Source organism: Notolepis coatsorum (genome assembly GCF_963971535.1).
Source record: "Notolepis coatsorum genome assembly, chromosome: 10".
Taxonomy (NCBI): Eukaryota; Metazoa; Chordata; class Actinopteri; order Aulopiformes; family Paralepididae; genus Notolepis; species Notolepis coatsorum.
Genome location: NC_140174.1, coordinates 58,762,314 through 58,823,261, shown reverse-complemented (window position 1 = coordinate 58,823,261; position 60,948 = coordinate 58,762,314). Strand labels below are relative to the sequence as shown.

At 44.6% G+C, this 60,948-nt stretch overlaps 1 pseudogene across 1 annotated transcript; it reads right to left on the bottom strand.

The window, feature by feature from the left end:
- Nucleotides 1-3,701: 3,701 nt before the first annotated feature.
- LOC311235583 (peroxiredoxin-like 2A) lies at nucleotides 3,702-36,353 on the bottom strand (annotated as a pseudogene). The gene is made up of 8 exons: nucleotides 36,200-36,353; nucleotides 35,948-36,033; nucleotides 34,591-34,731; nucleotides 31,948-32,112; nucleotides 26,882-26,992; nucleotides 4,452-4,571; nucleotides 3,930-4,097; nucleotides 3,702-3,797 (listed from the first exon to the last, which is right to left on the bottom strand). The product of its transcript is annotated as a peroxiredoxin-like 2A (transcript).
- Between the last annotated feature and the right edge of the window lie 24,595 nt (nucleotides 36,354-60,948).

Below are 60,948 nucleotides of genomic sequence, written 5' to 3'. Positions count from 1 at the left end.
ACATTGTAACGTTATATAATGCGACGTTATATAATGTTATTTCGCGTTTTTATTCATAACGTTATTTCGCGTGACAACACAGCACAGCTGTCAGAAACTGCACATTGAGGGGGTTTGAATCACTGTACATCAGTGGAGGCTGCTGACCAAATCTTTTGGTGAAGCACAAATTATTATATTATATATTAAATTATATTTTTTAAACATCCCCAACGCTGCAACACCCACATTCCTCCCAGGTGTCAAGGCCTCTACATGCTACAGCAACTTCAAAGCAACTTCAACACAACATCAGCGCGATTTCAGCCTGTGTTGCGAGGATGCTGCGTACATGTCTCCAAAATCTAACCTAAACAACCGTTGCGTTGATATTGCGTAGCAGTGATTGGTTGGTTAGCGAATGGGGGCGGGGCTGTCATAGAATAATATTGGTCTCGCAGAGAATACCATCCGCCATTGTTGTAGCCAGCCAGCGTTGATGCTAAATAATTAGCGTCACATAGCTGGCCTTTTTCTGAAAACCCAAGCACATATTGTTCCATAGCATACGCCTTCAGTTGATCATGACAAATCCTCTCTTACCTTGACGATTAAAAAGCCTCCATAATTTAGTAAATAAAGCTGTAGCCAGCCAGCTAGCATTGGTGCTATACAAAATGCTATCCACATGAGCTACATAGCTAACCAACTAAATACAATGGTATCCTGAGGTAACTTTAACGTTAAATACAACGTTTGCTAGTCGAAATGACTGGACACACACAGGGACAAGTTAAACATCAATCAATTAATTTATTCCAATAGGTAGTTTGAGCTACATGTGAGCCGAGGTCCTCTCCATTGGAAACTAATGACGTTACGGTAACGTTAGCTCGAAAAGCACAGAAAGTTAAGCTGCTAGCAACAGACACTATAACACTTCCGGTCGGGGGATTTCAAAATAAAAGAGCGACGTCTAAAATCACCGGAAATACGTTTATTTTGTACATTATCTAACGTTAACACGAACCTAAACTAACTTTAGTTAAACTAACTTTGCGCGTCGATGTTGCAGAAGCATAAAGGCAGAGTGTCTAAAACACTGTTGCTTTGTCGATGTTGTGTTGCAGTTGCTTTGAAGTTTCTGTAGCATGCAGAGGCCTTCAGGCTCATCATTCGCTTCCATTCATTTTGGGGACCATGTTTAAATATCATACTTCTGAAGTATAAACAAACTATACTGCTGTGACGATTTCAATTAAACAGACGAGCGTATGCGCCTCTGCCGCTCTGCCGCTCTGCCGCACGCTGCGGTAGGGCGCGGATAAGGGGGCGTGCTAGAGCGGTCACGTGGGCGTCGTGGCCAATCAGAGAAACGCTGAATGCAAGTTAGTTACCTTAAGTGTTCACGCGACCAGGATACACACCCCGCCGGCTTCCCACCCGCTAACACTGCCAATTGGTTAGTATGGATGACCGACCAAGCCGGAGGTACCACTAGGCGTGTTCGAGATGGGATAGGCGGACGCAGATCTGCGCAGGTTTTACTACGGCCTCGCCAAGCGCGTTGCATGACGGTTAGAATGTTGTACGACTTGCTCTGAAAATCTGACGAGACGAGGCGCGGAACTCTCGCGGGAGAGAGCCACGCACAGCCTTCAGAGCGAGGCGCCACAGTACCTCTCACCCGGCTGCTCCCGGCTGGGAAGCGACTTGCTACGGTCGCGCAAAGCGCCTATTGGCTCAGAAAAGTTGTCAGTCACCAGCCACGTGACAGCCAGGGAGTTATGAGACGTTTGATTGATTGATTGATTGATTGAAAACTTTATTATGTTATGCGTTATCATCATGATAAACTTCAAGCTGTCAGACACACACACTGTACATATAATTCTGTTTCGCCTCAATATACACAGTATACATATATATATTGATGCAAAACAGAATTATTCAGCAGTGTGTTGTGTGTGCGTGCGGCCAGGAGCGCGCAACAAGATGGTATACATTATGGTATATGAATAGTATATTCCACTATAGCAGTATATGGTGTGCTGTACATTTGAATCTGATCTAATTTTGCACACGGCCATCGCATTATAATGAGCTGGACAGGTGTGTAATGTGTGTGTGGTGACGTGAAAGCGTATCTGCCATGCGTAGGGTGACCAGATGCAAAAAGTCCAAAAGTGGGACAACAGTAAGATTTTGGTGGGACAAAGTGGGACAACAGTACGATTTTGGTGGGACAAAGTGGGACAGATAGATAATGTAAAAATTTGTATTAGAATAACTGCCATGGTCTTCACTGAATAGATTTAAATCAAAGGTTAAAGGTTAAATCAAAATAAATACAAATTAAATACCACCTAACATCTGTTTTAAATATTCAAACGTCATCACTTGACAGGAATGTCTTGTGTTTGATATTCCCTGTTAACACAGAACTAGGGAAAACAGTGTAGTATAATACAAAAATAATAATACAAATAAATTGTGTTTCTATATTAGAATAACTGCCATGGTCTTCACCGAATAGATTTAAATCAAAGGTTAAAGGTTACCACAGTCGGCTGACCTGTATGAATGGGTGAGTGTTGTACTGTGTGATAGACACTTGTTATCTCAGCTGCAGTGACCTTGTCCGTCTGGCTATCATTGTTTGGTTTAAAAAGAAACGTATCCATAGATCTGGATGTTTCTTTTTGGTGAGCCACTTTCAAGTGAGACCCACGTCCACTTCAAGTTGTATTCTCCTCCATGCACAATTGAAAACGAACTATGACACAAAACACAGAAAGCCTGCTGCGGATTGCCTGCCATCTGCCTCACCCAGTCATGTGTCGTTTGCCAGTCTTGGTTGTAACTGCAGGTCTGTTTCTTTTTACTGCTTTCCATCTTGAACTAGTTCGCTTGTAATGTTGTTGTGTTTTTTTTGACCAATCAGATTTGCGATATGAGGTAGCGTCACGACTCAGTCATGTCACAAGCAGGCAAGCAGCACGCTAAAGTACTATAACCAATCAGAGCAATGTGTGTGGACAAGAGGCAGGTTGCTACGTTTACTGTCTGTAGGGAGGGGCTTTTAGACGCATGTTTATTTTGGCTTCGAAAAGAGGGACATCCTCTCAATATGAGGGACGTGGGACATTTGGTCAAATGGTGGGACAGTACAACCAAAAGGGGGACACCTGGTCACCCTAGCCATGCGAGACTAGGCGAGAGGCTCTCGTGAAATCGGAAGTGTCCGCCTTTTTAACTCCTCCCCCGGCTTCACTCGGCTACTCTCGTCTACTTTCGAGGCGAACCGAAATCCATCTCGAACACGCCTACTGACAGCTGGATTCGATACCAGTGTCTCTGCGGTGGTAGGCAGGCGCTTAGTCCACTGCGCTACCCAGCCGCCCTGTTACAAGAGCTTTTAATGGCACATACACTATCAGGACATGGCTTAGGAAAAAGTGTTACATATACGTCATCTGATCACTGACACAGCTGAAATATGAATAGACATTTTTATTCACTTCTATCGTCAAAGGGAGTCCCTTATTTCAAACATGACATTTATAGCCATTTATTTCGCTGTACAAAATCTATTTGTAGAAAATAAAAAAAATTAAATATATATATCAACATCACAGCTACAGTGATGAAAAGGCTTGTTTTCCAGTATTAGTCTTAGTATTAGGCCTCGACTTCTCTCCCTCTAACACACTGTATCTAATCTATCTGCTTTTCTGGATTCTTTTCACCACTTCCAGGATGGAAGAAAGGTGAGCTTTGTTTCCAAACTCCTTCTCCCTGTGCTCCAGTAGAATACACTGAGATAGAAAAAACATCATTATGAACACGGTAATTAAAATCACATGATAAATAAAATCATGTAACGACAGAAATTGTAAATCATGAGTGTGCAATAAAGAGCCAGTAATACGTTGAAGAGGACATGTCACCTGTTCCCCTGCTCCAATCACATACAAGCCACCGAGAACGAAGCCCTCCCCCTTCTTGTTACCGTGGAAACCCTTCTTTTGAGCACTGACCAAGTTTTGCAGCACCCCGAGTCGAGCAAGTCCAAGACCCAGACCCATTATCCGCTGCTTGGGACCATAGAAACATTGCTGTAAAAAAGGAACAAGATAAGGTTCCTTTTTTTTATTACAAATTGGAAAGAGAGAGAGATCATTGGAATCCATTGACATTTTTAGAATAATAAAATTGAATTTATATTCTCCTTTGTTTCATTACGACTTACTCAAGCATAGTAACAGACACAATATTTCTGACACTGGGAATACATTCCCTGGGGTCCATATATGTTCATACTGTAGATACCAAGAACATGCAAATTGACCTTGTAGTGGAGCAATCTTCCATTTACTTGGGCATGTACTTTTAGGCGGATTTTCTTAAATCAACATGACAATCAGTGAGTTATGGCCCAATAGAGGTGTAGAAAAAATAAAAACCTGTACCTTTTGATCCACAAAGATCTCTCCAGAGAAGTAGGGTCTGAAGTTCTGGATCTCTGTGCCCACGTTCTCCTTCACTACAGCGAAGAGAGGGACCCCCAGCTCCCCCAGCTGCGTGTATCGCTTCCGCAATGGAATTCGGTTTCCGGGTTCGCCTGATTGGCCGCAACGGCCATGTGACACGCGTGGCCCGCCCCCGCATCCAACGCTCTGCCGCTGCCGCTACGCGCTGCTGTGTTGACGCTCGCCTGTGTGTTGACGCACGCCAGTAAGAAGCATTTGCACTGCAACTCGTACACCTTACTGTAAATTGTACCTCATCCCATTTCTGCTTTGCACTATAACTACACACCCTCAAGACCCCTACGCTCTGCATCTTCTGGCCGCCTCAGACCTACTCCTATCCAAGCTCCGGGAGGGTCATCAAAGAGAAGTCGCCTATTCTCAGTCCTTGCCCCACAATGGTGGAATGAACTACCCACCCCAGTTAGGACAGCCGAATCACGTCCAATCTTTCGCCGTCGACTAAAGACGCACTTCTTCAACCATTATCTGAATTAAAAAAAAAAAAAAAAAAAAAAAATCTAACCCTAACTAACCGTACTGTCATGCACTTGTCCTAATAAACTAACCTACACTGTAGCACTCAACACTTTGATGAACATTGTTGCTCAGCTGATAGAGTTGTGCCCTTCCTGATGGCTTGTCGTACAGAACTTGTAAGTCGCTTTGGATAAAAGCGTCAGCTAAATGACTAAATGTAAATGTAAATGTATTGTATATTAGTACATTGCATAGTATATTGTATATTGTATGGTAACAGTCTATGGAGCGCGCCAGTAAGAAGCATTTGCACTGCAACTCGTACACCTTACTGTAAATTGTACCTCATCCCATTTCTGCTTTGCACTATAGCGTATTGTATATTAGTACATTGCATAGTATATTGTATATTGTATGGTAACAGTCTCTGGAGCGCAACAGTAAGAAGCATTTGCACTGCAACTCGTACACCTTACTGTAAATTGTACCTCATCCCATTTCTGCTTTGCACTATAGCGTATTGTATATTAGTACATTGCATAGTATATTGTATATTGTATGGTAACTCAGTTACTTCTATTCTGCATCGAACATTGTACATATGTCTATACTGAACACTGTGACCTCTATTTTTACTTCTATTTTACATGCTATACTATTTTATTTCATACTTATCTTGTCTAGCACAGTCTCTAACAGTAACAGTAAGAAGCATTTTGGATAAAAGTATTCTGTACTTCTGTATGACAACAATGTATGCCTTCCAAATGTTAAATGATAAATGATACACACTGAAATCTACGCTCTCTCATCCTGCTTTCCACAACGCGACAATATTATTAAACAAGAGAGCTGCGTCATTGAAGTGGGAAAGGTGATTCTTGACTCAAGATGACTATGTGAAAAGCAACAATAGCATTAAACAGCAGCTCTGTCATTGAAGTGGGAAAAGTGAGCATTAAACAGCAGCTCTGTCATTGAAGTGGGAAAAGTGATTCTTGACTCAAGATGACTATGTGAAAAGCGACAATAGCATTAAACAGCAGCTCTGTCATTGAAGTGGGAAAAGTGATTCTTGACTCAAGATGACTATGTGAAAAGCGACAGCAGCATTAAACAGCAGCGTTTCTGCACTCAGAAGATGACGCAACAATATTATTAAACAAGAGCGCTCTGGCGTTGAAGTGGGAAAGCGGCAGTGAAGTCCATGCCGCACGCGCGCGTCAACACACAGGCAGCGGCAGAGGCAGAGAGGCGGATAGCGGCGTGGGTCACGTGGCCGTCGCGGCCAATCAGGGGAACCCGGAAACCGAATTCCGTTGCGGAAGCGATACACGCCCCCCAGCTGGGGCATCAGAGAGGACAGCTCAGCCGCCTCCTGGACCAAGAGGGGTTCATATATGGTTCAAATGTAGGCCTACATATACAGTCATTCTAGTCACATACTGTATAGCTTTCCATTTATCCACAGCTCCTTACATAAACACATAATTAAGCATGGGTGGCCCCAGTGGGAATCAAACCCCTAACCTGATATTCTCTCTCACTCACACACACACACACACGCACGCACGCACGCACGCACGCACGCACGCACGCACACACACACACACACACACACACACACACACACACACACACACACACACACACACACACACACACACACACACACACACACACACACACACACACACACACACACACACACACACACACACACACACACACACACACACACACACACACACACACACACACACACACACACACACACACACACACACACACACACACACACACACACACACACAGTACTACTGTACCTGTCTGCACAAGGAGCATCCGGGGTGTCTCACAACCATAACCACTGCTCCATTGTCCTCCCACAGGGTCCCAGCTTTAAGGCTCTTCTCATCTGTAATGCCACACACGACACGTCATTAACCCCGTCAGGTGTAACGACACATCATTAACCCTGTCAGGTGTAACGACACATCATTAACCCCATCAGGTGTAACATCACATCATTAACCCCATCAGGTATAACGTCACATCATTAACCCTGTCAGGTGTAACGTCACATCATTAACCCTGTCAGGTGTAACGACACATTATTAACCCTGTCAGGTGTAACGACACATCATTAACCCTGTCAGGTGTAACGACACATCATTAACCCTGTCAGGTGTAACGACACATCATTAACCCTGTCAGGTGTAACGACACATCATTAACCCTGTCAGGTGTAACGACACATCATTAACCCTGTCAGGTGTAACGTCACATCATTAACCCTGTCAGGTGTAACGACACATCATTAACCCTGTCAGGTGTAACGACACATCATTAACCCTGTCAGGTGTAACGTCACATCATTAACCCTGTCAGGTGTAACGTCACACACGACACATCATTAACCCTGTCAGGTGTAACGCCACACACGACACATCATTAACCCTGTCAGGTGTAACGTCACATCATTAACCCTGTCAGGTGTAACGTCACACACGACACATCATTAACCCTGTCAGGTGTAACGACACATCATTAACCCTGTCAGGTGTAACGACACATCATTAACCCTGTCAGGTGTAATGACACACACGACACATCATTAACCCTGTCAGGTGTAATGACACACACGACACATCATTAACCCTGTCAGGTGTAACGCCACACACGACACATCATTAACCCTGTCAGGTGTAACGTCACATCATTAACCCTGTCAGGTGTAACGTCACACACAACACATCATTAACCCGGTCAGGTGTAACGTCACATCATTAACCCTGTCAGGTGTAACGTCACATCATTAACCCTGTCAGGTGTAACATCACACACGACACATCATTAACCCTGTCAGGTGTAACGCCACACACGACACATCATTAACCCTGTCAGGTGTAACGTCACATCATTAACCCTGTCAGGTGTAACGTCACATCATTAACCCTGTCAGGTGTAACGTCACACACACGACACATCATTAACCCTGTCAGGTGTAACGTCACACATGACACATCATTAACCCTGTCAGGTGTAACGCCACACACGACACATCATTAACCCTGTCAGGTACAATGTCTCGCACGACATATCATTAACCCTGTCAGGTGTAATGACACATTATTAACCCTGTCAGGTGTAACGCCTCACACGACACATCATTAACCCTGTCAGGTGTAATGACTAGGGCTGTCAGTTTATCGCGTTCATTATATTAATTAATTACACAGCAAATGATCGCGTTATGAAAATTAACTCAATTTTTTTTTTACATTTTCTTTTCTTTTTTATCTCATTCATTCCATAAGAATGTAGAATAAACATTTACAGAATTTTCTTTTAAATGGCCCATTTGCATGTTCTTGGTATCTGATTCTAGGGACATCTATGAATGTATTCCCAGTGTCAGAAATACTGTAGTTACTAGGCTTGAGTAAATTGTAATGAACCAAATGAGAATATCAATTACATTTAATTTTTTGTATCTTTGACTGTGAATAACACCATGCAAAAATTTACCAGACCTGAAAGATCTAAGCAAATGAATAAATGGAAGATGATTAAACAGAAGGTTTTGTAGATACAGTACTGAATTCTGCCATCCTGCGGATGAAAATTAGCATCCTTGCTAAATCCGGTGTATTTACACTGCATTTATTTGTAGTGTCCAGTAATAAGCTCTGTCCCGTCTAAATAGACAAATAAATCCGGACACATGCAATTTGAAATATGATTATAGAATATCAGGTCTAAAATGGTTATGCGATTAAAATGCGATTAATTAGATTAATTAATTACAAATCGTGTAATTCATTAGATTAATTTTTTTTATCGCCTGACAGCACTAGTAATGACACATTATTAACCCTGTCAGGTGTAACGTCACATCATTAACCCTGTCAGGTGTAACGTCACACACAACACATCATTAACCCTGTCCGGTGTAATGATGACTAGTGCTGTCAGGCGATTAAGAAAATGTATCTAATTAATTACAGGATTTGTAATTAATTAATCTAATTAATCACATTTTAATCGCATAACCATTTTAGGCCTGATATTCTATATTCTAGAATCATATTTCAAATGGCATGTGTCCGGATGGCAGAATTCAGTATTGTACAAAACCTTCCGTTTAATCATCTTCCATTTATTCATTTGCTTAGATTTTTCAGGTCTGGTCAATTTTAGCATGGTGTTATTCACAGTCAAAGATAAAAAAAAATGTATTGATATTCTCATTTGGTTCATTACAATTTACTCAAGCCTATTAACAGACACAGTTTTTTTTATCCTCTTTTTCTCCGCCTGATTTTTCTATGCTTTTCTCCCCATCCCAATTTTTTGTCGTTATGCCAATTCCCCCCCTCCCCTACCTGGTTGTTGTGCGCATGTTCCCCCTACTGGTCGGTACAAGGGAACCCTGAAGTCTACCACATGCTTCCTCCGACACATGTGGAGACAGCCAGCGGCTCTCTTTTCACCTGGCAGCGAGGACTCTCATTGGTGAAGTGTAACGCGTGGGAGGTCACGCTGCCTTCACCACTTCCTGCCTTTCGCTGAGCAGGTGCCCAGACCTGACCTGCTGTCCACAACGCCAGATTCCCACCCACGACTTCCCTCCCGCTAACTCAGCCAAACGAGTTAGTATGACGATCGGCCCAAGCCGCAGGCAATGCTGACTCCGGGAGTCGAGACCGCAGCCTCTTGACGAGCGCAATCTCCGCTACGCCACCCGACCGCCCACAGACACAGTATTTTTGACACTGGGAATACATTCCCTGAGATCCATAGATGTCCCTAGAATCAGATACCAAGAACATGCAAATGGACCATATTAAAAAAAAGTCTGTAAATGTGTATTCTACGTTCTTATGGAATGAATGAGATTAAAACATTTTAAAATTTAAATTTAAATTAAAAAAAAATTATAATTTTTTGTTCATTTCCCAGGCCAGGGACAATCAATCAAATCGACTGGCTCTAACTAAATGTGTACTTTGCAAGTCCTCTCCACCTCTGCCACCACATTGAGCCCTAAACAGTGTAAACATTGTTTAGTTCCATCACCTCCAGTGGTCGTGTTGAGGTCAGCGCTCTCCAGCTGTTGAGGAGAGCATGGCACGGGCTTGGTCAGTAATAGGTCAGTGTTGGCCAGGAGGACCAGAGCAGACACCGCTGCAGCCACCACCCCGAGACCCAGAGACCAAACACTGAGGAGCTCCCCCTCCAGGAGAAAGCATTTATTGCTTTATTCTGATAGGCCCGCCAGAGAGGAAGGATGGGAGAAGACGTGGGGGAAGACATGCGGCAAAGGTTTCCGGGTCCGGGAGTCGAACCCCGGACGTCCGCGTTGCACTGCAGCACAGCTACATGGCAGTTCAATTCTGTATACTTGGCAGATCAACTGCATTCATAGTATTCCATCGCAGACATCTTGGGCAGCAAACAGTTGCATGCCTCATTAACCAAGGTGGTTATCATTAGATGTCAACCGTTGGCAATGAGCTGCGATGTAGCACATTGGTTGGCAAGACATGCCATGAGATTATTATGAGAACCCGGTTATTCAGTAAAAACGGTTGTATCAATACAAAAGCGTCAATGGGTTTGCATTTTTATGGCTTAAAGGGGAAAAAAACAATGCTGATTTATTTTGCACATAATCTCACATGCATCTAAAGACTCATTAATTTTGTTTCACAGTTATTGAGAGTAAATGCGTTTGAATATGGCCACCAGTGATGTCATTGGGGACATTGAATCCGTGTGTTAATTACAGCTCAATGAAATGATGAGGTAGCATAAGACAAGGTATTGTAATTTATTCATCTACTATACATCAATTAGTGGTGCTGTAATTAACACAAGGATTCAATGTCCAATATGATCACTGGTGGCCATATTCAAACTAATTTACTCTCAATATAACTGTCAAACTAAATTAATGTGTGCAAAACGGTTTAGAGTTTTTGGATGTGCGAGATTACGTGCAAAATGAATCAGCACTGTTTGGTGAAGTGGCCCTTTAGAGTAAAACACATGTTCAAACTAAATGATTAATGGTAACCTCATAGAGCCACACAGGTTCCTACTGGTCTAGGTTTTAATCCAGGGCCTTAGCCACAACATCCTGGGTTAAAATTCAGCCTTTGTTGCATGATGTCATCCCCCTACTTTCTACCCCTATATTTCTTTTCAGACTCTCCAATAAAGCAGAAAAATATAATAATAATAATAATAATAATAATAATAATAATAATAATAATAATAATAATAATAATAATAATAATAATAATAATAATAATAATAATAATAATATTAATAATAATAATAATAATAATAACTTCGTTTTATATAGCGCCTTTCATAAGACCCAAGGTCGCTTTACATAGGGGGGGGGGGGGGTGACAAATTAACAAACATAGTGGACAGACACAACATATACATATACATATACATATACATATACATATACATATACATATAGAGTGAGAAATTAGGGGTTAAAGCCAAATGCCAAGTTGAAAAGGTGGGTTTTGAGCAGTTTTTTAAATGAGTCCAGAGTTGGGGCGGTGCAGAGTTCTGCGGGGAGGGAGTTCCAGAGGGTGGGAGCTGCCACACTGAAAGATATAAAGATAAATATATAGATCTTAAAAAAGTATCTACACTCCTTGTATATCTCTCATATAAAACACTTACTGGTGCAGTGCTGACTTGGGCATTGATTTCCTGTTTTAGAAATATTTTCTTCAGAAGTGTTTTAGTCTGGCTTTATGCTGTGAATCCTGCAAGACTCTGTGGGCCATGTTGCTTTCCTACCAGTGACTCAGCTCCCCTGATAAACACGTCTCCCAGCTGGTTCTCTCTCAGCAGCGATCACTTGTCTATGTCAAGGACAATATGAGTTGCTTGATAAGCCAGCACCCCACCTAGACCCTGCTATAAACCACTATAGTTTTACGGAAAACCTTCCAAATTATTAAATGTTTTATTTATACTAATAAAACACACACTTTAGGAGTTTAGTAAATGTTGCAAAAGTTGTCCTCATCTGATTAACAATAGGCAACATTGTATCTGCTCTTGGGGCAGTTCAGATAACATGTGTTGAGGACTACATCCTTTGTGTATATTAACTGTTGCCCTTCCCTTCCACAAACCTCACACCTATTCCCCAATGAGTTGACTCACTCCAGAGCAGTAAACTAGAATACATTATACCAGAGCACTAGTGGTTACAGAGACCTAAATAAACAGCTTTCTTCCCCCAAAAGATCTGTCCCAGATTTCTTACATTAAGGCAACATTACACTAGACAATATTTGATTTTCTGTTCCAACCTTTCCTCAGAAATGAGTAAAGGGGCAGTTTCTTTGGGCTCCTTCCGACAGCAAGAATTTACCAGATAATTTACTATCTTTAACCTAATTTGGTATATTCAAAACAACTTTGTTTCCCCCTACTTAAAACTAGCTGCTTATGCTTAGAATAATTGTTATATATCGTATTTTCTTTCGCGTCCCGCTCTGAGCCTTATGAGATACCCCTTATCTCCTATGATACCTATTGTATCCAACGAAACAACTACATGCACCCCACCTGTATGGGGCCCCGCCCCTATAGTGTAGGGTAGTGATGGCCCTATGAAACCAATGCTCCGATACAAGCGTCAAACTCGAAACTACATTTCCCCCAAACCCTGCTTCAAAGCCTGCTTTGCTACGGCAAAAGTCACGTGACCTATGACGTCCGAACCAGTAAGTGTATCGTTCGCTCAGTGAATCATGTGACTGGTTTCGACACAGCGAGAATGTTTCGTAACGCGAGACTTTGTTTGCGCGGCATTCTACTCTACATAAACGCCCCAAGCAGTTCTGTGGCTCTGTCAGCCCAAATAAAGTGATTATTATTATCGCGGGCAGCCCGGCAGGTGTGTCTGATTGGCTGCACTGAAACAGTGTGTGTCAGTGGGGCTTGATTACTCCAGCTGCGAAAAACAATAATCACCGGTGGTTATCGAAAAATAATTCACCGCTGCCGGGGGCTATTGACCAATCACAAGCAAGCATTTTGGCGAATGTGAAAACGCCATGTAATAATCCTTAATAATGTGTAATTCTGAGAGTGTACAAATAAGAGTAGCATTCGATTTCTATATGATTAGATATGTGTTGTGTAGCCTATTTATTATGCTTTGTAGAGACCATCAAATAATTAGTTTGGATGCAATTTGATTTGTCTACAGGTCAAGTGCTTGCTGTGTCAACACGAATTGGCCTATAATAACAATACGTCCTCAATGTTGAGGCACTTCAGAGCCAAGCATGAGAAGGAGAACCAGCAGGACTCAGATCAAGGTAGGTTTTATTGACTGTACATACAAACATTACACACATTAACTCATTATCATTCATTAAACACACTATACAAATGCAATATGATATAATAGTATCGTTCATCATGCCTTGCCTTATTTAAAAAATTCTCTCATTCGTTTGTCTGTCTTAGTGGACCGGAAGCAAGAGCTGGATGAGGCCCTTGTCAACATGGTGGTGAAAGACTCCCAGCCTTTTTCCATCGTGGATGATAAGGGCTTCAAAGAGTTTGTGGGAAAGCTTGATCCCACATACATTCTGCCTTCTAGACAGGTAGCTTACACTGTATTGCACTATCGCAGGACCTTAGATTTAGTAAACTTTATGTACATTATACCTGTTATGTCTTATTCTTATTACTTGTATTATTGCACAATTGCTGCGGGCATGACCACCCGCATTTCACTGTATGATTGTATCCTGTGACAAATAAAACTCTTGACTTCACAGGTTCTGAAGAAAATGGTAGTTGATAAGTATGAGGAGGATAAAACCAAGGCCAAGGCTCAACTGCAGGATATAGAGGGTGCGAGCCTGACTGCAGATATGTGGACCTCCATTAATATGGATGCTTATCTCGCAGTAACATGCCATTATGTCCACGAAGGTGACGCTGCAAAGATGGCCACTGTACTTTTGGGAGTGCTGCCATTCCCTCAAGTGCATACAGCTGAAAACCTTGCAGCTACTCTGAGGTCTCTCATGTCATGCAGGAGTGGGGCACACACTTGAGACCTCAAAAAGTTTGACCCTGGCAACACTGCTTGACCCAAGGTTCAAAACCATCGGCTTCCACAGCAGAACCCAAGCGAATGTAGCAGTAACAAGACTGACAGGTGAATGTGCAGCACTGATGAAGCACACAGACACATCAGCTCAACCACAACACACTGCACCAAATGTAGAAAATCCACCCTCCACAGGTAATATTATAACTAGATTATTATTGATGTACAGGACTAAATAAGTAAAAAATATGATACAAATTGAAACCTTTAAGTACTAAATAAATACTGTTGTGTTTCTCTTTCAGCCTTTAACCTGTGGAAAACTATGGACCAAGATGCTGCGACTGCGAGAAGGTCACGAAATGCCACAGCAGATGCCACTGTAGAGGTCCAGAGATACAACACTGATCCTCCCCTGGAAAGATCTGAAGATCCACTTTTGTACTGGCGCAACCACAAGCATGTGTACTCTCATTTGTTCAGACTGGCAAAACGCTATCTTTGTATTCCAGCCTCATCTGTTCCATGTGAACGGGTTTTCTCAAAAGCTGGAGAAGTGGTCAGCAAGAAAAGAAACCGTCTCAGTCCAAAAACTGTTGAAAAAATTCTATTCCTCAATAAAAATCTTTGAATAACAAGTTTATTAACAGAAGTTTATTAACAGATTGCAGAATGGGTACAGTACAGCTCAATACATACAATTGTTAAGGGGATGCAGACCAGAGAAAGACTTTCGTCTTGTTTACATCAGGGTCCCCCAGAGTCCCATAATCACACCCTGCCCTAGTTACACAAGCACAGCCATCATCATTATCCTGCACATCCCGTTTTCCAAGCACACCCTCTCTGTCCCAACTACATATATTTACACTATCAATCATACAATTAATCTCCATCCCCAGAAGGAAATAATTCAAAGTAAAAACCTGTGTGTGAACCTGTGTAGGGAAGAGAAAGGTGTGTTGCATGCCAGCCTCTTTATACTCTGTTCCATTGGGAACACCTGTTATTGTTATGATCAGATCAATTAAGTGTGAGTGCGTAACAATATATATATTACAAAACAATCAATTCTAAACATTGCTTTTTTCAGTGCCATCTGCTGGCGAAATAGGAGACTGCAAAGCAAACCTGTTTTGCAGTCTCCTAACCTGTTTTGCAGTCTCCTATTTCGCCAGGCGATGGCACTGAAACGAACATTTGAATGAATGAACCCATGTTCAATACATTTGGTGAAGTGGTTCAATACTGGTTCAGTGCTTCATTTGGCCATCACTAGTAGGGTGACCAGATGCAAAAAGTCCAAAAGCAGGACAACAGTAAGATTTTGGTGTGACAAAGTGGGACAAATAGATAATGTAATTTTTTTTATTAGAATAAGTCGTCTTCACCGAATAGATAAAGGTTAAATCAAAATAAATACAAATTAAATACAGAATTATATCTCTCCACATTCATCTTGGCACTGGCAGCCGGCTTGTTACCACCTAACATCTGTTTTAAATATTCAAACTTTATCACTTGACAGGAATGTCTTGTGTTCGATATTTTCTTTTTGCTTCGAAAAGAGGGACATCCTCTCAATATGTGGGACGCAGTCTCAAATGGTGGGACAGTACAACCAAAAGGGGGACACCTGGTCACCCTACTATAGTGGCATAGCCCATATAACCGTGACTCTGGTCACCAAACACCCTTCCTCTATTTTCGTCCCAGCGTACTGGCTGCGTGCACCATACGTAACTAGCAGGATGAAAAAGATCAGAGTCATAATGTTGAAAGCTTACCGGAGGTTGCTGGCCCCTGGCATCTTCGACGCATGTTTTCGGCGACACGACGGGCCTATGTTGATGTTCCTCGTTTGATGACAGCACATCGAGGTTCAGCTGTACAAGATTGGCTGTCGGGCCAGCTTGTACTCAGGTAGGCCCTGTGTCTTCAGGCATGGGTATTAGTGTTAGTAATGCTGGTTTGTTTTGTTACACAACCATGTTGTGTGTTGGCGCCGGGGGCAGGATGGTTTGGTGAACGTTCACTGCAGGGAACGGTTTCCAAGCTGTCTTGGGCATGCTACTAAACATCTAATGCTATGCTACATGCTATCGCTAATGCCACATGCTATTACTACTGCTAACTGCTACGCTGTTCTAATGTCTCCGCCGTGAGATGTTGTCACTTCTCCCTCCTCTTGCCCGGTTCATCAATGAAGGTCAGTCGGTAGCTGTTGTGTTTTTTTTTGCTGAGTCCTATTTACCTTTTTTCGGGTAAATGGGTTGACAACAGGGTAGGCCGTGGCTAGGTTTCCTAGCCAGGTATGTTACCTTGTGTTCCGGCGGGGTCTGTTGAACGGTGTCCCCATCTGGGGCGATGCGTGAGCTCGGCGGTGTAGCAGTAGAGCTATATTACTGCAGGATGGGACTTGACGGCGGGTTATGGCTCAGCTGGCTAGTTCCTATCCATATTGGCGTCGGGTAGTGGGGCTATGGGTCCAGCCGACATGGTAAACATGTTGCGTGTCTGTGCGCAGGCGTTTGTTGATCTGGGTCCCACATCGCCTCACGCTAGGCTGTAGTAGTATAAGGGCAGGGCCGCCTGGGAGAAATGTGAGGCCCTGTGCGAATTTAGACGCGAGGCCCCCCACCCCCTGAGGCGGCCCTGTGTAGTGGGCTATTGTTTCGTTATGTCATTCTGCTATGAGAAGGTCTGTCTTGCTACAGTTTTCTCTCCTCTCATTGATTGAATTGAATTGATTGAAAACTTTATTAACAGATTGCAGAAGGTTGGGTAGGAGTGGGGGGGGGGGGTTGGGTAGGAGGGGTGGGTGGGCGACACTGTACAACTGTACAAACAAAACTGTACATTGGATTATTGACAAGACCATACTTGGTAATTTACTGTACATTGGAGGGGGTTGTGTTCGGACATTTACAGGGGCCAGTTTCGAGTTGCAGTCTCCCTTAGGTGTTTTTTGAGAGTGTTTTTGAAAGTGGGTAGTGATTCACATTCCTTTACAGCTTTGGGTAGGGCGTTCCACATTGATGTTGTTTGAGCCGAATCTGGGTTTAACATGATTTGTGGAGCTCCCTCTGGTGTTGTGATCGTGGTATTCACTGACCTTTGGGAAGTATTTTGACATGTACATGGGTACCTTGGTCGTGTAGTGTATCTTGTAGACCAGGCCCATTACAAGTTGCTGTACTCTGTCGTCTACTCTAAGCCATCCTAGGTTGTCAAAGTGGGCAGGGGTGAGGTGGGTTCTAGGAGTAAGGTCAAGCAGTAGTCTGACCAGTTTGTTTTGAGATGTTTGTAATTTTGTTTTTAGCGCCTTTGAGGTGCTTTGGTACCATGAGGTGCAAGCATAGTCGTAGTACCCTTGAATGAGTGCTCCTGCTAGAGTCTTCAGGGTATTCTTGTTTACCAGTGAGGAGATCCGGTACAAGAATCGAGTTTGTTGGTTGACTTTTTTTATTACATTGGATGCCATTTTGTCACAGGAAAGATTTGCCTCTAGGATGGAACCCAGGTAGGTAATATCTTCTTTCCTTGTGACAATATTGTCACCCACTGTAACTGAGAAGCCGTCGGTCTTGCTGAGTTTGTTATTTGAACCGAAGAGAATGGACTCTGTTTTGCCCATGTGTAATGATAGTTTGTTATCAGCGAGCCATATGCATATTTTGCCTAGTTCTGAGCTGAGGGTTTTTTCAACCTGTAACTTGTTCTTGTCAGAGACCAGCAGGGCTGAGTCGTCCGCAAACAGGAACAAGTTGCAGTCACAAGCTGACGACATGTCATTTGCATAAATTAGGAACAGTAGCGGACCTAGTATGCTTCCTTGTGGAACACCACAGCTTACTGTGAGGGGGGGGGATAGGGTACCGTTTACCTCCACCATCTGCTCTCTCCCCTCCAGGTATTCATTCATACTGACGGTCAATCGGTATACTGGGGGAGTAGTGCGGGGGGGGGCTTTGTTTACCTTTTTTGGCAAATGGGCTAAACTAGGGCTGGTGTGCTGTTGTGAATATTTTTAATGAAGGCGGGACTACTTCGCTCTGGTCCGCCTCCCCTTAACTTGTGTGTATGGGTTTGCTCATTCTACAGTATTTTGTGGTTTAGTTCTTTTATTCATTTAACCCTTTCATGGTGCACACCACAGTGGAGGTTGCTGTTTGCAATCACCACTGGTGCTCCGTGTTAACATCAGTCCTTTGTTTTTGACATATTGAAACAGTGCCCCGCCCGGCCGACGCCATGGGTGGGTCGGCCTGGCGAGTGGCTGGTGGGCTGTTAAGGCTTGTACCGCCACGGTATGGAATTGGAAACGATTAGAACTGTATTCGAATTGCTGTTTTTTTCTATTAAAAAAATTGTGTCTGGTGGAGGGGCCTTGAGGGCCAGCCGACGTCGACACATCGTGCGAGGTTGTTGACGTTATTAGCTTTGACCCAGCCGCAAGCTATTACCGCTCAGGGTTCCCCTCTCCGCAGGGGATTTTGGTCTTCTGCTGGAGCGTGGGCGGTATTGTCCTAGGCCCTACACCGCCTCACACCGCGCAGCCAGAAGAAGAGAGAGCACGGCCTCGTCAGCGGCGATGACGAGGCCCTCGACAGGCGGCCATGTTTTCCCCCGCCGGAGGTATCCTGGGCGTTGATTCGACAGGTGTCCACAAGGCCGACAGCCTTGGCGGCCGAGGGATCGGCCATGTAGGATGGGTTCGGCTTGAACAAACAAGCCGTCACCGTCCTGCCGTGAGCAGCCCGCTCTCCGATCACTCCCTTCCCCAACACCAGCGGAAGAAGTGGGCTCTGATTGTTTCCTTTGGCTGCGGGCCGCGTGCCTTCGTTGATGCGCGGGCGGCCCCCCTTTCGCTTCTCATGGGGACAGGGGCTGACACCCAGTTGATGGCTGAGCCTGGGTCTGTCCGTGAGAATGTTGTGCTGTCAAGCGGCTCCCACACCTTGAACTGTGTTGGTTGAGCCTGGTGTTACGTCTGTCAACTTAAGTGTTGTCAGCAGGGGGGCTCGAAACCTTTTGAGGCACACAGTGCGGGCTTCCCCGGCCTCGCCTTCGCCAGGCCAGGTATCATGTTGGTGCCTCCCACTCCTGAAATATTGGCAAGTGGTCGCAGCTCACATGATTTGGGGTGGTAGTAATATCACTGCAGGGCTACAGTGTGTAGGAACCCATGGGGGCCTTACACCTTGCATGTCCGGCTGCAGAACAACTCCTCAGCATGTTCTGGAGGGGTGTTCAGTGGGGGGGCTTTTTTCATCGGAAGCCCCCCGTATCAGACCGGCCCTTTCTGTCGGGGTTCCCCCTTGGGTGCGATTGCCTCGTGGGTGGTGTCAGGGTCAGATGTTCCGACACGGAACGCGCTGCTCGCACGGTTCCAGGGTTGGCTACGCACAGCGGGGGGACCGGGCCAACTATCTACAGTTCCTGGCGGACCTGCGCCACGTGATGGGAGTGTCGTCACATATGACTACGGCAGTACCATATGTCGAGGTGGATGGAGAGAACGCTGAGGCGGGGACTTGTGTTTACACAACCTCACCCGTTTTCAGGTTTGGTACAGACCCCATTGTCAGGGTCTCCAGCAGTGACAGCTCTGGTCAACGAGATCCAATCTCTGTGGACGAAGCAAGCCATCGTCGTGGCGTTCTCCTCCCGGTGTTCTCTGCCTGAGAAGTCGGGAGGGAGGGGTGTAAGACCCAGGATGGACCTGTCCCATGGGAAGGTTCAGCATTTTTTGGATTGTCTCCTACCTGTTGAACACTGTCAGGTGGGGGTCTGGTTCTCCTCCATAGACCTGTAGGATGCGTATGCGCATCTCCGATCTTCCATCCTAGGGCTTACCTACGCTTCCTTTGCAGGGTTAGCGTATGAGTACCAGAGGCTGCCGTTCGGTTTTCTCTGGCTCCCTGCATCTTCACCAAGTGCGTGGAGACAGCACTGGGGCCTCTGCGTCGTCAGGGGTTACGGAGTGTTCTGCCCTGATGACGTTCTGGTCCTTCGCGGTCAAGGTGGATCGTCAGGTCTCGTACCAGGCAGGTCTCTACCAGCCTGGGGTTGCTGTAGACTGGATGTAGAGTACTCCTCTTCCCAGTCAACGGTTGGAGGGCTATGGGCATCCATCTCAGAGCGTGTTGTCAACAGGTGTTGGGAGGTTCCGTCCTAGGACGGTTATGGCGCTGTCTCACGTCGCGTTTTCACCGACGCCTCCCTCGCTGGTGACGCGTCGGGCCAACGCAGTAGGGGGCAGCTGGCAAACCATGCTGCCCGGTCTGCGCTACGTTCAATGTGTTGGTTTTGAAAGCGGTCCTTCTGGTCCACAAATGGTGTTGATCAGGACGGACGATACGACGTCAGTGTCGTGTATCGACAGACAGGGAGGAGTACGCTCCCCCTGTCTGCACCAGGCGGCGGGCGGCTGGCTATGGGCGTCCTCCATCTGCGCGGCCTGAGGGCTCCCCACATCCCCGGCAGGGAGAATGTGGGTGCAGGTGTACTGTCGCGGGGCGGTCCTCATCCTGACGGGTGAGGATTACGTCTGGACATGGCCAGGCAGGTCTGGGACCGATGCCGTGCCGCCAGGGATTCTTCCCCATACATCTGTTAGGTCAGTTGTTGGGACGGGTACGTTGAGGGGCGCAGGTTCTTGATCCTGATGGTGTTACCATCCGGAATGCGCATGCTCCCTCCACTGTCACGCTTACGCGGGCAGATGACGTATGTTCCAAGTGTGGTGTAAGGCGGGGGGCCGGGACTCAGTCTCCTGCCCCCTGGATGCTGTCCTTAGTTACCTCCTCTCTCTTAGTCTCTCCTTGATAGACTGTCGGCTTCGACGGTGAGGGTATATGCAGCAGCTATGTCCTCCTATCATGAGGGGTTTGAGGGGATGTCTTGTTCAGCCACCCTCTTGTGAAGCGTTTCCTGCTTGGCGCTCGACGCGTTAAGCCGGTGCAACGCTCCTTGGCTCCGACTTGGGATCTTCAATTGGTCCTCGCTCGGTTGTCCTTGGCCCCGTTTGAGCCGCTCGAGCAGGCGCCGTTGGGACAGCTGTCCTTCAAGACCGCGTTCCTACTGGCTGTCACTTCCGCTAAACGCGTAGGTGAGCTCTGTGCTCTCTCGGTACGTCCAGAGTGCCTGTCTTTTCGGACCGATTGCGGTGCCACTCTGCGACCTAATCCTGCTTTCGTGCCTAAGAATATCCGGAGTTCCTTCCGCTCCCGGGATATTGTGGTTCAGGCGTTTCGTCCTCCTCCTCACACTAGTGAGTTAGATGCGGGCCTTCACCTGTCATGTCCAGTCCGTGCTTTGGGGATTTACCTCAGCCGTACTCAGGACTTCAGGGTTACCGACCAGCTTTTTGTTTGTTACGGTGGGGCTCGTGCTGGTAAGGCACTGTCGAAGCAGCGCCTGTCCCATTGGTTGTGCGAGGGCATTACCCTCTGCTACACGTTGGCTGGGCAGGATCCCCCTGGGGGCGTCAGGGCGCACTCTACTCGTGGGGTGGCTGCTCCTGCCGCTCTCCTGGGTGGGGCCTCGGTGGAGGACATCTGTGCTGCAGCTTCATGGTCCTCCCCGGGTCCCTTTGTAAGGTTTTACCTCATGGACATGACCGGGGGTTCTGTCTCCCAGGCGGTTCTGGGGTCTGTGGCCTTTCCTGCTTCCCGTCCTTGGTCGGGTAGCAGGAGTGTATGGGTATGGGCCACAGTGTGTTGAGTCACACGTGGTTCCGCCTGTACGGTGTGTTCAAGGGGTTCTGGTTCCCTCTTGTTCGCATTCAGGTGGAGTTGACTGCGCCCCCCCTTCATTAGGAAGGATGGGGTGACAGGGCTCCCCACACCCCTTGATGTGGGCTTACGGGTCCTCAGGGGGTACATTTGTCGGGTCTCGCGTCCGCTCTTCCCCATATCTCATAAGGCTCAGAGCGGGACGCGAAAGCAAATACGATATATAACGATATATATATGTAGATAACCTAGTTATATTAGTATTGGCTGAGCGTCCCGCTCTGCGCGGCCCTGAGTTCCCTCTTGAGGGATCTTTTCCTGGGACGGGATTTGGCGAGGAAGGGTGTTTGGTGACCAGAGTCACGGTTATATGGGCTATGCCACTATAGGGGCGGGGCCCCATACAGGTGGGGTGCATGTAGTTGTTTCGTTGGATACAATAGGTATCATAGGAGATAAGGGGTATCTCATAATGCTCAGAGCGGGACGCTCAGCCAATACTAATATAACTAGGTTATCTACATAACCTATCGTTTTGTCTTGTTGACATTGTTGCTGCGGTTTAGTCATCAATTGTCTCTGTCTGTACTGTTAGTTTTTGTTACATGATGCCACATCTCAAGGAACTTATCCTGTGAATTAAATACATTTCTATATTTAATGTCCTACTGTATAACCTTTATCAGAAACAGTACTTAGTTGAGCATGAATTAAAACAGCTTACATTCTAAAACAAAATTGGGTTATTTGAAAATGAATACCAACTTTCTGCCATAGATGTCCAGGGTCTGAGAAGAGTTGAGAAGGTCCTGTGTTCCTCACTCAGCTTTAGTTCATGTCCGACATCAAAATATGTCCCCATCCATCTGCAATCAACCCAGATAGACCCTTCTTTGGTGGAAGAGTAGGCAGGCACTAAAAGTGATGTAAGGAGAGGAATTTGGCCAATCGCAGCTCTCAAAACAGGAACAGTGGAAACGTCCTTCTATTCTGTAGAAAATAAAGAGGAGGTCACAACCCCACCACTTGATTCACCATGCTTAACCCTTTCACTGCCACACTACCAAACGGTTAACCCTTTCACTGCGACAACACAGAAGGTTAACCCTTTCACTACTACGGTTAACCGTCTGTAGTGTGATAGTAAAGGGTTAATCTTCTGTAGTGTGGTAGTGAAAGGGTTAAGGACAAGTATTCCCAAAAGGTTTCCCCATCTAAACCGATCTTACTTGACCTACTTTCCAGTAATTCCAGAAAATGTTATCTCTTCCATCAGTTGCACACTTCTAGAGCTGAATGGTCGCAGGATAATGATGAATATAGTCTAGATGGAAACATATATGTCCACCTACATGGTCTGGATTTTTTTTCGCCACCTTTTTTTCTTAATCCTTGAAGTGTCTATTTTAAGATTTTAACAGGTAACAGGTTGAAATAATGTCCCATGGGGTTTATTTTTAACCCTTTATTACACCTATTCTGAACGAAAACCTGAAAAAGAAGAAAAAGAAAACAGCATAACTTTAGAAGTTAACAACATATAGAGACAAATTAAAACATTCCCCCAAACAATATTGACCCAAGGAATTCAGTAAAATTGCTATTTTAAAGATTAAAATACATCTTGATTTTATTTCAGGACAAGAAAATGCAAAAAAAGCTGAAAATGTTTAGATCACATCTCTATTTTCCCACTTTACTCAAATGTAGTCCATCAGATTAGATCAATTTGAGGTTAATATTGGAAATACAGTGTTAATAAAGATTGTATCATGCTGTTATGCCCTAAATATTGTAGATTTTGTGTAAACAAGGCCAAAAGTGGAAGACTAATGTGAAAAGACTAATTCGTCCTACATAGACAAATTAACACATTTTCCTATACAATTTGAAATCCAGTGAAATATGTTTTGTTAAGGTTCAAACAAAGTACTATTACAGTACATCTTCTCTGTTGGCACAACATTAAAACCTAAACTACTAATCATCATCATCATCATCAAAGAGATTGTCAAAGTCTATCTCTCGAATCTCCTCATCACACTCGTACTCTCCATCCTCCTCATCCACTTTATGTTTTGCATAATCTGCCTCCTTAAGAGCTTCTTGCTCTTCTGACTCCGCTTTCTGGGCCAGTACCACAACAAGAGAAGGAGGGAGGATGGGTCCAATCGTCCAGACAGGCTCTAACACCCCCTCATCCATCATCTTCTCCCAGCCCATATCCTGATCATAGGGTTTGGGCATCTCAAATATTGGCTGGTTTGCCCTTTTGTAGCAGGCAACTCTGAAGTTGACTCGCTGTACATGTGGGATGAGACAGACCTTGGGAGGAGGCAGGTGTTCACGGTCTACTTTGGATCTGGATATGCCCATCAACCTCCAAGAACTCATGCATTACCCTTTCTCGCCTCATGCACTTGGCTCTCCCGATGGCTTTTTTGCCAAGACAAACAATGATGATCCTCCTCTACCAGCATGACCAACCTCTCTATATACTGATGATCCTCCTCTTAACATGTCAGCATGACCAACCTCTCTATATACTGATGATCCTCCTCTACCAGCATGATCAACCTCTCCATATACTGATGATCCTCCTCTACCATGTCAGCATGACCAACATCTCCATATACTGATGATCCTCCTCTACCAGCATGACCAACCTCTCTATATACTGATGATCCTCCTCTACCAGCATGACTAACCTCTCTATATACTGATGATCCTCCTACCAGCATGACCAACCTCTCTATATACTGGTGATCCTCCTCTACCAGAATGACCAACCTCTCCATATACTGATGATCCTCCTCTACCATGTCAGCATGACCAACCTCTATATACTGATGATCCTCCTCTAGCATGTCAGCATGACCAACCTCTATATACTGATGATCCTCCTCTACCATGTCAGCATGACCAACCTCTATATACTGATGATCCTCCTCTAGCATGTCAGCATGACCAACCTCTATATACTGATGATCCTCCTCTACCATGTCAGCATGACCAACCTCTATATACTGATGATCCTCCTCTAGCATGTCAGCATGACCAACCTCTATATACTGGTGATGATCCTCCTCTACCATGCCAGCAGGATCAACCTCTCCATATACCTCGACCATGGCACTGGCATGCATCGCAAGCTGATAAATGTGTCTGAACTGGCTGAGTCTCTGGGCCCTGAGGACTGCAGCACTCTGCTGGGATACTATGTATTTTCTGGGGAAGACTGTACCAGCGCCTTCAAAGGCAAGGGAAAGGTGAATCCCTTGAAGAAGTTGCAGAAGAACCCTAGGTTCCAGAAGGCTTTCATGGTCGGATCAAGTCAGTTGATGCTGTGCGCGGGCCAAGATGCTGCAGAAAATGGTGGGTCTTGATAAAGTCCTGGATGCAAAATCCGAAGTAGACCTTGAACGCCTGCCTCCTCCCAAGGTCTGTCTCATCCCACATGTACAGCGAGTCAACTTCAGAGTTGCCTGCTACAAAAGGGCAGACCAGCCAATATTTGAGATGCCCAAACCCTATGATCAGGATATGGGCTGGGAGAAGATGATGGATGAGGGGGTGTTAGAGCCTGTCTGGACGATTGGCCCCATCCTCCCTCCTTATCTTGTTGAGGTACTGGCCCAGAAAGCGGAGTCAGAAGAGCAAGAAGCTCTTAATAAGGAGGCAGATTATGCAAAACAAAGTAGATGAGGATGGAGATTGGAGATAGACTTTGACAATCTCTTTGATGATGATTAGTAGTTTAGGTTTTAATGTTGTGCCAACAGAGAAGATGTACTGTAATAGTACTTTGTTTGAACCTTAAAACATATTTCACTGGATTTCAAATTGTATAGGAAAATGTGTTAATTTGTCTATGTAGGACGAATTAGTCTTTTCACATTAGTCTTCCACTTTTGGCAAATCTACAATATTTAGGGCATAACAGCATGATACAATCATTAACATTGTATTTCCAATATTAACCTCAAATTGATCTCATCTGATGGACTACATTTGAGTAAAGTGGGAAAATAGAGATGTGATCTAAACATTTTCAGCTTTTTTGCATTTTCTTGTCCTGAAATAGAATCAAGATGTGTTTGCATCTTAAAAATAAGTTTTACTGAATTCCTTGGGTCAATACTGTTTGTTTTAATTTGTCTATATGTTAACTTCAAAAGTTATGCCGTTTTCTTTTTCAGGTTTTCGTTCAGGATAGGTGTAATAAAGGGTTAAAAAATAAACCCCATGGGACATTATTTCAACCTGTTAAAATCTTAAAATAGACCATTCAAGGATTAAGAAAAAACAGGTGGTTAAAAAAAATCCAGACCATGTAGGTGGACCTATGTTTCCATCTAGACTAATATGAGGACTATGGGTGTAATGATCTCAATACAGGAAAATAAAGTAAGTTCAATATGTATAGACATTTTTAACTATTGTCAATTCTCCTTCTCTATACGTCTTTTCCTGGCTGTCGTCTAAAACAGTGTTTGGGGTCGTGAGATGCTTTTTGGAAGATACCACGTCCCAAGTCTAAAGTTGCTCCAGTCATTAATTAAGTGAAATAGCCTGAAAGCGTATTTAACACAAAGAATCAACCTCAAAATTCGTATTGATTCTGATAAGAGTGTGTGTATCGTGATACCCCTAGTGAAGACTTAAGTGATGTGTCAACCCAACAGAGTTGAAATAATAAACAAGACATTCCACCACATAATTAGATCTTTATTGTTCAAAGTGAAGGTCTAGGTTCTTGAGATGGCGGGTCTGCCATGAGTCCATGGTAACAAGGAAAACAGAGTGTTAAGCATCAAGTCTGCTCCCTCAGTATTTAGAAACAGACCATCATTAACACACCCAGAGCGCTCGCCATTCATGCACCCATCAGCAGACAAAACATCCGAGGACACCAATGAGACCACTTCACCAAACAGCAACTATAAGATATTCAGTCAACTTTACCAAATGTGAGTTTTTTTTGTCATCGTTTTGCATTCAGACAAAATGTACTTTCTTTAGTTAAGATGTTATTTCTTCTCTATTATCCTGAGTTCTTGGGGTATTTTCCTGACAACTTTGAGGACATCAAGGATGTTGACCTTATCCCCAAACTCAACCTCCCTGTGTTCCAGCAGTATGCCCTGGAAGAAAGAAAATAAATTATACAAAGGGTGCCACCATGACTAATTTAGCCAACATATTCCTAGTAAAAACATTTCACAATCCATATAGTCAAGTTAGACCGCGCTCACAAGTTCTCACACTGGGTGCTGCAATCCCAGAAAGTTCTGTATATCAAAAAGCAGGGTAGCCGGACCAGCACTCTGTTTCAATGTTTTTAATGGCAGCCTGAATAAATAGCAGACATGTTTCAGACAATGTCCTTCTTCAGTGATATGGCTAGCAATGGAAATACAATCAAGATGGTAGTTAAATACACCTGGCAGGTAATTACATGACATGACACGGCAGGAAATGACATCACAACGCAGGTGTGCCGGTGCAATGTGACCAAAGGGATGACCTATCAAAGTAGAGTCCAATCATAAATTATACATATATATAGATATATCTATATCTAACAATCTATATTATAAACAATACAAAAAAAAACAAAATTACAAAATTACCAGAAACTTGATATTATAACATATAACATGCCCATTCATTTCTAGGGCTAATTGAGCCCCTTTACATATTTAATTAAATAGTTTCAAATTATACATTGGGCATCCTTGTGAAACATGCCTCTTGTTTAGCAACAAACAAATTTTTTTTAATAATAAAACCAGAAATAACACTGTAGGTGTAAGGAGGTTAGAGGAAACAGGTTAAAACGTTCTCTTCATTCATTCCTCTAGGTTCGATGCAATTGAACAGGTGGATATAATAACATTCACGTTGCAACAGCAACTTGTGTCTGTCTCCACCTCGCGCTGGACTGAGTACTAACTCTAGTCCCATATATTTGAGATCGTTGACGGTATGTTTACACTTAGAGAAATGTCGAGCTACCGACGACTTGACATCTGAATTTCTCACAGCACATTTGTGTTCACTGATTCGTGATTTAAAGGCTCTCGTTGTTTTGCCCACATAAGAAAAATTACAAGGACATTTTAGCAAATACACCAGATTAGACGAATTACACGTAATCCGTCCTTTGACTGGTATATTTTTCCCCGTTTTAGGATGTGCGAAAAATTTATCTTTAATCATGCCCTGGCACTGTACACAGGATTGGCAGGGAAAATTCCCATCTGGGATATTAGACATAAAATGAGAAGGTTTCTTTAAGGGCAAATCAGTTTTGACTAGGAGATTAGATAAATTCACTTGTCTCTTATAAAAATAGTTAGGCGAATGCTGAAACGCTGTCCCTATAAGAGGGTCGGACTGCAGAATATGCCAATGTTTATTGACAATACTCAAGTTTCAAGTTTCTTTAATAGTTGTCATACAGAAGTACAGAATACTTTTGTACAAAATGCTTCTTACTGTTGCGCTCCAGAGACTGTGCATGACAAGATAAGTATGAAATAAAAACATAGTAAAAATTAGAAGAAAAAAAAAAAAGAGGTCACAGTGTTCAGTTTAGACATATGTACAATGTTCGTAGACGTAGTTACCATACAATATACAATACTGTGCAGTGTACTAATATACAATACTATATAGTGCAAGGCATAAATGGACGAGGTGCAGTTTAGGTACAATTCACAGTAGGTGTACGAGTTGTAGTGCAAATCCTTTATCAATAAATATAAAGTGTAAGTGTGTTTGTGTGATCTAAAGTGTGGAGAGTGGGTGCTGCAGTGTGTTGTTTGTTTGAGTGAGTGTGTGTGTGCGTGTGGGTGTGTGTGCTGTGTGCATTTGATGGTTGTTGCATAGTGATTATTGTTCGTTTAGCGATTATTGTTCGTTTAGCAGCCTGATGGCCTGGGGATAGAAGCTCCTTCTGAGTCTTTCTGTGCTCGCCATAAGACTCCGGTATCGCTTGCCTGACGGCAGCAGTTCAAAGAGGCAGTTGTTCGGGTGGCTCGAGTCCTTAATAATTCTCTTAGCCTTCCCCTTGCACCGCTTGTTGTAAATGTTCTGGAGGGTGGGAAGCCCCCCTCTAATTGTGCGTTCGGCTGAACGTGTCACTCTTTGTAGTCTGCTACGGTCTTGTGCAGTGCTATTCCCAAACCAGGAGGTGATGTTGCCGGTCAGGATGCTCTCTATTGTACATGAGTAGAAGTTCCTAAGGATCTTCTGACTGACTTGGAACTTCCTTAGGCGCCTGAGGAAGTAGAGGCGTTGTCGTGCCTTCTTCACAACACTGTCAATGTGTGTGGTCCATGTCAAGTCCTCGGATATGTGGGCTCCGAGGTACTTGAAACTGTTCACTCTCTCAACTGGTGCCCCGTCGATGCTGAGGGGGCTGTAGTCCTTGACCCCCGACCTCCTGAAGTCCACAATCATCTCTTTTGTTTTGCTGACGTTCAGGGAGAGGCAGTTCTCCTGACACCACTGTGACAGGTTCTCTACCTCTTCCAGGTAGGCCCTTTCGTCGTTGGCAGAGATCAGGCCCACCACTACTGTGTCATCAGCAAATTTGATGATGGTGTTGTTGTTCCGCTGTGCTACGCAGTCATGTGTGTACAGGGAGTAGAGGAGGGGGCTCAGAACACAGCCCTGGGGGGCCCCTATGTTGAGCGTGATGGATGAGGAGGTGCAGTTGCCGGCTCTTACCACCTGGGGTCTGCCCGTCAGGAAGTCCAGGACCCACTGGCACAGGTCATAGTTCAAGCCCAGGTCCCTGAGCTTGGCTATGAGTTTGGAGGGGACTATGGTATTGAATGCTGAGCTGTAGTCGATGAACAGCATTCTCACATAGTTCCCCTTCCCCTTCCCCTTCCCCTTCCTGTGTCTCTCGTGATAGGGCTGTAAGTAGACACAAAAGATACTTTGTCTGTTTTATCTTCTTTCTTTCTGAGGGTGAACAACGTGGCCCTGTCGATATGTTTGGTTTTGTTCAGGGCTTTGAGTGTCAAATCGGCACTGTAGCCTCTCTCGTGGAAACTGCCACGGAGGACCTCTGCTTGTGACATAAATCTATCGTCAGTATCACATATTCTCTTATAACGAAGTATTTGGCTATAAGGAAGACTGTTCTTCAAGGCTGGGGTGTGATAACTGGAATAATGCAAGAACGAGTTACGGTCTGTCTCCTTTTTAAAAACCTCTGTGTAATGAGATGCCATTAGGGGCTTTCTTGATCAGAACATCGAGCAAGGGTAAATTATGCATATCAAACTTCAATGTAAACTTTATCGTTCTTCTACAGGTGTTCAGGTACTCAAGGAAGGCAAAAAGATCCAATGCTGAACCAGACCAAATAAAAAACAGATCGTCAATATAGCGCATATCTGTTTTTTATTTGGTCTGGTTCAGCATTGGATCTTTTTGCCTTCCTTGAGTACCTGAACACCTGTAGAAGAACGATAAAGTTTACATTGAAGTTTGATATGCATAATTTACCCTTGCTCAATGTTCTGATCAAGAAAGCCCCTAATGGCATCTCATTACACAGAGGTTTTTAAAAAGGAGACAGACCATAACTCGTTCTTGCATTATTCCAGTTATCACACCCCAGCCTTGAAGAACAGTCTTCCTTATAGCCAAATACTTCGTTATAAGAGAATATGTGATACTGACGATAGATTTATGTCACAAGCAGAGGTCCTCCGTGGCAGTTTCCACGAGAGAGGCTACAGTGCCGATTTGACACTCAAAGCCCTCAACAAAACCAAACATATCGACAGGGCCACGTTGTTCACCCTCAGAAAGAAAGAAGATAAAACAGACAAAGTATCTTTTGTGTCTACTTACAGCCCTATCACGAGAGACACACGGAGTATTGTCAATAAACATTGGCATATTCTGCAGTCCGACCCTCTTATAGGGACAGCGTTTCAGCATTCGCCTAACTATTTTTATAAGAGACAAGCGAATTTATCTAATCTCCTAGTCAAAACTGATTTGCCCTTAAAGAAACCTTCTCATTTTATGTCCAATATCCCAGATGGGAATTTTCCCTGCCAATCCTGTGTACAGTGCCAGGGCATGATTAAAGATAAATTTTTCACACATCCTAAAACGGGGAAAAATATACCAGTCAAAGGACGGATTACGTGTAATTCGTCTAATCTGGTGTATTTGCTAAAATGTCCTTGTAATTTTTCTTATGTGGGCAAAACAACGAGAGCCTTTAAATCACGAATCAGTGAACACAAATGTGCTGTGAGAAATTCAGATGTCAAGTCGTCGGTAGCTCGACATTTCTCTAAGTGTAAACATACCGTCAACGATCTCAAATATATGGGACTAGAGTTAGTACTCAGGCCAGCGCGAGGTGGAGACAGACACAAGTTGCTGTTGCAACGTGAATGTTATTATATCCACCTGTTCAATTGCATCGAACCTAGAGGAATGAATGAAGAGAACGTTTTAACCTGTTTCCTCTAACCTCCTTACACCTACAGTGTTATTTCTGGTTTTATTATTAAAAAAAAATTGTTTGTTGCTAAACAAGAGGCATGTTTCACAAGGATGCCCAATGTATAATTTGAAACTATTTAATTAAATATGTAAAGGGGCTCAATTAGCCCTAGAAATTAATGGGCATGTTATATGTTATAATATCAAGTTTCTGGTAATTTTGTAATTTTGTTTTGTTTTGTATTGTTTATAATATAGATTGTTAGATATAGATATATCTATATATATGTATAATTTATGATTGGACTCTACTTTGATAGGTCATCCCTTTGGTCACATTGCACCGGAACACCTGCGTTGTGATGTCATTTCCTGCCGTGTCATGTCATGTAATTACCTGCCAGGTGTATTTAACTACCATCTTGATTGTATTTCCATTGCTAGCCATATCACTGAAGAAGGACATTGTCTGAAACATGTCTGCTATTTATTCAGGCTGCCATTAAAAACATTGAAACTGAGAGTGCTGGTTTGATATACAATCCATAATACCACAGACGATTTGTGCGAAAATGTATTCATAATAATTCCCAGGACTGTGTTGAAGTTGTACCTGCCGTCCTGGTCCGATGACAAACACCCCACCCAGGACAAAGCCCTCCCCGAAGATATTTCCCACAAAGCCGTTCTTGAAGGCCCTCAGGCCACTCATCCACACACCCACACGTAGGAAGGCCGACAGGCCCATCTTTCTCTCACGGGGGCCATAAAAACGTCTCTGCAACCAAACAAACAGAGGGTGTCCGTGTTTCAGCAAGGAGTTAAGGAACATGGCAACATTATGGGAAATGTGTCTACATGTGATAAATGTACTGTTTCAGCTATATTTCCTAACTACACTAGTCATCGTTTTGCAATATATCTACACATCTTACCAGTCAATGACTGAACCACTACCAACACATTAATCTGAATACCCTATGCATTTTTTTTGATCCACTTTTTCTCCCATTTTCTATATTTTCTCCCATCCCAATTTCGTATCATCCAATTCAACCCTCCCCTGTCACGAACGCTGTTTCTTGCCTCCCACAAGCCGGCTGCAATGTGGACTAAGTCATACATAGCACAAGTCCCCTCCGGTACTTGAGGTAACAGCAGTCGCATCTTTTCACCTGCGCAGCTCGATCTCTCAGTGGCGAGGAGTAACGCGTGGGAGGCTCACGCTGCCCCCGACACTTCCTGATTCTACTGCGCAGGCGCACCAACCGACCTGTAGGAGTCACTGTCCACAACGCCCGATCCCCACCCATCAGTTTCCCACCCCCTAATATGGCCAATGTGTATTAGTATGAACGACCAGCTAAACTGAAAGCAATGTGGAGCGCTGGGCTCGAACAGGCGAGCCCAGCGTCTCCGCATTCGTGGCGAGCGCCTTGCCCACTACGCCACGTAGCCGCCCTGAATACCCTATGCATTAAGTCATTCAGTGTTTGTAGGAATCACTTAAAGGAACACGCCAACATTATGATAAATACGCTTACCGTCTTCTCCACTGTCGTCAGACAAGAAGATAGATACCAATTTCCTCTGTGCGTTCCGTAGAAAGCTAGCCTAGCTTAGCTCAAATGAATGGAAGCGGATATGGAAGCTTAAAACTCTGGGAGGTGTTTTTGGCCAACAGGCTAGCTGATCCGTATCCACTTCCATTAATTTGTGCTAAGCTAGACAAGGACGCGAGAAGTGGGGGTGCGACGGGTGCTCCAGCACCCCCTGCTGGCGGGGAGGGTAACTGCAACTGCAAGGTGGTTTTGGCCTTTATTCCATTGGAATACCGACGCTACTCAATGTCATAGAGCGGAACGGAACTGCAGATTTACCCTATTCTTGGAATTCATTGCCAGATCCATAGGGGCGCTGTCTCGATAATGCAGTGTTATTAAAACAGCGTGTAGCCACTCATGAACCGGTTGGGATTCGAATAGACGCGGCCTGGAAGCGTCAACGCGGAACTGGAAATCCGTTGGTAAAATAAATAGCGGCCTGGAATAGTTTTTGTTTTGGGACAATTCGCAGTAAAGGAATATATCTGTCGGCGATGTTGTATGCGGGAACGAATTGCAGAGAGGGAGGACTGTCTGAAGTGGAGAGTGTGTTTACTTGTGTCTCAGAAAATAAATGACTCATCTGATTTCTTTAATAATAATAACCTGGACTTGCTGCAGCATATGCATCCGGATATTCTGGACTCACTGGACATTCATGTTGTCATGAAGGAGTTTATTTCCACCACTCCTGAACGCAAGACCACCTTCTGTGTTTTACCGTCTTCGGAATAGGTAATGTGTGTGTTATTATTATTATCGCTCCTGCAGCTATTGTTGTTGCGACAGTGACACAGAGGGCGCAACAGCCAGATGGGGTAAGCTGGGCTGTGATGTGTGCATCAGAACGCTCAGAGCGCGGAGTTGGGCAGCTGTTTTGATTGAAAAGTTTGATTGAAAAGTTTATTAACAGATTGCAGAATGGGTACAGTACAGTACAGCTCAATACATACAATTGTTAAGGGGATGCAGACCAGAGAAAGACTTTCGTCTTGTTTACATCAGGGACCGTCCCCCATTTTCAATTCATCATAGTATCCTAGTGAACGAGAGTGTTGGTTATGACTGACAGACAGTGGAGCTGTTTGCAGATAGCGAGCATTTTGACGTGTTGCGTGGTGGCGATGTCTCGCAGACAATACAACTACAAGTATAATTATATAATATATATATTTTATATAAAAAAAAATTTATATAAAAAAAATAATTAATCAAAAACTATCGATATCTCAGCACCCCCACTCCCCGCGGACTTCTCGCGCCCCTGAAGCTAGACGAGCCTGCAGCTTTCTACTGAATGCATGAGAGAAAATCGGTATCCATCTTCTTGTCCGACTTTGGAGAAGACGGTAAGCGCATTTATCATAATGTTGGCGTGTTCCTTTAAGTGAATCCTACATACACTGAATGACTGAATGCATAGGGTATTCTGACTAATTGTGTTGGTACTGGTTCAGTCATTGACTGGCAAGATGATTTGTAGATATATTGCAAAACGATGACTAGTGTGGCTAGGAAAGATTGCTGAAACAGTACATTTATCACATGTAGACAAGTGGCCTGACATGTGAGAACTATGCAAGGAAGAGAAGCTCGAGGGAGAAGCTTGCATGCCATGGGTCTGACGTGTCAGGCTAGTGAACAAGACGCACCTTCTCATCCAGGAAGATCTCTCCAGTGAAGTAGGGTCTGAAGTTCTGGATCTCTGTGCCAATGTCCTCCTTCACTACAGCGAACAGAGGGACCCCCAGCTCCTCCAGCTGGGGCCTCAGAGAGGACAGCTCAGCGGCCTCCTGGAGGAAAACACATTTCACATTTTATTATTTTCATCCAAGAATGTCAACTGTAAATTAAGCATTGTGTAACTGCAGTTGTCCAACACCATCAAACTCGTGAAGTAATTTTGCATTGTACATTGCCGCTGAGATCTTAGGTTGCAGAGTGCCCTTTTAAGATTGAGAAATCTAAATAAAATTGTGCACTAGGGCTGGACGGTATGGTCTAAAATGTATATCACGGTATAATTTGAAGCATAGACGGTAACGGTATATATCGCGGTATATTAATTTATCTTAAAATGGCTAACGTTAGCCTGTTTCTAAAGCAAGTCTCCTCTCAGCCTCCTTAGCCAAATTGAAATGCCCAAACTATATGACAAGGTCCGTGAGCAAGTGGAGAAAAACTCAGTACAATTAAACACTATGCAACGACCACTGCAAACGTTGAGTGAATCGTCAAGTAACATTAACGTCATTGCTACTGCTGTGACTAGCTGCTCTAGTCTACCGGTCACAAGGTATGAAGGTATAATCAAAATCCATACCGTAGTGCAAATTCATACCGTTTATACCATATACCGTTATGATCCACCCCTATGCACTAGTGACCTAAAATACTATTTCAATATGTAACAGAAATGCCATGCCAGAGGAATATTCTGATCACTACAATTGATTGATTGATAACTTTATTAGCATATTTCAGAATGGGTACAATACAGTACAGCTCAATACATACAACTGCTAAGAGGATTCAGACCAGAAAAAACGTTCGTCTTGTTTACATCAGGGTCCTCCATTCCTATACAATGGAATTGTATTCATTAGTATTAGAGTGCAGGCTAGATATTCCTTTATTGATGATCCCCTTGGAGAAATGCAGGCGTCATAGCAGCATGGGGGGGGGGGGGGGTACATGTATGGACATGTACCAATAGTAGAAGACATACATTATAGGCAATACGATTATAGTAAAGATTTTTTTTAAATACTGGTCGCAAACAGGTGGTTCTGATTGTAATCAAATAGCAGGTGATTCTGATTAAATGACAACCATGGCCAATGAGCTGTGGCATTGTGCCATATTGTATGGTAAAACACGTCATGTTTACTATAAATATGAGTCACTCATAAACCAGATGCCCTGAGAAAAGACTGTAGCTGGTGATTTCCCATTTATAACTCGTGAGGTTTGCATCACACTGATGGGAAAGATGTCTGATTAATTTACCTCTCTGCACAAAAATCATCCAGGCCTTCTTACTGCCATGATTACAGCTCCAGATTTCTCCCATAGAGCTTTGGCCTTGAAAGTCTCTGTGTGGAGAAACGGGGCGAAAGGGCATTTGGCAACGGAGGAAGCTAGACCGAGCGCACATTCGAACACACATTCCAATCAAATGCATCATTATTCCAGTACAACCATGCCAGCCACGTGACGGCAATCTGTCAGTTAATGGGAAGTAGCACGCGCTCCTTATACAATAATTACCTCCTTTCAGGGTTTTCAGGTCAGCCTCCTCTAGATGACTGAGAGTTGCCTTCAGCGGTCGTGTAAGAAACATGTCGGTGAAACGGTTAAAAATGCCAGCAATGAATGTGCCGACTGTAGCCAAGGTTTGGGCAATAACTTCCATCTTGAATCTTCAATAGCCGTGAATCCACCAAGGTGAACACAATAATATATTAACAAATGTATCAACTTCTCTCTCAGTCCATCTCTCGGCATTCAGTGTAGGCTACAGACAGTACTGACTCACTCACTGCAAGGCGCTTTGCGCACAACTAGACACGCGTTGTGAAATCGTGGACTTGGGGCGCGTCTACAAGAGATTACAAATACTACCAAACCCCAACCCTTCAAATTGACACGTATCCAAACATTTGTTTGACACCTGTCAAACGGCCACCTGGGCCTGGCTGTCGCTAGTTCTAGTCAAACTGTCTTTACCAGGGTTTGATTAGATTAGACACAGATGCGCAATCACTTTCAAGCGCAATATAAAGTCACGTGATGACGTGACTCATAACAATTATTAACCTTTGTCCTCTTCTGGTTCTGGGATCGCCTCAGATTGGAATCTTCATTGCAACAAAACAAACAAAGCCATATATAAAGGGCTATTCAACTAAATTGTTCAGGGGGCCACATTGTCAGAAACCCAAGGGGCCAGGGGCCGCACGCGTGTTGCTTTTTAACAGCGGAGCAGTGCAAGAATGTGACAATTTGACCATGTGACCGCGGCAACGCGGGAGAGCGGCAGTGCGGAAAGCGTGAATATTTTAGGCAACCAACTTGTGTTTAGCGTTTCTCTGATTGGCCAATACGCCCATGTGACCACGGCAGCGCGAGAGAGCGGCAGCGCGGAAATAGGCTGTCTATTGCCTCGCGCTGCAGCGCGGAAATAGGCTGTCTATTGCCATTCTCTAAGTCAAACTCTAACCTTAACCAGCTCCTTAACAGCGCCTAAACTTAACCCTTCTAACCTTAAGCAACTCCGAAACAATGCCTAACCTTTTTTTTTGATCCACTTTTTCTCCCATTTTTCTATATTTTCTCCCATCCCAATTTCGTATCATCCAATTCAATCCTCCCCTGTCACGAACGCTGTTTCTTGCCTCCCACAAGCCGGCTGCAATGTGGACTAAGTCATACATAGCACAAGTCCCCTCCGGTACTTGAGGTAACAGCAGTCGCATCTTTTCACCTGCGCAGCTCGATCTCTCAGTGTCGAGGAGTAACGCGTGGGAGGCTCACGCTGCCCCCGACACTTCCTGATTCTACTGCGCAGGCGCACCAACCGACTTGTAGGAGTCGCTTGTTCACAACGTTCGATCCCCACCCTTCAGTTTTCCCTCCCCGTAATACGGCCAATGTGTATTACTGCGGACGACCAGCTAAACTGAAAACAATGTGGAGAGCTGGATTCGAACACGCGAATCCTAGCGTCTCCACACTGGTGGCGAGTGCCTTGCCCACTACACCACCTAGCCGCCCAACAATGCCTAACCTTAACCAACTCCGAAACAATGCCTAAACTTAACCAAAAAATATTGCCATTCTCTAAGTCAAACTCTAACCTTAACCAGCTCCTTAACAGCGCCTAAACTTAACCCTTCTAACCTTAAGCAACTCCGAAACAATGCCTAACCTTAACCAACTCCGAAACAATGCTTAAAGTTATGCCTAAACTTAACGGCGAAAGAATGCGAATGCACGTAAAAAAAAAAAAAAAAAAAAAAATTGAAGGGAATCAAACTAGCCAGCAACAAGCCGTAGGATCCACAGCCATGCAGCTTTGCCAATTGAGCTATTTCTGGATACTAAATAAGGGGCGGTTACTGGCATATAATGAGCTCCGCTCTGCCGCTACGCTCCGCGGCAGAGCGGAGCTGCCGCTCTGCTGCTGCCGCGTCGCCGCGGGGGCGTGGCTAGACGCAAGTTGGGCGTGGTTAGACACAAGTTGGTTGCCTTTAATATTTAGGCGTGCGGAAATAGGCTGTCTCTAAGACAAACTCTAACCTTAACCAGCTCCTTAACAGCGCCTAAACTTAACCGTTCTAACCTTAACCAACTCCGAAACAATGCCTAACCTTAACCTTAACCTTAACCATGCCTAACCTTAACCATAGAAAGAATATTGCCATTCTCTAAGACAAACTCTAACCTTAACCAGCTCCTTAACAGCGCCTAAACTTAACCGTTCTAACCTTAACCAACTCCGAAACAATGCCTAACCTTAACCTTAACCTTAACCATGCCTAACCTTAACCGGCGAAAGAATACATGTTAAAAAAAAAAATCACATTAAAAAAAAAAATTTGATGGGATTCAAACTTGTCAACAACGGACCGCAGGACCACTACTCTGCCAGGTGAGCTGAAGCGCCGAATGAAAATCATGGCGGATTAGGGCGGTTACATAATTCCGCAAGCTCTGCCGCTCCGCGCCGCTCTGCGGTTGCCGCGCCTGCCGCGGGGCGTGTCGCAGCCAATCAGGGAAAACGCGGAAGCAAAAGCAGCACTGCTCCGCTGTTATTAAGCAATAGGCGGGCCGGACTGCCACGGCGCCTCCCCGTGCTATGAATATATGTACACTTGTCTTGACACAACACGCAACCACATTTTCACAACTTTTATTTAACTACATTGCAAAAGTAGTATACTTTTCAAAAAAAGTGCTTCATTTATGTGCCACATCTGCAACATCTCCTGCAAAAAGTGCTTCATTTATGACTGTGCAACAACTGCAACATCTCCTCTTCAACATTTCAATATACAAATAAAATAAAAAACAAACAAGTGCATCATGTGCATCTGAACATTCTAACATCAACACTTGAACAAAAAAACACATTTATAGTGCAGCTGAGCTTATGAAAAAGTGCTTCATGTCTGTGCAACAACAGCAAATCACAGCATCTTATTAGCACTTATTGTCCACTCTTAACTCTCAAACATCAGGGGGGGTGGGGGGCAGACAGGCCTAGCCTACATACACACATCTGAGAGATTGCACTTCTTTGACTGGGCAATGGCAGAGAAAGAGGGTTCATAGCAAGTGAGGGCTATGAATCTATCTATCCCATCTATCTGACACGGCGAGCCGCGGAAATCTCACGGGAGCGAGCCACGCAGAGATGCATCCAGCTGCAGAACCACAGCACCAGCAGGCTGGGGTCCCGCAGGCTGAGGTCCCGCAGGCTGAGGTCCCGCACGCTTCCATTGGCTGATTTGGGTCACGTGACCGTCCCACCCAATAGACCACTACACTTCCGCGTTACATTGAAATCGGGGAGGAGATTGCGGGGGTCAAATGAATGAATGTGGATGAGAGCCTTGACATTAAGTGATTGCAGATACGGCTGTGGGGGTGCTAGAGACATGATCGAATAGACTTGTATGCGCCTGAGTCTCCTGAACACGGCGCGAGACATTCCTAATCGATCAGAACTAAATTGGCAGCGAAAAAGATCGATTTCCCCATGCACATGCGCAGATTGGCCACGGAGTGTGACGCAACGCACATCCACCTGGAATGTTCCATTAGAGGGGCATTAGAGGGGGTGTTGTGTTGTGAGAATGATAAGATAGAATTAAATATACAGTAAAAGGAATACACTGTATTCAATACAGTACAAATATACAGAAGTCTACAGTAAGTGTAATATTGCACAGTGTTGTGCATTTATAATCAGTAGCTTAGGCTACATAGTAGGCTAATGACAGCCTATTCTAGTCTAGCAGGTGCTGGTATAGACTAGTAATGTTGATTTTCAGTCATCTATGAAATTTTTTGCCTAGATATACCGTATATCTAGGCAAAACATTTCATATATGTCATATATGTCATATATTATACGTCTATACCAGCACCTGCTAGACTAGAATAGGCTGTTATTAGCCTACTATGTAGCCTAAGCTACTGATTATAAATGCACAACACTGTGCAATATTACACTTACTGTAGACTTCTGTATATTTGTACTGTATTCCTTTTACTGTATATTTAATTCTATCTTATCATTCTCACAACACAACACCCCCTCTAATGCCCCTCTAATGGAACATCCCAGGTGCATGTGCGTTGCGTCACACTCCGTGGCCAATCTGCGCATGTGCATGGGGAAATCGATGCTTAAAAACTGTCTTTTTCGCTGCCAATTTAGTTCTGATCGATTAGGAATGTCTCGCGCCGTGTTCAGGAGACTCAGGCGCATACAAGTCTATTCGATCATGACTCTAGCACCCCCACAGCCGTATCTGCAATCACTTACTGTAATGTCAAGGCTCTCATCCACATTCATTCATTTGACCCCCCCGCAATCTCCTCCCCGATTTCAGAATCCCGGAAGTGTTGCGGTGGTCTATGGCTGAATTGGAGTGTTGCACTGCGGGCATTGGCTGATTTGGGTCACGTTGCACTGCGGGATTGATTGATTGATTGATTGAAAACTTTATTAACAGATTGCAGAATGGGTACACGTGACCGCCACAGGCCCTGATTGATTGAAAACGTTATTAACAGATTGTAGAATGGGTACAGTGACCGATTGATTGATTGTTTGATTGATTGATTGAAAACTTTATTAACAGATTGCAGAATGGGTACAGTGACCGTGACAGGCCCGGATTGATTGATTGATTGATTGATTGAAAACTTTATTAACAGATTGCAGAATGGGTACAGTGACCGTGACAGGCCCGGATTGATTGATTGATTGATTGAAAACTTTATTAACAGATTGTAGAATGGGTACAGTGATGTCACAGGCCCGGATTGATTGATTGATTGATTGATTGATTGATTGAAAACTTTATTAACAGATTGCAGAATGGGTACAGTGACGTCACAGGCCCGGATTGATTGATTGATTGATTGATTGATTGATTGATTGAAAACTTTATTAACAGATTGCAGAATGGGTATAGAGGTGTGATAGGTGTGATAGGTGTGATAGGTGTGAGAGGTGTGATAGGTGTGAGAGGTGTGAGAGGTGTGAGAGGTGTGATAGGTGTGATAGGTGTGATAGGTGGGGTTGGTGTGAGAGGTGTGATAGGTGTGATAGGTGTGATAGGTTTGATAGGTGTGATAGGTGTGAGAGGTGTGAGAGGTGTGATAGGTGTGAGAGGTGTGATAGGTGTGATAGGTGGGATCGGTGTGAGAGGTGGGATAGGTGGGATAGGTGTGATAGGTGTGATAGGTGTGAGAGGTGTGAGAGGTGTGATAGGTGTGAGAGGTGTGATATGTGTGAGAGGTGTGATAGGTGTGAGATGTGTGATAGGTGGGATAGGTGGGATCGGTGTGAGAGGTGTGATAGGTGTGATAGGTGTGAGAGGTGGGATCGGTGTGAGAGGTGTGATAGGTGTGAGAAGTGTGAGAGGTGTGATAGGTGTGAGAGGTGTGAGAGGTGTGATAGGTGTGATAGGTGTGAGAGGTGTGAGATGTGTGATAGGTGTGAGAGGTGTGAGAGGTGTGATAGGTGTGAGAGGTGTGATAGGTGTGAGAGGTGTGATAGGTGTGATAGGTGTGATAGGTGGGATCGGTGACCGTCACAGGCCCGGATTGATTGATTGATTGAAAACTTTATTAACAGATTGCAGAAAGCAGTACAGCTCAATACACACAATTGTTAAGGGGATGCAGACCATGCAGTACTGTTACATTTGTGACATACAGTAAATATATACAAGGGGGAGGGAACTGTACATTTATGATGAATTGAAAATGGGGGACCCTGATGTAAACAAGACGGAAGTCTTTCTCTGGTCTGCATCCCCTTAACAATTGTGTGTATTGAGCTGTACTGCAGATATATTTCAATTGCCTTACTTATTTACATAAGTATTATAGGCCTACAGCAGACAGTAACTATAGAGAGTGTGCTGACCTACGGTGTGTCTGTGTGGTTCTCCAGCTGCACAAAGGCAGAGCAAGAGGCTCTACAGAGGGTGGTGAAGGTGGCAGGCAGGATCGTCGGGACTCCTCTACCAAACATCACCTCCGTCTTCACCTCCCGCTGCCTCCACCGCTCCATGTGTATCATCAAGGACCAGTCTCACCCAGCACATCACCTCTTTCAGCTCCTTCCCCCAGGGAGGAGATACCGGTCCATACATGCCAAGAGTTCAAGATTTAAGAACAGCTTTTTCCCCCAAGCAGTCAGACTGTTACTGTAAACGCTCATTGACTGTCCCCTCACGTGCACCATGCACTTACCTGGACTTGATAATCACTGTTACCACTCATCATGCACTTTATTTAAAATATTCTGTTATGTACAGTGTTATATGTGTTGTTCATGTATGTATATATTGTACTACGGTCTGTGGGAGCTCCCCTGAAATTTCGTTGTATACTGTGCAATGACAATTATTCTATTCTATCTTGAATGAATGAGTTTATTTATTTCGAACATAAATTGAAAATAAATAATAATAAAAAACAAGTAATAAACAGATGAAAAAAAACAAGCAGTTCATGTATAATATTGTAAAATAGCTTAGACATAGCCTACTTGCATATAATAGTCATGTATGTTAATTCCTTATTTCATGGCGATCCATATTTATTATGAAACTGGCACTAGGGCGCCATATGACCGATGACATGTACTGTGTGGTTTGTTTGGTAATTTAGATCCCCAGTATTTGGTGGCTTAGCCAACTGCTGCTCTCTGGGGTCAAACATAAGAAACATTTAATTGAGAATAAAATAAACACAAGTGCAATAAAATAAAATAAGAATGTGCGGGTGACTTCAAAGATTTGTGAAGCCCCATCTACAGTGTGACATCACAACCCCCCAATTAATTAATAATAATGGTAGTTTTCTCAGAAAGGTTGTTCATCACTGGGTAGCTCATCTTGTTTCTCATACATGGACCTGCTTTTAGCAACCCAGCACAATATCCAGCCCAATAATAATAATAAATATTTGTATAGCACATTTCATACAAGAATTGCAGCTCAAAGTGCTTCACAGCTGTGTAACGTTTATGAGATTTTAAATGTCTTTTAAATGTCTTTTAAATGTGTTTTATAGCTTTTTATGGGTTTTCTTGCTAAAGCTTGCTTGATATTGCCTTCAGTGATATACTGACTGGATTTAGTCTGGAAATCTGCTTGGATTACCTGCTTGGATAAACAAACAAGCCTGCTAGGAGCAGCCAGCTAACACCAGGCCAGGCCAGGCCCAGGCTCCAGCAGCAGCCAGCTACCACCAGGCCAGGCCCTGCAGCAGCTCAGGCCAACCGGGCTGCACCAGGCCACCAGGCTAGTAGTAGCCTAGCTGCTACCAGCCATCACCACCAGGCCAGCCCCAGCCTACCAGCTACCAGCCACCAGGCCAGCCCCAGGCTACACCATCAGGCCAGGCCAAGGCATCACCAGCCCAGCTAACACCATCAGGCCAGGCCCAGGCTTCACCACAGGCCAGGCCCAGACATCACCAGCCCAGCTACCACCATCAGGCCAGGCCCAGGCTTCACCATCAGGCCAGGCCCAGGCTTCACCATCAGGCCAGGCCCAGACATCACCAGCCCAGCTACCACCATCAGGCCAGGCCCAGGCTTCAACATCAGGCCAGGCCCAGGCATCACCAGCTCAGCTACCACCATCAGGCCAGGTCCAGGCTTCACCATCAGGCCAGGCCCAGGCATCACCATCAGGCCAGGCCCAGACATCACCAGCCCAGCTACCACCATCAGGCCAGGCCCAGGCTTCAACATCAGGCCAGGCCCAGGCATCACCAGCCCAGCTACCACCATCAGGCCAGGTCCAGGCTTCACCATCAGGCCAGGCCCAGGCATCACCAGCCCAGCTATCACCATCAGGCCAGGTCCAGGCTTCACCATCAGGCCAGGCCCAGGCATCACCAGCCCAGCTACCGCCATCAGGCCAGGCCCAGGCTTCACCATCAGGCCAGGCCCAGGCTACACCATCAGGCCAGTTTAACTGTTTAACTGTGTAGAGGGGCATTTCTTGTACTGAAATACCGCACAGGGATAGCACATTGGATCCTTCTGAACAGCTGTTTCAGCTGGAGCATTTTATAGACAGACATAAAGACATTACGACAATATCAACATGTCGCAACAGAAGCCTGTGAAACTTAACATTCAGACAAAGTCACAGAAGATTACAGACTGTATTAAGCCCAAACTGAGTAAAAGATCACGTTCTGACATTGAAGATGCAGAGGAAGCTTCATTGGAGGAAGCGCTGACAATAAGAGAGGTTGACATGAATCTAACATTACAGGCCATCAATAAGAGACTTGATAAACTAGATATGTTGGACTTGATGATGCAGGAAATTAAGAGCCTCAAAAAAAGCTTGGAGTTCAGTCAGAGACAAATTGATGAGCTGGTCAAGGATAATGCTGAGCTGAAAGGAAAGGTGGAATACATGGGAAACAAAGTAGACATAATTGAGATAGACAACAGGAAGTTGAAGGAATCTCTTCTGGATGTACAGTGTAGGTCTATGCAAGACAATCTGGTTTTTACAGGGATAGCAGAGAAGGAGAGCAAGGACTGTGAAACAGTCATAAGGGAGTTTATGTCAGACCAGCTATCACACCTCTCACACATATCACACCTCTCACACCTATCACACCTCTCACACCTATCACACCTATCCCACCTATCACACCTCCCACACCGATCCCACCTATCACACCTCTCACACCCATCACACCTCTCACACCTATCACACCTCTCACACCTATCACACCTATCACACCTATCACACCTCTCACACCGATCCCACCTCTCACACCTCTCACACCTATCACACCTCTCACACCTCTCACACCTATCACACCGATCACACCTATCCCACCTATCACACCTCTCACACCTATCACACCTCTCACACCGATCCCACCTATCACACCTCTCACACCTATCACACCGATCCCACCTATCACACCTATCACACCTCTCACACCTCTCACACCTATCCCACCTCTCACACCTATCACACCGATCCCACCTATCACACCTATCACACCTATCACACCTCTCACACCTATCACACCTATCACACCTATCACACCTATCACACCTCTCACACCTCTCACACCTATCACACCTATCACACCTCTATACCCATTCTGCAATCTGTTAATAAAGTTTTCAATCAATCAATCAATCAATCAATCAATCAATCAATCAATCAATCCGGGCCTGTGACATCACTGTACCCATTCTGCAATCTGTTAATAAAGTTTTCAATCAATCAATCAATCAATCCGGGCCTGTCACGGTCACTGTACCCATTCTGCAATCTGTTAATAAAGTTTTCAATCAATCAATCAATCAATCAATCTGGGCCTGTGACGTCACTGTACCCATTCTGCAATCTGTTAATAAAGTTTTCAATCAATCAATCAATCAATCAATCAATCAATCCGGGCCTGTCACGGTCACTGTACCCATTCTGCAATCTGTTAATAAAGTTTTCAATCAATCAATCAATCAATCAATCAATCAATCAATCAATCCGGGCCTGTCACGGTCACTACCCATTCTGCAATCTGTTAATAAAGTTTTCAATCAATCAATCAATCAATCAATCAAACAAACAATCAATCGGTCACTGTACCCATTCTACAATCTGTTAATAAAGTTTTCAATCAATCAATCAGGGCTTGTGGCGGTCACGTGTACCCATTCTGCAATCTGTTAATAAAGTTTTCAATCAATCAATCAATCAATCCCGCAGTGCAACGTGACCCAAATCAGCCAATGCCCGTAGTGCAACACTCCAATTCAGCCATTGGGTGGGACGGTCACGTGACCCAAATCAGCCAATGGATGAATGGAAGCGTGCGGGACCTCAGCCTGCGGGACCTCAGCCTGCGGGACGCGTGAATATTAAAGGCAACCTACTTGTGTTCAGCTTTTCGTTCAGCGTTTCCCTGATTGGCCACACGGCCACATGACCGCCCTAGCACACGCCCTTATCCGCGCCGCGCCGCTCTGTGTGTTGTTACGCGGCAGAGAGGACGCGGCAGAGAGTGACCTCCCTCCACCTGAAAGCCCATCCACGCTGTGTATCATAGAGCACTGGGTTTTAGTTTATCATGATGATATGATGATAACGCATAACATAATAAAGTTTTCAATCAATCAATCAATCAAACGTCTCATAACTCCCTGGCTGTCACGTGGCTGGTGACTGACAACTTTTCTGAGCCAATAGGCGCTTTGCGCGACCGTAGCAAGTCGCTCACCAGCCGGGAGCAGCCGGCTGAGATGAGGCGTGTTCGAGATGGGATAGGCGGACGCAGATCTGCGCAGGTTTTACTACGGCCTCACCAAACGCGTTGCATGACGTTTAGAATGTTGTCCGACTTGCTCTGAAAATCTGACGAGACGAGGCGCGCACAGCCTTCAGAGCGAGGCTCCACAGTACCTCTCAGCTGGCTGCTCCCGGCTGGGAAGCGACTTGCTATGGTCGCGCAAAGCGCCTATTGGCTCAGAAAAGTTATCAGTCACCACTCACCAGCCACGTGACAGCCAGGGAGTTATGAGACGTTTGATTGATTGATTGATTGAAAACTTTATTATGTTATGCGTTATCATCATATCATCATGATAAACTTCAAGCTGTCAGACACACACACACACACACACACTGACACACATACACATAACGGCGTGTATGCGTCGTCTGTTTTGCCTCAATACTGTATAATTCTGTTTTGCCTCAATATACACAGTATACATATATATATTGATGCAAAACAGAATTATTCAGCAGTGTGTTGTGTGTGCGTGCGGCCTGGAGCGCGCAACAAGATGGTATACATTATGGTATATGAATAGTATATTCCACTATAGCAGTATATGGTGTGCTGTACATTTGAATCTGATCTAATTTTGCGCACGGCCATCGCATTATAATGAGCTGGACAGGTGTGTAATGTGTGTGTGGTGGTGACGTGACTATGAGGGGGATGACTACGATGTGGATGAAGAGGCTTCATTCCTTGGCTCACTGACTGTCGATTCAGATGAAGGTCCATGGATGACGGAAGTAAAAATGGACCACTGCAACATTGTGTGGAAGATAGACACAGGTGCGGATGTAACAGCAGTGCCAGAGACCATGTGTAGTCAGGATCAGCTCAGTAAAATGGGGAGATCAACAAAGCCTTTAAAGGGGCCACTGGGCCCCGTTCCATGTACCGGGATAACCGAGTTAGCCGGATAACTTTAGCTGGATAACTGGGTTAGCCTGACTTTCCGATTTCATGTACCTGGATTTTCCAAATCACCATGACAACATATCCAAAAGTTTGAGCCTGGTCGAAAGCAGAGTTCAAGTTCAAGTTAGCCTGAACTATCGCCACGCCCCCGCAAAGAAGTGACAGCCCGTTTCCTGAAACTATTCCCACAGTCTACGATCTGCATTATACCATTCTGAATTACGTTTTTGTGCTCCATTCTTCCAGAGGGGGCTTTTGAAATGTAAAATAGACCCAAAATGCTGATATTAAATTCACTTTGTCCTAAATAATGCACGTTATATATACCGTGGCGACGGTGGCGCTCGCTCGTGCGATGTACACATGATGTGGTTATTTTAATTGTAACTGGGATTAAGATGTCTGATGAGATGCGCTGTTTGACGGATTTGAGAAATTGAATGAGCCGTTGACGTCACATTAATGAATGAGGATAAAGAGATAAACTTCATTCAAAACAAAGGATATTCTAAACACGGGTCTCTCGTTCATTAATGTATAAACAATGAATTTATCCCATCTGGCCCAGTGGCCCAGCGGTAGTGCTCAAGCCTCCCAATCCACTGACCGGGGTTCAAATCCCCGTGTGTCCAATATGATTTTTTTGAATATAATATTAATGATTATACGCCAAAGTAGCCTGGTTTTAAGTTAAAATATTATAAATCTACATGCATTGAGGATGTCATTCTTTATATAGCTCTCAACGTGCACCAAATTGAATTATTCCTATATTGCAAAAAGAAGGACCCCGGTCTTGAACCCCGGTCGTCCGTGTGGAAGTCAAAAGAACAACCCGTTGGACCACATTGGAGATAAGTTAAATATTGACTATACATCAATCAATGGGCAAGAAAGCCGTCTCGTAATTCTGTATAACAGTTAACTAGTTATTTTCGCTAGCAAGATCTCATTTGATTATTCAATCCAGCAGGCAAGTTTAAAGAAATATAATCTGATTGATTGAGGTAATGAGGGATTTAGAATTAGCCTATAGATAACGCATTTAACTTGTCGGCGAGGCGATTGAGCCTATTGCAATCTGTCAATAAAGTCTTAAATCAATTAATCAATCAATGCCGTTGAGAATCAGGGTCTCTGCCATCGATACGTGCTGGCTTTCCACCTAAAACGGGAGCGCGCATCTAGCCTGACTTGAGCCTGACTCTCAAGTCTGGCTTGAGTTAACGAGACTGAATCCTCCTTTGTGAAACAGGAAAATCCCGGCTTTGAACATCGGGTTAACTGAAGCTGGATAATGGACATGTTGATCGACTTAGTTGAACCACGTACATGAAACAGAGGAAGGCCACTGAATGTAAAGGGGAAATTCACAGCCACACTCAAGAAAGGTGAGAGGATCACAAAACAGGATGTTTACGTTGTGGAGGAACTGGCCGTACCATTGCTAGGCCGGTCAGCTGCCATAGCACTGCACTTGGTGGCAAGGCTGGATGCCATCACTAGCTTTAGTCTCAAAAGAAGATGTGAAACAGGAATTCCCAAAGCTCTTCAATGGTCTGGGGAAAATGCAGGGAGAATACAATATTGTATTAAGGCCAGGGGCTAAGCCCTTTTCTGTCTCCACTCCTAGGCGGATATCCCTCCCCCTCCTACCAAAAGTAAAGGAAGAACTAAAACACATGGAGCAACAGAGAGTAATTTCAAAGGTGGAACAGCCAACGGACTGGTGTGCACCAATGGTGGTGGTTCCCAAGCAGGCTACGGGAAAGGTGAGAATATGCACAGACCTCACTGAACTGAACAAATCTGTCAAGAGGGAGAGGCATCCACTTCCCTCAGTTGAACACACACTGGGACAGCTCGCTGGAGCCAGAGTGTTCTCTAAGCTGGATGCAAACTCAGGCTTCTGGCAGATTCCACTGTCAAATGAGTCATCGCTATTAACCACCTTCATGACACCATTTGGACGGTATCGGTATAACCGCATGTGCTTTGGAATATCGTCTGCACCAGAGCACTTTCAGAAGCGCATGACACAAATCCTAGAGGGTCTGGAAGGCGTTGTGTGTCAGATGGATGATGTGCTCATCTGGGGAGCCACACAACAACAGCATGATGAGAGGTTACACACAGCACTGACACGACTCCAGGAGGCAGGGGTCACGCTCAATGCTGGAAAATGCGAGTTCTCCAAGAGCAAAATCAAGTACCTGGGACAGGTCATCGAGGGGTCAGGGGTGAGCGCAGACCCAGACAAAGTGTACGCAGTGAAAGCCATGAAGGAACCGAGGAACGTCAGAGAAGTGAGAGGATTTCTGGGGATGGTAAATCATCTTGGAAAGTTTCTGCCTCACCTGGCGGAGAAGACCCTTCCACTCAGAGATCTGCTAAAGAGGTCAAACATGTGGGCATGGGGGCCCCCACAACAGGAGGCCTTCGTTAATATAAAAAAACAACTGACTACACCCCCTGGATTGACACTGTACGACCCAAACGCAGAAACCTTGGTCTCCGCTGATGCCTCGTCATATGGGCTGGGTGCAGTCCTTCTCCAGAGGCAAGCTGAACAAGCATGGAAACCGGTGGCGTATGCCTCGCGAGCCCTCACCAACACCGAACAGAGATACGCTCAAATAGAAAAGGAGGCACTGGCCTCCACATGGGCCTGTGAGAAGTTTGCTGAATTCCTCATTGGGAAAGACTTCCACATTGAGACAGACCACAAACCTCTGGTCCCTCTGCTAGGCTCGAAGACCCTAGACCAACTTCCACCACGCATACAACGGCTTAGGATGAGACTGATGAGGTTCTCCTACACCATATCACATGTGGCGGGCAAAAACATTGCGACAGCAGATGTGCTCTCCAGAGCTCCTGTAAGCAGCACAGCAGACGGGCTACAAGAGGAAGAAATAAACCTGTATGTCGACTCCATCATGACAAGCCTGCCCGCTACAGAGAAAAGGCTCAGAGAGATCCAAACACACCAAGACAATGACCCCATAGTATGCCAGCTTAAGAGGTACTGTGTGGAAGGATGGCCAGATAAGTTCTCCATAGAACGCGTGATTCAGCCCTACCTGCCACTCTCAGGAGAGTTCACGGTGCAAAATGGACTGATGCTAAAGGGGGAGAGAATAGTCATCCCAGCAGCACTCAGAGCTGACATACTGGAAAAGCTGCACGAAGGACATCTCGGGATAACAAAATGTAGGGAGAGGGCTAAAAGGTCAGTATGGTGGCCAGGCCTTAGCAAGGAATTGCAAAAGATGGTAGAGAACTGTGACACATGTGCACGTGAGAGGGTGAACAAAAGAGAACCGATGATGTCAACAGAATTCCCAACAAGACCATGGTCCACTGTCGGAGCAGATCTGTTTCAAAACAACAACCAACACTACCTAGTCATCGTTGACTATTATTCCAGATATGTGGAAGTCGCCAAACTGACATCCACAACATCAGAGGCAATGATCCAGCATTTCAAGTTAATATTTGCTCGTCACGGGGATCCCAGAGGAGGTCCGCACGGACAATGGACCACAGTATGCATCAGAGTGTTTCCGCAAGTTCTCACAGGACTGGTGTTTCAGCCATGTGACATCCAGTCCTCGCTTTCCACAGAGCAATGGGGAGGCAGAGCGCGCAGTGAGAACTATAAAAAGTCTGATCAAAAAGTCAAGTGATCCCTACCTTGCTCTAATGGCCTACCGCAACGCCCCACTCGCAAACGGATTCAGTCCCACGGAGCTTCTGATGGGGAGAAAAATCAGAACTCTTGTTCCTGTCATCCCGTCCCAACTAAAACCAAGATGTGCCGACACAGAGAAACTAAGAAGGACAGAACAAGTTTACAGACAAAAACAGCGACTGAACTACGATCGAAGACACAGAACACATCAGTTGCCCCTTATCCAACCGGGTGAACATGTGTGGATCAGAGACACTAAGGAGCGAGGCACAGTGGTGTCTATGGCAGGCACACCCAGGTCTTACCTTGTGGAGACACCCGGAGGAGGTACCCTACGGAGAAACAGGTCTCACCTCTCCCCAACCCTGGTGGCTCCAGATTCTGAAACCGACTTACCTGAGACGACACCATGGGTGAACCGTGAAACAGATGTAGTGGAGACACATGTCGCTAAAGTGACTCAAAACCAACAGCAGCGGCAGCCACAGAGCTTAATGACTGAGAGACGATACCCACCTAGAGTGAGGGGCCCTCCAGGGCACCTAAAGGACTTTGTGTGCACACGTAGTTAAGTCCCTAATAATAATAATAATAATAATAATAATAATAATAATAATAATAATAATAATAATAATAATAATAATAATAATAATAATAATAATAATAATAATAAAAAAAAATATATATATATGGGGCAGAATAATCCTCACACTCTGCAGAAGGGCTGGGCAGTCTACCCCACCCTTCTCTAAGAAAGAAGTTAAGTTACCATTGTAATGTGTTGTATAATTGCAAATAACTTTATACAGAAGAAGCGGAAAATATTATTAGTTAGTTATATTTAGCTACTATGGTTGATTGTTGAGACTGTCATGTTATAAGTTCAGGGAAAGTTATTTATCCTAAGTTCAGGGAAAGTTATTTATCCTAGGAAGGGAGATGTAGTATTAGGTTATATTTGTATAGGAACCTTTGTGCGGTAGGAACCTTGATGTGTGATGGGGGGAGTTAAATAAAGCATGCACAGGACTCGAAAGCTATCGCCTGTGTCATATCGTCTCTTCATTATAACAAACCTAAGATCTCATGATTATAACTCAACACTATCCACATTAGCTACATAGCTAACCAACTAAATACAATGGTATCCTGAGGTAACGTTAAATACAACGTTTGCTAGTCGAAATGACTGGACACACACAGGGACAAGTTAAACATCAATCAATTAATTTATTCCAACAGGTAGTTTGAGGTCTTTCTCTCCTCTCCATTGGAAACTAATGACGTTACGGTAACGTTAGCTCGAAAAGCACAGAAATGGGCGACAGAAGTTAAGCTGCTAGCAACAGACACTATAACACTTCCGGTCGGGGGATTTCAAAATAAAAGAGCGACGTCTAAAAGCACCGGAAATACGTTTATTTTGTACATTATCTAACGTTAACACGAACCTAAACTAACTTTAGTTAAACTAACTTTGCGCGTCGATGTTGCAGAAGCATAAAGGCAGAGTGTCTACAACACCGTTGCTTTGTCGATGTTGTGTTGCAGTTGCTTTGAAGTTTCTGTAGCATGCAGAGGCCTTTAGGCGAGAGGCTCTCGTGAAATCGAAAGTGTCCGCCTTTTTAACTCCTCCCCCGGCTTCACTCGGCTACTCTCGTGACTCTCGTCTACTTTCGAGGCGAACCGAAATCCATAGGCTTGTTCGAGATGGGATAGGCGGACGCAGATCTGCGCAGGTTTTACTACGGCCTCGCCAAACGCGTTGCATGACGGTTAGAATGTTGTCCGACTTGCTCTGAAAATCTGACGAGACGAGGCGCAGAACTCTCGCGGGAGCGAGCCACGCACAGCCTTCAGAGCGAGGCTCCACAGTACCTCTCACTCGGCTGCTCCCGGCTGGGAAGCGACTTGCTACGGTCGCGCAAAGCGCCTATTGGCTCAGAAAAGTTGTCAGTCACCAGCCATGTGACAGCCAGGGAGTTATGAGACGTTTGATTGATTTATTGAAAACTTTATTATGTTATGCGTTATCATCATATCATCATGATAAACTTCAAGCTGTCAGACACACACATACACACATTTGTCGTCTGTTTTGCCTCAATACTGTATATATAATTCTGTTTCATATAGAATTCATATATAATTCATATATATAATTCATATATATTGATGCAAAACAGAATTATTCAGCAGTGTGTTGTGTGTGCGTGCGGCCAGGAGCGTGCAACAAGATGGTATACATTATGGTATATGCAGGGCCCTGTGCGAGATTTAAACGTGAGGCCCCCCCCCCCCCCCCCCCCCCAAAGGCAATTTTTTTTTTTTTTTTTTCATACAGTCAACATATTCTTAAATAATAGCGCTGCCCAAGGCTGGGCATGATACAGTCAACATATAGCAAGAGAGAGAGCGAGAGAGAGCTCCTGTTCTACAGTCAATATATAGTGTACAGAGAGAGAGAGACACATTGGAAAGAAATTGAAATGCTATTTGGCCCTAAACAGAGAGTACACAGTGGCAGAATACCTGAGCACTGTGACTGAAGATCCTTGACTAGGTACAGACTCAGGCCCTGTCCACACGAGAGTTTGGATTTAATATGACCGAAGTTTGAAAAAATAAAACTCCGTCCACACGGTGAACACAGGTGGACAACCGTGTATAACTGCGTACTCACGGCAGAGCTGGAACCCAGCAACCGATACATTTAGTACAATGTAATACAATGCCAAAGCAGTAGGCGGCGATGTTGTTCAGACATGAAGGCCATTTCAACCAATCAGAAAAGACTGAACGCTCACTAAACTTCCTGTTGGGTCGCGATCTGCCATTAATTAACTGAAGAAGAAGAAGTAACGTTACCGATATGAAATGGATGTAAACGTTATTTAACAGATTGCAGAATGGGTACAATACAATACGGCTCAATACAAACAATTGTTAAGGGGATGCAGTCTGGACTGGGTTCCTTATAAGTTATAACAATAACTTGACAACACATGAGTTTAGTTTAGCTGCAGCTACATGTTTACTCTGAGCGTCAACAGACATCAGTCGATCACAACACTCTTCAACACAGACGATACGTTTTGAACAAAAGTTTGTTACAATCATTTTCATATAACGCTACTTGGGACAGCTCTGCTGTAAACACTGGTGTAGTTGGCTCTGCTCTAATCTCTCTACCCCGCGGTCTGCCGTGAACATGGGGAATAATTGCGACAGCTCTGCTGTAAACACTGGGAATAACCTCGGTTGCTATGCCCACACGCAACTGCAAAACCGCACAACTCCACCCTGGCCACCGGTTTCAAAAGACCGCGGTTGCAGTGTAGCAAATCCCCGGTTGTGTGTGGCCGAACAGTGCAACTGCGCACATACAATCACGGTTACATTAAACCCAGCGTTCGTGTGGACGGGGCCTCAGCGAGCACAGCCTAGCCATCGAGAAAGGCCGCCATAGGCAGACTGTGTGTGTTAGAAAGAGAGAGAGAGAGAGAGAGAGAGAGAGCATGTGTGTTTGTGTGTTAGAGAGAGAGAGCATGTCTGTGTGTCGTGTGTGTGTGTGTTAGAGAGAGAGCATGTATGAGAGAGATAAGCAAAGATGAGCCCCTAAAGGATATTCAACTTTTAATGGAAGAACAAAACAGAAGGAAAAGATAACTTCACAAAGGCAAAATGAATATACATAGATCCAAAAGGACAAAGATCAACACTTAAATCCAAAGAGAAGAGGGTCTATACCAGAGAAAACAAAGTAGCAAGGAGCCAAGGGCCGACATCAGCTAAATAGGCTAACTGCAAATAGAGTAGCCAGGTACTGACACCAGGCCACACACAGCTTTGGCCAACGCTACCCAAGCTACACAAACGACCAAGACAATTCACACACAGCACATGTCGTATCTCCAAATGTTGTGAAGTAACATATGTTTTGCCTGGAAAAAAACATCGTTATTAACAAAACATTCGGGAGGGGAAGGAAGGAAGGAAGAGTGGGGTAATGTCCAATGGACATCTTACCTGCACCAAGGAACGCAGGGCGAAAGGCCGCAACACAGGTCTCCACGTTGACGAAAGGCCTCTCGCTGGCGGGACAAAAAGAAGCTATGGCCGGAGCCTTGTCATGGTGCAGGCCCGACTACATCTTCTGTCAAAGATGATGTCGTAGTCAGAGTGCCAGGGCCCCCTGCTATTCTCACGACTAATGTCAATGGTCGTAGCACAAGCTAACAGCTAACTCTAGGCTAACTGATAGCATCAAACTAACGTTCCCAGCCGAGCGCAGCCGGCAGCTAACGTCATAGCTAAACAGCTAACTGGCTAACAGTTAGCTCAACCCGGCTATCGCTAACCATTAGCTAACGCAGAAGCAAGCTATGCGGCTACCACTGAAAAACTGTACAACGTGAGAAAAGCAATACAGGCCAACACTTCAGACAGCCGCTGTGTTTTCCTCTTCTCATACGAAGAGAGAAGGGAAAAAGAAGGCAATACACGTCCCACTACAGAGTGGTGTTTACCATAGCGGTGCCGGCAACAAGTCCAGGCCACACACCGTTAGCTACTAGTACTACAACAGCTAGTCAGCCCGTTTGGCTTCCGAGAGAGAAAGAGAGAGAGAGAGAGAGAGAGAGAGAGAGAGAGAGAGAGAGAGAGAGAGAGAGAGAGAGAGAGAGAGAGAGAGAGAGAGAGAGAGAGAGAGAGAGAGAGAGAGAGAGAGAGATATCCACGGCGGGAATAGAATAGAGTGCATTAAAAACTCACCAAACGTCCAAGAGGATGGAGACAACCGCGTGGAGTTGACGAAGTTCATCTGCCGAACGACCATCCTCTTCATCTTGGCATAACAATGCTGCACGCGCTGTCTCTAGGTTAGCTAACGCTAGTTAGCCTATAGCTAAGCTAGCTACTAGCCGACATCATCATGGCTATATCCCGACTGAACCACACGTTAGCACTCAATATTATAACGTAGCTAAAGCTAACTAGCTGTCCCTGTCTTTAGCCGGGATGGCTAGCCTGACTGAACTGTCTAACATGCAACAACTTTCATCTTCAGTCCATCTGCCGAACGATGTCCTCTTCATCTTGGCTGGCATAACCTCCAATGCTGCACGCGCGAAATAGTCAGACGCTAGTGATGGGTCGGTCATGAGCGACTCGTTCATAAGAGCCGATTCATTGCCGTGAGCGTGAGTCGAATCGCACACGTCTGGCAATGAGTCGGTTCACGCCCCCCCCCCCCCCCCCCCCCCCCCCGGCACGCACACAGACACACACAATGAACTCAACAGATGCTACCTTACCTGTAACCCCTCCCCTCATTGAAACCAATTCTGCTGCCTGCAGAGCCTCAGAGCTGCCTGCAGAGCCTCAGAGCCAGGAACAAGTCAGACACATTCTACAAACGTGTCTAATGTGAAATATATAAGCATATAAGCAAAACTAGATTTTAGGTCTGTGATGAAAAAGGGCCTCGCGGGAAGGGGGGCCTCGCAAAAAATAAATAAATAAATAAATAAATAAATAAATAAATAAATAAATAAATAAATAAATAAATAAATAAATAAATAAATAAATAAATAAATAAATAAATAAATAAATAAATAAATAAATAAATAAATAAATAAATAAATAAATAAATAAATAAATAAATAAATAAAAAGAATAATTAAAAAAAAAAAAATGTTTTGTGCGAGGCCCCCCTTCCCGCGAGGCCCTGTGCGACCGCACTGCTCGCACACCCCCTGAGGCGGCCCTGGGTATATGAATAGTATATTCCACTATAGCAGTATATGGTGTGCTGTACATTTGAATCTGGTCTAATTTTGCACACGGCCATCGCATTATAATGAGCTGGACAGGTGTGTAATGTGTGTGTGGTGACGTGAAAGCGTATCTGCCATGCGAGCCTAGGCGAGAGGCTCTCGTGAAATCGAAAGTGTCCGCCTTTTTAACTCCTCCCCCGGCTTCACTCGGCTACTCTCGTCTACTAGTCGAGGCAAACCGAAATCCATCTCGAACACGCCTGATTTCGGCTCGCCTCGAAAATAGACGAGAGTAGACGAGTGCAGCCGGGGGAGGAGTTAAAAAGGCGGACACTTCCTGCAGGTGAATGTTCTGCTCGTAATGGCAAACACATTGCACGCATGTTCTTCGTTGCTGACAAGTTAGATGCCATTGAAGTCCGACAACTCTTGCGTGACCATGTACACGATGGGTATGATGATGGACATGATGGGTGTCGTCCGTGGAGGTAATCTATCACTATGAAATTCTCAAAAGCTCATTGACATTGGCCATCATTTAATGAGAATCACCTGCTATTTGATTACAATCGGAACCACCTGTTTGCGACCAATATTTAAAAAAATCTTTACTATAATCGTATTGCCTATGTATCATATGTCTTCTATTATTCATTCATTCATGAATTGAAAATGGGGGACCCTGTGAATGATGTAAACAAGACAAACGTCTTTCTCTGGTCTGCATCCCCTTAACAATTGTGTGTATTGAGCCGTACTGTATTGTACCCATTCTGCAATCTGTTCATTCATCTGCTGTAGCAGTACAAGTGTTATTTCAGTGATTTTGCAATTAAATCAAAAATGCGTTGAATCTAGTGTTGTGGTTGTACAAAGCATTTCTAGTAATGGGTAGATTCTACATGTAATAATACACCCCTCTTGAGAAATGGGGGGCCAATCTTGCTCCACTTGATCAAGTCTAATAAATATTGTCAACTCCTACACATTTGCCCCCCTCCTTATAATATTGTTTGCCCTATCGACAAGATAGTGGTGTATTTACACAGTACAATCACGACACATTTCCTAAATGATGCACTTCACAGATCAATCAAATGGTGCATGCCATATATTTGTAAATACATTTCCAACAAGGTCCAAGCAAGGCTACTTAAAATGTCGCCAATGTACGTCCAGTACATTGTTGCCATTTGTATTAGCCTACACTGAGATGGTAGTAGTTAAAGTAAACATTATGCCGAAGTTGCCTTCTGTTGTAGATCATATTTGTCGAAGAAGTCACTTTAGACTCTCCCGTGGGCACGTGGAGGTATGTATACAATCAGCAGACATTCTATGTTGGCTATTACCGTATTAAAGCCTATGCTGCTACACCATTCACTCCCTTTTGCTCTTTCCTCAACCATTCAGGAGCTGATGACTGCCCTTGGCCCTGTGTATAATAAAACACTGCACACAAAGTTGCCACTGAATCGCAGTGTGCTTGCATGTCTGTGGACTCTGTCTAATCAAGAGTCCTATAGGGGTGTTGCAGACCGATTCAACACAACAAAATCCACCCTGTGCAAACACCTGCACGACTTCTGTGCACTAGTGAATGCACATATGGGCCATCACGTTTCCTGGCCCACAGGGGAAGCCCTACAGTCCTCCTAGCTAGGATTCAGCGCAGCAGGTTTCCCCAACACAGTCTGTGCCGCGGATGGCTGCCACATCCCCATTGTGAGGCCACACTGCGAGAACCCAGTGGTGTACCTGAATAGGAAAGGGTTCTATTCAGTCATACTCACTGGGTACTGTGACAGCCAGCGGCGGTTCCGTCACATCAGTGTGGGCAATCCTGGTAGCTGGCATGATGCGAGAGCATTTCGGGTGTCGGAGGTTGGCTGGCTGCTAGAAGCAGATCCCCAGTCCCTGGTGCCGGATGGGATGCACATCATTGGGGACTCTGCGTACCCACTAATGCCCCAGCTCATGCAGCCCTACAGGGACAACGGGCATTTGACTGCTAGGCAGAGGCGGTATAACAAGAGGTTGAATACTGCTTGTGTGGTGATCGAGCATTCCTTCGGCATCCTCAAGAACAAGTTCAGGAGGCTTAGATGATTGCATATGAAGGATACAGGAAACATCAGCGCAGCAGTCTTTGCCTGTTGCATCCTGCACAATGTATGCATACTGTAGGGCTGCAACTAATGACTAATTTGGTAGTCGACTAATCTGTCGATTATTTTTTCGATTAGTCGACTAATCGAAAACCAATTATGTTAAAAAAAAAAAAAAAAAAAAAGATATAATTTTTTTTTTTTTTTTAACTACCTATCTTTGTGAAAGTGGCTTCTCAGCTCTGGTCCAGCTGAAGACAGAGCAGAGGAACAGATTGGACATTGAGCATGACCTCAGAGTTGCTTGTCTACCATCACCCCAGACTTTGAGACTCTTGTCAGGACCAAACAACAACATCATAACATGATGATCCCATAGCAAATTAAAATAATTAACTCATGAAACATTTGAATTTGGATCTTAAGCCACTTTAAATGAAAATGTATTTGAAGAACAATACAGCAATCACTCATAACAAGATAAATAAATTAAATAATACAAATTAAAGTGGAAGTGTACTTTAAATAACTAAAAAAATAATAATAAAAAAGAAATAACTAGCAGCATCTGCCCCCAGCACCGCGGCTGATGGGGCTGTAACTTGGTCCAGGACCAGGAGGGTGACTTGGAACAGCTGTAAGGGGAGAGGGGGATGAGTCAGATCAGACAGACTTCTAGGTCTTTTGTTTGCTGTGTGTGAGAGGAGTCCGTGTGTGTATGTGTGTATGTGTGTGTGTCTTACTCTGATCGCTGTGTGAGTGAGAGGAGTGTGTGTACTGTGTAATTTGTGTGTGTGTCTTACTCTGATCGCTGTGTGAGTGAGAGGTGTGTACTGTGTAATTTGTGTATGTGTGTGTTTCTTACTCTGATCGCTGTGTGTGAGTGAGAGGAGTGTGAATGTGTGTGTGTCTTACTCTGATCGCTGTGTGTGAGAGAGAGGAGTGTGAATGTGTGTGTGTCTTACTCTGATCGCTGTGTGTGAGTGAGAGGAGTGTGAATGTGTGTGTGTCTTACTCTGATCGCTGTGTGTGAGAGAGGAGTGTGAATGTGTGTGTGTCTTACTCTGATCGCTGTGTGTGAGTGAGAGGAGTGTGTATGTGTGTGTCTTACTCTGATCGCTGTGTGTGAGTGAGAGGAGTGTGTATGTGTGTGTCTTACTCTGATCGCTGTGTGTGAGTGAGAGGAGTGTGTGTGTAATGTATTGTGTGTCTAGTCTGATCATCATCTCCTGCAGGGGAACAATGTTTTCAATGTCCAAAATTTGCTATGGGGTCATCATGTTATGATGTTGTCTGGAACCCTGAGAAGCCACTCTCACAAAGATAGGTAGTGCACAAAAAAAAAAAAGACTAATCGACGCAACAATTTCTCGTCTACGATTTTTTATAATCGACATCGTCGATTATGTCGACTAATCGTTGCAACCCTAATGCATAGAGCTCACTGACCAAGCTGAAGAGGATGTTGAGGTGGAAGCTGATCACGAGCCACCAGCAGTAGACCAGAACAGAGGTGCAAATCATCGTAGGGATCTAATCTGTCTCAGTTTGTAAACATCACCTCTGCCAATGCCACACACTTGATTGTTTTTTTTAGCCCCCCACCCTCCCCCTTTTTTTAGCCCCCCACCCTCCTTTTTTTTAGCCCCTCGCCCTCTCCTTTTTTGTGAGCTGGTGGGCCATATCCCACAGGGTGATGTGATGCACATATTGAGTATTTGTCACCAGGCATGGATTACATGCATTGACTTTGTACAGTGCATTTCATCATCAAGACTCCTGCTGTGCCTCCATGTGGCAGCTCATGGAAACTGGGAGATTTAAAAGCCAGGCTAAACCAGCAGGGGATCTCGGAGCATCAGTGGTCCCCAGAGGTACTGAGTCACGTCAAGGGGACGAAAGTGGCCAACCAACCACTGCCCTATTTGTTGTGAG